At 47.1% G+C, this 71640-nt stretch overlaps 2 protein-coding genes across 2 annotated transcripts; both read right to left on the bottom strand.

Moving 5' to 3' along the window:
* Window positions 1–33480: 33480 nt before the first annotated feature.
* Window positions 33481–34986, bottom strand: LOC138492984 (myb-related transcription factor, partner of profilin-like). Its single transcript, XM_069620252.1, has 2 exons — window positions 34566–34986; window positions 33481–34151 (listed from the first exon to the last, which is right to left on the bottom strand). Exons 1-2 carry the CDS (start codon window positions 34984–34986, stop codon window positions 33481–33483), a joined length of 1092 nt encoding a protein of 363 aa, XP_069476353.1.
* Window positions 34987–57035: 22049 nt separating this feature from the next.
* On the bottom strand, window positions 57036–63369 carry LOC138492043 (peptidyl-prolyl cis-trans isomerase-like). Its single transcript, XM_069618970.1, has 5 exons — window positions 63183–63369; window positions 61173–61203; window positions 60978–61066; window positions 57587–57759; window positions 57036–57357 (listed from the first exon to the last, which is right to left on the bottom strand). The coding sequence occupies exons 1-5, from the start codon at window positions 63252–63254 to the stop codon at window positions 57225–57227; spliced, it is 498 nt and encodes a 165-aa protein (XP_069475071.1). The 5' UTR covers window positions 63255–63369; the 3' UTR covers window positions 57036–57224.
* Window positions 63370–71640: the final 8271 nt, after the last annotated feature.

The following is a 71640-nucleotide window of genomic DNA, read 5'->3' as shown; positions in this document are numbered from 1 at the left end:
CTGCCCCAAAGCCCATCTTAGATGCATCTGTTTGTAAGATTAATTCTTTATTGAAGGACGGGTTTGTGATAAAGAATGCTCGTAAGATTGTTGAAGCTTGCTTGATCCTCTTATCCCAGAGTGATTTCCGGGGTTGGGAATTGTTCAGCTTTTCCATTAGGTTAGGGTCTTTGGTGTGAATATGTGTTGAACTGCCTTCACTTTCTCTGTCTGAGGTGGATTTAGATCATTGACAATGAAGAATCTGAGATCTTTGACAGTAGATTGGGCCAGATGACCTATTCGAGGGTTTGATTGTAAGTCATCTCTTCTGAGAGCCTGGGTGACCAAGCATAGATGATGTACGTCTTCGGGCCAGCTCTCACTGTGAGCGACTATGTCATTTTGATGTCATTCTAGGCTGTAGCTGGCTTGTGCCTACTGTTGGTGTTCTAGCGCCAAGATTCCCTTTTGGGTGAACATCCACAGTACAAATTTACCTAACATAACATCCAGATAGGCCCCACAGAAGGCCAAGTGTGGTTTTAATACTCTGTCCATGAGCCTCCGAAACGTGGCCGCAGCTCCATGGAGGTGTCCATGGATGTGTATAGGTCAGTGTGCAGTTAGGCCAAATTGATCGAGGGGTATAGCTGCAGTCTGTTGTTTGTTGCTTTAGAGGAGAGAGTGAGCATATTGGTATGTGTGAGCGTCTATGCGCAGGGACACCACTGTTCCTGATTGGCTTCAGTTACTGCCAAGGTGATCTTATCTATTGTAGAGGTGCAGAGCATTTGTTCTATGAGAGACATTCTCCAGTCTAGTGTGGAGTTTGTTCTGATCATTAGGCTTGAGCGTGTCTTCCCTGCTTGACAGTGTTATTGAGTACATTCTAGATTAGATGACTGGTGCTCAGTGAACCCATAGGTCCAATACCAGTGTCTATGGTCATTCCTGTATCATGTTTAGTCTATAATTGCTTATTGGATGATGTGCGGTGTGCAGTTACTTCCAGTTCTGTACTATCGGGCTTACGAGTACATACTAGACATGATAACTGGTACTCCGTGAACCCGAAGGTCCAGCAATGGATCAGGCCGTGTTATTTGTGGTGTGTCTGACTGACATTGTTGCGTGCAGTGGAGGTTTGTGTGTTTCTGGTCTAGTGAGTGGTTTCAGTATTGATAGCAGGTGACAGCACAATGATGTCACTTGCAGGTGCTTGCCTTGCCAGATTCTTCACCTGTTTTAAGAGCGTATTTCTCTTGAAGGTGGAACAACTTCAGTCCATATCTAGTGCTGCAGCATAAGTGCTAGTGGGCCAATTTTCTGGGTCCTGGGTGTGTGTTTACGAGTGGTTGGGTATTCCTGTCGTAGTTTATGGATTGAAATGTGGAATTAGGAATTATGCTGCATCATTGTCCCTTGCGAGGGCTGAGTGTGCTAGAGAGCTCACAAGATAGGAGAGCATAGTGCATATCAACAAGAGACCAAAGAGCAAGCCCAATCCAAGCTTCAGAGCATAGGTGGTACTGTGTCCGGGATACATTTCCAGACAGAACATGGTAAGCATCATTTGATCAGAGACCACATTGCATACGTGGTGGATGACAAGATCCGGCCCAATCCTAATGTTTGAAAATAAGTTCCCCTAATTTGTAGTTCTGTGCATTAATTCCCAAATAAGTAAGGTTAACAGTGCATACATGGAGGAAGATAATGATCAAGCTCAGTTATGCCGTAAGAACATAAGTGCTAGTAGAACTCTGGTTTGGAGTCTTGATTAGTCTCCAGCTAGATAGCGTTAAACATCTCCTGGTCTCAGCATGTAGTACATTGTTAGGTAAGATTTTAACCGTAGTGTTAAATCTTACCTCACTTGTGAGAACCCCAGAATGTTTTTCTGGACTGGTAGATTATTTTTCCCCATACCTCCATGAGTGGGAACCTTTTTCCACATTCGCAGATCATTTTACTCTTTTTATGGGTGTCATTTGTTAGACTCTCCATAGTGTCCTTTTAATTTTATCCTCTTTTACACCTTTTTGATATATACCTTTTATTGTTACAGGGTTGCCCTTTGGGGGCTCCCCTTTTACTTTCTCTGGCTAACCTTGTGAGAACTACAGTTCCCAAGAGCACAAAGGATAATCTTATCCTGTCTACATTTTGTTAGGTGCAACCAGCACACCCCACCTTGTCTGGAGTGCTGGGGAGATACAAGGTATCCCCTTTTTCACTAGCACTGTAACATTTCTGTTACAGGGACAAGTTACCTTAAATGACTGGTGGCGGTGAACCATTTTACAAATTTGATGCAGCTTTACCATGGTAAAGGCACCCATGTCTTCTTTTTTTTTCCATGTTAGTGCTTCTTGTCCCTTCTTGGATCTCCCCCTGCCCTCCAGGGCGGGAAAGTCGTTTGTGTTATTTTTGTCCTCGGTCAAGCCCACCTGTGCTCCAGAGTGTCTGTGAAAGCAAGAAGTGGGCGAGGAGTCAAAAGCTCTGCATCCCTTTGTCTTCCAGCCTGACTGCGAGAATCCAGTTCAAACTGGGAGACTGGCTGTCCTGAAAGGACTCCCAACGCCCCCCAAGTTTGAATGCTGCACGTCTATTTGATTGGCTGGGTTCCTGCATAAATGTCTGATCCTGGAAGATGAAGAGATAGTCATCCACTGGACCTGAATCCGAAGAGGAAGATAAAGAAACCGCAGCTGAGATGATTTCCAGCGACCAGAGAGCCTGCTATGTAACCAGAGCCTGCTGTTACCCTTCCATCCAAGCAATCTGGGGGCTGCATTTTGAGTCATCTCACGTTGTACTGTGACCTTGCAGGTCTGCAATACCCCAATACCCAGGAACCTGGAGCCAGTGTGAGGTTCACAGTCTTCTGAATTCTGAATTGAACTAAAACTTTGGTAGCATCCTACTGGACCTCCAGAGACGTGAATCGACTCCAAAACGTCCCCTCAACAGAGTGCTGGACCTTGCAAGTGACCAGAATGCGACCAGCGATATTCAGTCTTCTTCTGGCTCCTGAAAAGGGTGCCAAAACCACATAGGCGCATCCAGCCATGAAGAAAGTCTTGCCTGTAACCCTTCACTGTTGATCCCTGATGCAAAATCCCTTCCAAAGTCCTGTCTTCATCTTCATGACAAAGGAATCCATCAACCAGGTTTTTGGCTGCAGATCCTGAAGTCTTTCTGCTGCAACTCTTCTTCTGTGTTGAGGTACTGTGTTGGCTGGCGTATTTACTCACCTTAAGCCTGTGTGATTTCTGTAAAGCTTTTGGGGTGTTGTTTTCTGTGATTGGGAGTACTCTCATCCAGTTCAGCCAGGCCCACTGCTGGAATCCTCCTAGGTTGTATTCTCAAAAGTCCCTGGACCCTAACTAACTGTAAGGTGAACTACTTACTTGTTTGAACAGTCCTCCACAGGAACTCTGAGTTTTTCTGCAACTGAACCCTATCTCACCCTGCCTACAGCTGGCACCTAGACAACCAGGGTCCCTCGTCTGCCTCTGAGAGAACTCATGCAATAGACTAGGGAAGGACTAGATAAGAAACTATTCCACCTTGAAAAGTATAAACAAGTGTTTAAAGGTTGGTTGGTAATTGTAACTCAGTGAACATTGGAGGGGGCATGTCTAGTTGCCATGCGGGAAAGCAGCAACCTTTGTAAGATCCTGCAGGATCTGTTCTTTGGTGTTATTAATGGGGGTAAACTTAAGTCCCCAACAAGATTTGTGCATTTGAATGCCTACAGAACATCTCTGTTGAAGTCCCGACATCCTGGCGGCGAGACACGGCGACACACTGACAAATTAATTTGTACTGGGACCAAACTCAAGATGGCGCCTGTTATTCCTGAGAACACTGGGCCGGACCCTCTGGAGTGCTGAAGGGGGAACACTGCGCAATAAGCAGTGTCTTGGGCTGCATCCATCTGTGACGAGTGACACAAAACTGCCTTCCTCTTGCGGGGTCGTCGATGTGCACCAGATATGGAAATTGTGGCGGGTGACTGCGGCCCACGTGTGCACATCTGGTGAAGCTGGGGGAGTGCCGCCATATGATCGGAAGCGGCCCGGCGCCTGAGGGGTTGCATGTGCGAACACGCATGGTCCCATGTGTGCTCTGCTACGGGGCACATTCTGCTTGGGGTATAAGGAGGCTCGCCGCAGGTGTGTGTGCAACTCTCCCTGACAGAGAAAATGTGAGCAGATACTAGGTGGCCCGGTGCACCCTCTCGCCCCGTCCGTCCGAGGAATATGGCAGGGATCCTTGATTTGACAGTGTGCTAGTGCTTGGAGAGCCTTTATTGCAGCGCTGCTAAAACAATGACAACATATGGGATGACACTGTAGTCTTCAGATATACCGTTTTGGACACTGCTGGTAGAATACACACCTCTTCCCCATTATATGAATACTGTGAGAGTTGTATCCTATTGGACGATTCTGAGGACTGATGCAGGGTGTCTGATGCATGGCATGTACTGCCCTGTTTAGCCTATGCTAGTTCACTCCGTTTGGTACATATTTTAACTGCAACTCCCTTACACTTGGCAGAGACCTTAGGGGTGGACAGTGCCTTGCCTGAGCCACATCTGTTTATGCATCCGCAGCAGGAACTTCAGTTTGCTATGCTACTGACGGGAGCGGCGCTGCCGACTTGACTACATTACAGCACAATACCAGCAGCTCCCCTGTGTGGCCCTGGCAACTGCATAAATGTTCCTCTGCCCCCCGAACACTACGACAAGCCCTGATACCTTTGCCTCCAAATCCATGCCTGGAAAACACAGAAAAGGGCACTCCAAGAAAATGGTAATGAGGCCTACACATGTATGACTGAGGGCGGAGACACTGCCTTATCCGATGGGCAGCCTGTTGCAATGCCCCACCGCCTCCCACCGATGGACCAACAGGGAGATTCTCGGATCTTGGCCACCATAGCAGCTCTGCAAACAGCACTAGAACACAAGATTGGTGCAGACATAGTGGATGTGCGGTCATTGGCTTATAGTATGGGTACGGCATAGACGTGGGTACATGATAACACAACCAACATAGTGAGTGTGCAGTCGGAGGTGCATGAACTGTCAGACAGGGTCAAGGTCTTGGAGCGTCGAGCTGAGGACTCTGAGGGCAGGGCCAGGAGGAACAATATCCAGATCCGGGGCCTCCCTGAAGCCGTGGAGGGCGGCGACCCCAAGGTGTATGTCGATAACTTACTACTGCAGGAGGTAGTCCCTGGCACACTCTCGCAAGGCTTTGTGTGTAACACGCGCACAGATTCCCTTACCAAGAGACCCCCTCCAGAAGCCCTCCTAGAACACTGGTCGCACATATCCTGAACTGTATGGATAGAGAAAGAATATTGGCCTTTGGGAGGTTGGGGGTGTCATTGAAAGAGCCTCCTCCAACCTTTCGTTTACACGCTGCAGGTTCAAAAATGAATTCTATGTTTAGCCCCACTAAGGGACGACTGCGCAAGGTGAATCTCCAATACATGCTGATATATCCTGCCATTTTCAAGGTGCTTTATAACGGCAAGTAATTTTTCTTTGAAGATACAATTGAAGGACATAACTGGATGGATTCAAAAGGAATTGCTCCGCTCCCTATGAGGCAGAATAATTGATCAGATGTGCCACACCATTGGGATTGATGGAACTACCGGCTGGATGTTGGAAACAGTATCAGTAGATTTGTAGATAGCAGGACCTCTTGCATAGTCCAGCCTGCTGACTACATCTGCCTGATTGATTGCTGCAGCTGTCGCACCGCTACAGAACTTGACTTTCTTTGACACCCGTTTGGAGGCGTCTGCTGCTGCTTGCCACCTGAGAGAAGATAGGTAGAAGGCGTGTGCGGGAGAAGCGGCTGAGCCGGAATATGCTGGGTGCTATTGTTATGTGGTTTGAGAGTATGTTATTTCCTCTCTTCTTTCCTTTCCTTTCTCCTGGTTTGGTTTGTTTCATGTAGATTGCCTTTTCTGCGTTACGCGCTCTGACAGTGATATTTTGCCAATCGCAGCTACAGCACTGAAGCTGCCCATTTCATGCATTATACCCTTGGACCTGTTTGGAACATGGCTGTCCGCCCTTAGGTTGCTGTGGCAAGGTGATTCCTCATAAGTAATTGATTACCCATGGCTAACGGAGTGACGGTAGCCATGTGAAATGTGTGTGGTCTTAATAGTTTTGCTTGAGTGCTGGTTTACCTGACCAGAAATAAGGTTAGGTTTGCTATGTTACAGAAAGCGCACCTCACTGCTGAGCGGCAGAATGGAATTGGGAAAATTGAGGGGGGGGCCTTTGGCTCTACCTACTCTGCATACACCAGAGGTGTGCTAACTTGGTTTGGGCTGTCTATACCCTTCAAGGTATTGCACACAAAAGAAAGATGATGAGGGCAGGATGATGTTGGTTCATGGAAACCTTGAGAACAGAGAAATATGTCAAATTAGTACTTGTGCCATGATGTCTCTGCCTTTTTTAATTCCCTGTACCCCAGATTGTCTCCCTTTCGAGGAAGCTTGTGGATATGGAGTGGGGACTTCAATTGTACACTTAATCCCCCCATAGTTAGATCTGACACTAAATATAGAAGACCTGCTCTGCTGCTAAGAGCCTGAACGCCCTGCTACAGCACCTTCATTTGGAGGTGCTTAAATAGGGACACCCGTGGATACTCACATTATTCTGCATCCCACACAGTACCCACCCATATTGACTATGTGCTCACAGAAGACGAAAATCTGGGTGAATTTACGGAAGTGGAGTATATTGCTACAGTCCTCTCGGACCACGCACTGCTCTTGGTCACGTGGCAGAGAACATCTGCTAGATCACTAATTCCCACATGGAGATTGAAGGCTAAAGTGCTGCACAATGACATGGTTAGGGAATATATGAGAGGTGAAATTATTTTGAAACACTGGCAGTGCAGAGAGTCTCGCCAATGCATGGATGCTTTTAAAACAGTGATTAGAGGAGCAGCGATAGGCAAGATGGGAGATGTTCTGAATGATCTATTGTACGTTCTCTGTAAGATCAAAGCGGAAATCAAGGCTGCAGAACAACGTATTTATTTTAAAATGTTTTTATTGGCATTTATATTGTACAGCAACTGTTTGCTTCTCAATTTACTTTTCTTATTGCATCGGTATATGGATTTTGTTGAAACATCAAGTAACCAGAGAATTAAACAAAACAAAACAACACAAACGGTCTTCATTGTTGGTGTTACATTTAGGGTACACACTTGATTGTTCGAGGGGATCTTGTTTCTGGCAGCGCCATTGACATCTGGGGCCAGTGGGTGTCTGCCTGGGTTTCCTCATCTGGTCAGCTCAGTCCCTAGTGAACTTGGGCTTCTTAAGTGTGGGTGTAATATGTTCATGGGAGCTTATCATCCGATTGGTGGAACATATCCAAGGTCAGCACTTTCCAGGCTTCGAATGCAGGACCCGTTTCATCTCCAGCTTTGGCTACCCCCATCACCCCATACCCTTGTTTCTGCATTAGACCAGTTCTCTAGTTCGCTGTGCCATCTGGAGAACTGTGGACCCACTGCTTTTTTCCACACCATTGCAATAGACCTTTAGGCCAGTATACAAGCCATATCCATGAATTAAATTATTTGCCTGAATTCACTGATTCTTGGGTAGGGCCCCAGAAGTCATTCTTTAGGTATCCATTTGTATCAAGTCACCCCAGATCTTCTGCAAGCTAGCTCTATTTTGACCCAAAATTGCTGCACATTCAGACACTCCCAGAACATGTGCATCATTCCCACTTCCTCTGACCTGCACCAGGGGCAGGTTGGGTCTGCTTTTGTGTTGAATTTAGCTCTTCTGCGCGGAGTCATGTAGGTTCTGTGCAGTACATTTAGCTGGATCAGTCTGAATCGGGTGTTTTGTGACACTTCCCGGGGAACCCCAGTATCCTCTCCCACTCCTTCTCCTTGATGCCAGCTCCCAAGTCCTTTTCCCACCACTGCTTTAGTTTACTGCTCTTGGGGTTGGGTCTGGACACCGGTTTGCGTCCACTACCCAGGTTATGGAGTATTGTTAGTAGTGGGTCTGCCTCTGGTTCCTCAGTTCATTTCTTCCAATGCTTCTTTGCTATTCTTCTGACTCTCTGGTGCCATAGGAACTGACCGTTGGGCAGTCCTTCTTTCTCCCTCATGGATTCTAACTCTCTGAGTACATATCTATAGACTTGAGTCCCACGATATAGAGCATTAGTGATAACAGGCAACCCTGTCTGGTGCCTCTTTGTGCAATAATGTGTTGCAGCCTACGTAGGTTTGTTGCTGTATTTCTACCTGGTATGAACCCGGTTTGATCCTCGTGCACTATGGTCCCTATGACTTTCGACAACCGTTTAGCCAATATGGTTGTCAATATTTTTATGTCGTAGTTTAACATTGCTAGCAGTCTATAAGAGCCGCATTCATCTGCGGGTTTTCCAGGTTTGGGTATTGAGATCACTAACCTCTCCCTCATGCTTCTGGGAAGCACTTTTTTGTCATATGCCTCCTTAAAGACCTCATGTAGGTTCGGGGACAGCTCAGAGCAGTATGCTTTATAAAACTCAGGGGGTAGCCCATCGCTTCAGGGAGTCTTACAGGTGGTCAGTGAGTTGATCGTGTCACTCATGTCCTCAGCCGATAGCTCCTTTTTTAGAATTTCCCATTGGGTGCTGTCTAAAGAAGGCAGGCTGATTTTATCTAACATATCCAAGGTATCGTCTTTGGGTATCTGTGTGTCGTGACAGTACAATCTGGAGTAGAATTCACTGAAAGTTTTGTTAATCGATAATTGTGTTGTGTGGACTGGGACAGATTCATCCCTTATCTTGGTGATTAAGTGCCTAGGATTCTCTTTTTTGCAGAGCGGCAGCAACAGCCACAGCCACAATAGTAGTCTACTGAGTTTATCCCCCTCCCAGTGTGTCCTGGGGGTTTTGGCAATGTAGTCGAATTTCGACAGCCTAGTCCAGGCATTTTGGCACTCGACTCTTGCTGCCGCTAGCTCTAATTCCGCCTCCCTGGTTTTGCAGGTAGTAGCCTCCATCATCCTGATCCTCCCTTCGCCCTCTTCCAGTTAGTTTCTCAGCGTCTTTCTGATGCCCCCAGAGCTAGCAATAACCACCCCTCTAACCACAACTTTTAGTGCTTCCCAGACTGTGCCCCAACCTTCCACACTCCCCACATTGTTGTCTTTGTACTCCTCTATACTAGTCCGAAGGCCCTCTCTAAAGGCCATGACAGTTAATGCATCTACTGGCATCCGCCACATTGGTATGGGCGGTCTGGGACCTCGCGTCTTCCACTCGATAAGTAGGGGGCAGTGATCAGATATCGTCCTGCCTAGATACAGTGCCGTCTCCACCTGGGGTAGGTGCATTCTATCTATTAGCAGGTAGTCTATCCTTGTCTATAGCCCATGGGGGGAGGAGAAGTAAGAGTATTCCCTGCCTTCTGGGTGCCGCTACCTCCATACCTCCACCAAATCCAAGTTCCTTATCACCTCATTAAGCGATAAGAAGGCCACTCTAGCCCCTTGCGCCGGGGGGTTAGATCTATCAAGGGCGATGACGCTCACACAATTAAAGTCCCCACCCTATATTAAGAGGCAGTCTCGGGAGGGAGCCAATTTCACGCCCAACCCAGTCAGGTACGCTGAGGTTCTGCAATTAGGGAGGTAGGAGTTGACTATACAGACCTCAACTGCTCAATGCTCCCCCTGAGTATCAGGTATCTTCCCTCTGCGTCTGTTTCTTTAGATATTAGTCGGAATGACACTGTGTCACTAAACCACGTGAACACTCCCTTTGCGTATTTAGAGTAGGCCTCTCCGTATCCCTGTCCACCCCAGTGTTCAGCTATTTTGGTGTTATTATCAGTAGTGAGGTGAGTTTCCTGCAGTAGGGCAATGGAGATTTGTTTACTCTTTAAGAAGGATTTGATCCTGTTCCTGCGCATATAGGGGTCCATCCCTCTGACATTCCATGTCAGCACTTTTATGTCAGCAGGCATTGTTACTCAGTGTGCCCCAGTTCCTCTTGCCACCCAGTCTTCGCCACCAACCGCACATCCCCTCTATTTCATCCCAATCTCCAAACTCCATGTTAGACCATTCAAGTGTGTTTTTCCCCTTTGTACAAGTTGAAGCAGCGACCCCAAAACAAACCAACCAACAAGAAAAAATGTAGCATGCGTGTTCCTGTGTAGAGTTCAAGGCATTACAAACGACAAACCAAACAGAAACCAAATAACTGCGCTCAGGAGCCACGTTCCAGTTGCGGCGCTCGAGCGCCCCTGCACTTTCTTGACCTGTCCAGGCCTTCATGTGCAGGCTGTGTGGTGCCAGGAACAGGCCAGCACCTAACAATTTGTGGGGTGGGTCCTTCGTCCTGGTTCAAACGTCCTAGTCACACCCCTGTCGAACATGAATAACTTAGTTGCGATGTTAGTAGGTGTGTAGAGCTTCATCATTAAACCGCTGAGGTCCCTTCCGCTATCTCATTCCCCCCGCCCATTGTATTCATCAGTCAGGTGACTCTCAGGTGATTGCCTTTTCACCCTTGTCTAGGTTGTTGTGCTCCATCCACATCATGGCTGCCGCTGGTGTTTCGAGGAAGACGGGGTGCCCTTTGTAAATCACTTTAAGTCTAGCTGTGTACATCAGCATATATTTAAGGTTCAGTTGTCGAAGTCTTGCCTTGATTGGGACAAAGGAATTTCTCAACAACTAGACTGTGGGTGTATAGTCTGGGTATATAGCTATACTGGAGTTATCACGCCGGATCACCCCACCCTCTCTAGAGTGTTTCAGGATAATCTCCCTATCACAAATGTTCCGGATTTTTGCTATCATGGGGTGGGGATGCGAGCCTGCAGGCTGTCTTTTTTGTGCTGATCTGTGGGCTCTCTCCACCACAAAGCCCTATTTCCTGCAATATTAGATTTTCTACAAAATCCGTGGGATTAGAACCTTCCATCCCGTCTGGGATCCCCAGCAAGCGCACATTATTTCGCCGGGCATGTCCCTCCACGTGTTCTGCTCGGGCTTCTAAAGCCGCGTTTTTGCGTTCCAATTCTGATAGTCTATATTCAAGGTCTTTGATAGTGTCCCTCGTTTCCTTCAGTTCGGTTTCCGTAGTTGTGACTCTTTCAGTAAGGTTGTGGACATCTTGTCATATTAGTTGCATGTCAGCTTTAACTTCTCCAATTTTGGTGTCTATAAATGTTCTGAGGGCAGCAATCGCATCCAACACCGGGTTTTCGCTGGCGCCGGCCTCGGGGGTAGGCTGACTCTTTTGTATTTCGGTATCACCCTGCTGCTGCCCCTTGGACCTGACCGCGTTGAAAGAGTCCATGATTGTGGGGTCTTTTTGCTTTTGGTTGAGGGTTTCGTGATAAGCTGCTAGGCGCTTGCAGTAACCTGCACTTGCACTAACCCACTGAGCTATCTTGTGTGTATTAGAGCCTATTCGAAGCGTGGAGGAAAATGCTGACATCAACCAGGCCCCTCAAACTGGGTGAGCCTGCATGCTTGAAAGGGGTTAATTGCGAAGGCCTTTCCTGAAGACATAAAACATCTAGCATTTGCAAGAGGCTCTACGGAGCCCTTGGGAGCCAGGCACAGCTTTGCTCGTCTTCGCTCTGCGAGTCAGGTGCACTGATGAGGCAAGAATGTCAGATCTTCTCAAAACACAGTGCACAAAGCCTGGGAGCCAAGACTGGCTGTTTCCAGTCTTGTAACTTTCCAAGGGAAAACATGTTTACTGCCCGGAAGGGTGAGCCTAGAAGCTTCTCGAAGAGCTGATATGTCATGATGATTGACGTGCAGCCCCTAATAAGAGAACTATACTTGGACCAGTGAGGTAGGGACTCATCCTGGGCTGTTGGTGAGACGCGCGTACCAAGAGGAACAGTGCCTGGACGACCAGCTGTGCACTATCTGGGCCGAGACTCCTAGCATCACACCCCCGCTCTGGTGCAGGACTGTGGGGGCTTGGCCGGGCCGGGCATCTTTAGCGGCGAGGGTCGCCGGTGTGATCTGATCGTACCTTCATCTACATTTTATTAGGAGCGTAAGACAAAATAATTGCATATTCATCTGTGATTGACAATTGGCATTATACAGCTTGCACTTTCTATTTCCGTATTATTGTAAATTACTGCTTAGTTCTCATTAGACACTGTAGATAATAAATGCAAGCATCATATATTCTGTGTGATTGGCTTTTTTCCAGACTGAGTTCATTGTGCGTCTTAAACCTTACTTGTGTGGAAAGGTAATTAGGAGTGATTTACTTTGCACAAAGGGCTGGATCCGAGGGGTTGCAGGTTCTCTTTATCACTACATTTGGCGCTGTGAGCAGGGTTTACCAGCACGATGCCTTTCTGGAAAAGACATGCAAAAGATGAATGCAATGGGGAAGATAGTGCACTCTGTCACATTGCAGGATGGCCGGCATCAAATGCTTGGTCGGGTGTGGCAGATATTTTGCATCGGTACTCGGCACCGAGGGCATGGGACATGCTTGAAAATGATGTTCCCCCGGCGGTAATTAGTAAGTGCTTGGAGAGTTTACCCCTTGAGAAATGCAGAAGGGAGCTAAAGGCAGCAGGAAAAATAGGCTGGTTATTCCTGCAGGCGCTCAGAAAGGTGCATGAGAATGAATTGCTTAAAGATGTGCAGATTCGCAAACTAACAGATGAGATTTCCCTGCTCCAGGAGCAACACATCATTATGAGAGAGACCCTTGAATCGTCCGTTAAGCGGGCTGATCAGATGGAGGACAGGTGTGCTTCTTTAGCTGTGCGTGTAGCCACACACAAGCGCAGACAGCGGCGGGGCAATCCGTCAAAGATAAGGGTTCACACGCTAATTAGGAAAGATAACTCGGACCCAAATTTATGGTTGGGTGAAGTCAGTGACAGCAAAACTGAGCAAGCATATGACTGGAATGAATCTGTTGAAGTCAGGCTTGCAGAGTTAGATTGTTCTGACGAAGAGGAGCTGGAATGTGCTCCAAAGAAATGTGTTTATCCAGCGCGGTCGTTAATCACTAACAAGTCAAAAGGCCAAGCTGGTGGTGCAAATATTCAGAATACTAGGATTGTCCGCGATTATACACAGACAGAGCTTTTAGACATTGCTAAGTTGTTTAGACAGAGGGCAGGTGAACCAATTATGAAGTGCCTTTTAAGGGGCTGGGATACAGGTGCCGATGGGATCTTCTTAACCCCAGAAGAACTGTTAAAAATGGGTTCAATCACCACTAATGTAATGCTGGGACAGATGTTGCGCGGTGCGCTCGGGCAGCAAGGCTCTCATTCCTTGTTTAATTGGCTTCAGACTGCCCTAATAAATCTGTATGGGAGTCCAATGGATATGGAAGAGAATTGGGCCGGTTGGCAGTCACTAACTGAAGCAACAGATCAGCTTACAGAGATGGGTTTACAGTGTGCACTGTACAGTGCAAATTTTGCAGGGCCTGACATGGAGTTGTTTACAGCTGGCATGCGCGCACATTTGTTAAGAACTGCACCGAGTCACATGAAGGGCGCATTGCTTTCATTACTGGGTCCAGCGCAAGGCAAAGACATTGGTGAAGTGGTACTTCTGCTAGGGCAATTAGAAGGGCTGGATGTGCGTAAAGCAGCGCGCCTAGTGGCTGCAAATAATGATTCAGAGAAAAAGTGTGGCAAAAATGTAAAGTCTAAAGAGAAAACTGACACTGTTGAGATCACACGCAGACAAATGTGGGTGGACCTGCTAAAAGCGGGAATTCCAAGGGAAAAGATAGACGGTAAACCCACATCTGTGCTGCTTGAGAAATGGAAGAAATTGAGGAAACAGGGATCGGGAAAAACTAAGCCCTCTGCACCCTCTGAAGAAGAGGTGTTGAAGCCCAAAGTGCGAGCAAAAGGTTACCCTGAGTTGGCAAAGGACAAGTGGGAGGTCCCAGACCCCATTTTTGATTGAAGGGCTGGCTCTGTCTTTGAGGTACGGTTAATAAAGAGAACTAGTCCCAGAGACAGACGCCCTTTTGTGCCACTTACATTGTATTTGTATGAGAAAGTAAAACATGTCTTGGCTCTATTAGACACAGGAGCTGAGGTGACCAATCTGAATGGCAATCCCAGTAAATTATCTGGTCCCAGAGTTTTGGTCAATGGTTATGGGGGAGCAGAAACTGTTGCAAAAGACTTTAATGTAAAAATGTCAATTGGCGAGGGATTGCCTTTCACAGCAAATGTTTTGATTGCAGATATACCGGAGTACATCCTTGGCATGGATGTGTTGTTGGGCAAAAGTGTGACTACAGATTTAGGTGAATTTGTTTTTGGCATCGAAAAATCCATGTGAGAGTTGTTAACCCTGTTGTGGTTGGGCATGCCAAATGGTCCCCCTTGCATTTACCTCCTCCTGCTGAGCCAGTGTGCGTGAAACAGTACCGGTTGCCAGGAGGACATGAAGAGATTGGGCAAACTATTGAGTCATTGGTGAAAGCTGACATAATGAGGCCGGCAGTCAGCCCATTCAACTCGCCGATCTGGCCTGTCTGCCACCCAGATGGGGCGTGGCGTCTGACGATTGATTACCGCATTTTGAACAAGAAGGTGCCGCCCTTAGCTGCGCCGGTGCCAGACATCATCACTCTGATTGAAAACCTTACGAAAGAAGTGGGTGAATGGCATGTGGTCCTTGACCTGGCCAATGTTTTTTAATCCATTGATATTGACACTGAATCACAAGACCAATTTTCTATCACTTGGGGAGACAATTTACCTTTACTAAATTGCCCCAGGGGTATTTGCATAGTCCCACTCTGTGTCATGGATTGATTGCCAGAGACTTAAAGATGGTGCAGTTGGATGATGTATATATTGCTCATTACATTGATGACATCATGCCGACCAGTGCTGAGAAAGAACATGTAGAAAAAGCTGGTGAAAAGTTGATCACACACATGCAAAATCGGGGGTGGGCCATAAATCCCAAAAAGGTACAGGGGCCTGCCCAAGAGGTGAAGTTTCTAGGTGCAATCTGGTCTGGGTCAGTTAAGAAAATTCCCGACCCGGTAATTGATATGGTTCAGCAGATGGCCCCACCAGCAGATAAAAAAGAGGCGCAAAGATTCATTGGGTTAATGGGTTTTTGGAGAAATCACATACCTCATTTAAGCCTGATACTGAAACCCATTTACAAAGTCACCAGAAAGAAACATGACTTTACATGGGGCCCAGAGCAACAGGCTTCCTTCCAACAGGCTAAAGACACGTTGCAAAATTACATCACGCTGGGGCCCATGACAAAAACTGATCCTTTTGAACTGGAAATTCTTGTCTACAATGACGTGGCTGTGTGGAGCTTGTGGCAAAAGCAAGGACAGAAAAGAGTGCAGCAGGGGTTCTGGTCAAGGAAGCTCACAGATCCTATGACAAGATATACGCCGCTTGAGAAACAAGTTGCTGCAGTGTACTGGGCTCTAGTTGAGACTGAAAGAATCACAGGCGAGCAACCAGTGACAATTTGCACAGAAATTCCGATCATGGGCTGGGTGTGCGACACTGCTGCAAGCAGGAAAAGTGGCAGAGCACAAGACGCCACTCATGTCAAATGGAAAAGGTATTTACAACAACGTGCGAAAGCTGGTCGCACAGGGGTTTCCAGACTGCAAGAACAAATGTTGGAGGCAGTAGATCTGGAAGCGATGCCTGAACCAAACACCCCTGTGGCGTTGCCAGAATCTCCCTTCAAAGTCTCACTCGCCTATGATACATTGACAGAGGAAGAACAAAAGTCTGCATGGTTCACGGACGGCACCACAAAGTATGATAAAGGGCAAAGACACTGGCAAGCTGTTGCATTCCAGCCCCACCGAGAAACACTGCTAATGAGAGAAGGTGTGGGAGGATCAAGTCAATATGCTGAACTGCAGGTGGTGGCCTCGGTGATTGAACAGGTGAAGGAAACAGAGACTGTATCCATATACACAGACAGTTGGGCCACATATCAAGGCCTGACACATTGGGCACCGGCATGGAGAAGAGATGGCTGGCAGATCAAGAACACTCCGATCTGGGGAGGGCCAGACATCTGGGAAGAGATGTGGTGCAAAGGTGAGAGGTGCAAAATCTGCATTGGGCATGTCGATGCACACATGCCCCCCGACACCTCACTGGCTGCCCTGTTCAACAATGAAGTGGACCAAATTGAAAAGATTCACCCAGTGACAACAATGCAAGAAGCTGAGGTGCTGCAAAGGAAGGCGGATTGGGCACACCAAACCTCAGGGCATCTAGGGCAAACAGGAACTTATCAATGGGCAAAAAGGAGACAATTGCCCCAGGGACGTCATTTGGGGGTCGCCAGGGGTCGCAATTGCGACCCCTGAGGTCTCTCTTGCTACCCCTGTGGTCTCCCTTGCTACCCCTAGAAAAAAAAGATTACTTTTTTTACCTTTTTTTTTTAAATGTTTGCTCCTGGGCTGTGGCCAGTGTCACGTGGCTCTTTATTTTTGGAGTGGCTGATTTTCTTGTGCAGGCCTCTTAAAAAAAATGGGGTTCCACAGGTGTATCACTGTGAGCAGCTACACTAAACTGGAAAGAATAGGAATAACACATAATTTGTCTTTCTGGAATTATATCAAATAATTGCTAGACTCATAAAGGTTTATTTCCTGGCACTTCAGGTGGTGAGTCTCTGATTTAGCCTGTTCTTAAACACCTCAACTCAGCCTTTCACCCTTCTGAGGTCGATAAATGCGTACCAACACAGGTTGGCTGATATTGTATGTACATTTGATCTATGTAAAGCGCTTATGTGTAAGTGCTATATAATAACATATCATTATCATTTGGCCTTGGACGTCTGCTTGCATTCTCAGTAATTTGGTAATATGGTCCTATACACACTGATATTAATGATACATATGGTGACCCATTCTTGTAGGAAATGTATTTAACATTATAGTGATATCCAACCATATTTTTGTAGTGTACTTAGCAACAATATGTGATGTCCCTTCCTGTTTTGTCACGGGGTGAAAGGTTGTGTTCCATCGCTTCCTGTGATGTCACTTTGAGGTGGGGGGTCAAATGACATCACTTCCTGTGATGTCATCAGAGGGCAAAGGTCATGTGATGTCACTTCCACTACCCCTGGCATTTTGGTGAAATGACGTCCCTGTATTGCCCATTACCATGATGGATCAAGCCAGACAAGCTGCCTCCCAATGTTCCGTGTGCTGCGAAGTGAAGCACTACCCTCTGGAGAGGAAGCCTCAAGGCCCTTTGAGAAGAGGTGAAAGAGCTGCTAGCGTATGGCAAGTTGACTACATTGGCCCTTTACCGCCCGAGAATGGAAAGCATTATGTATTGACCATGGTAGACACATACTCTGGACTGCTATTAGCTTATCCAGTCGCCCATGCAGATCAACGGGCTACCTTGCAAGGCATGGAATACCTCATCAGACACTATGGCATCCCAGATGAAATCCAATCAGACCAAGGCAGCCATTTTGCTGGACACAATGTGCAGGACTGGGCACTAGAGCAAAGCATAAAATGGACACTGCACATCAGCCAGTACCCAGAATCCTCTGCTCTGGTGGAACGTAGCAATGGGCTGCTCAAGCAACAAATAAAGAAGCTAAGACTCACACTCTCAAGGGGTGGTCCAAACATCTGGCACAAGCGCTGTTTGAACTGAACAATCGTCCACTGGGAAACCGCCAGACACCCTTTGTGAGACTGACAAGTGAGAAAGTGGAATCCACAAAGACTCTTGTTGTGTGGAAAACCGACAAAGAAGCTAAGCTGCCTGTGCAAGCCACTGCAGGCAGCATTGGACTTGATCTATCTACCTCTGAAGATGATGTTATACCGGCGGGGCAAACCAAATCCATCTCGCTGGGTATTGGCATCAAATTGCCGGCTGGCACTTATGGACGCATTGCTGCACGATCCAGCCTGGCGAAACAAGGGGAGGTGTGATTGATCCTGATTATAGAGGGACTGTTTCGATACTTTTACATAATGCTGGTGCATCTGCAGTACCATTAACCAAATATGACCAAATTGCACAATTGATTTGTGAGCAAGCAGTTGTTCCCCTAGTGGTAGAGAGCAATAAATCCCCAGACACTACATTGAGGGGGGAAGGAGGCCTCGGTAGCACGGGGAAAAAGGTGTGGGTGCACCATCCTAACAAAAAGCCTGAGGCTGAGGAAGTGTTAAGTCAAGGTGTTGGAAGTACTTATGTTGTACTTTTGCATAATTCTGACGTGCCTGTTTATATTCCCGCTACTAGGCTCACACCACAAACGTAGAGCAGTACGAAGGGGATGGGACTTACCTTGCTGTGGGTGTTCCTGGCCTGCCAAACCAACGCTTTCTCTGTAAAGAATGTGTTGATGCAAGACGCTCCATGGACTCTGAGAATCGCAAGCACTGCACCTGATGCTCCAGTCCTGCGTGATAACTACAACCGCACCGTAACCTGTGAGAAAAGCGTTACAAATGAGTATCCACATGGAACGGCAAGAGTTCTAGATTGGCACATTGTCGGACACCTTTTGTCACTAACTCATATGACTGGTGCTTATGAAATCTTAGGCCCAAACGTTTCAGTGAATGGATCAAATAATTTGTTTGATGTTTCATGTTTCTTCTTCCCCAAGAACTGCAGCGAGTCTACTCGCCAAGATTTTTTGGACTATAACTTGACCAAAAGCCTTTCATACAATTGTACGTTGAAACAGCCTCTACCAGATGGTAGTATGGTGTTTGTATCAAAAACCAATATTGTATCTGGTAGGCATCCCACTTGGAGGGTGGTGTTTTTCAAATCACACAAAGTAGAAACTGTGAACATGCTAGATTTTCCAGTAGTAAGACAACATTTAAATTTCAGACATGTAATGCACGCGTTTATTATTACAGAGGTACACTTAGACATAGATTTGTCATGAGGCAATGTTTCCTTAGTACTACCAAGCTGCTATAAATGGAGTCAATTTCTATGGCCCATCACCAAATTGCGCGTAGCTAGGGGGTTAGATTCATTGAAATGCTTTTGACATAGAAACTGTGCGCAACAAGTTAGCCACTATGGGTTCTGATGCCAGCGCCGCTATAAAGCTTCTGGCCCAGTGGGGCCCATTGATAAGCCCTACCCTGAGCAACACTGCCACAAGTATTGGCAACCACTGGAAGTGGCAGAATTTCAGCTATGAAGACATTATCTCTGCCATAGGGCAGGTCAACAAGACTGCTAAAGACACACAATGCATTCTATGGCAAACTTTGCTAAATCAGCAGGTGTTGGCTTTCCGCTCCGAATGGGGGCGACTATCTTCAACCCACTGGCACACAGAGCTACAGTTACCAGCAAACATATGGATTAAACCACTTGCTTTTGATTGCATAAATAACACATGCCATGCGTTAATGCAAGTTAGTAGGACCGCTTATGCTCTAGAAATATGGTGTCCTTTTATAGTATTGCCTATGAAAATCAATGGTTCGTGGTGGGTTCCGCAAATACGAGGGGAATGGTTAGACAGCCAAAACTACACCATCCACAGTCACACCTGCATGCCCTGGGATCAGGGGTGGGTGTGTCCCCTAAATGGGAGGGTTCCGGACCCATGCATGCATCCCGTAGCAGGGGAGTGCACCTGGATGCAATATCACATTAATGGGACTGACATCTTCCAGATAAATCAGCATAAAGCTTGCATAGTTACTAATCATTCCTTGCTTATTAACAATCATAAGCTATTAGGGAATCCTCAAGTCTTTTGCGTAGATCAAGTTGTGACTATCTTAGACATTGTTACTCATACCTTATATTCTTTAACCCAGTGGTCTCACGCTACTCTGCATGCTGAGCTCACACATTTGCTTAACTGGACTCTACTCTATGGAGTGATTACTGCCCGGCTTCAAGCTATTAGGCAATTTGCCCAAACTGCTTGCAAAGATTTCCAGATGCTAGCTACCTCGGTTATTTCTGCAGAGTGCAAGCTGATAATAGACAGGAACCAATTAATCAAAACTGCTGACCATCTGCAATCAGTTACTCTCACCACTGGTGGGATGTATTCACTGGATGGTCTCCCTCCTCCACTAAGCTGCTTAATATAATACTGCACCCATTGCTGTGGTTGCTGATTTCTCTAATATTCATCCTTATCGTTTTCATTGGGCTCTTGCGCAGAATGTCTTTCCTTTATACTAGAATGACTGCGCTAGAGAAACGCTTCATCGGCCTACAGCACACCGTACATGCTTCCAAATTGTGGAACTGAGTCAGCATTTTCAGGCCTCACTTCGAAAGGGGTGGAATGTCGTGATAAGCTGCTAGGCGCTTGCAGTAACCTGCACTTGCATTAACCCACTGAGCTATCTTGTGTGTATTAGAGCCTATTCGAAGCGTGGAGGAAAATGCTGACATCAACCAGGCCTCTCGAACTGGGTGAGCCTGCATACTTGCAAGGGGTTAATTGCGAAGGCCTTTCCTGAAGACATAAAACATCTAGCATTTGCAAGAGGCTCTACGCAGCCCTTGGGAGCCATACACAGCTTTGCACAGCTTTGCTCGTCTTCACTCTGCGAGTCAGGTGCACTGATAAGGTAAGAATGTCAGATCTTCTCAAAACACAGTGCATGAAGCCTGGGAGCCAAGACTGGCTGTTTCCAGTCTTGTAACTTTCCAAGAAAAAACATGTTTACTGCCCGGAAGGGTGAGCCTAGAAGCTTCTCGAAGAGCTGATACGTCATGATGATTGACGTGCAGCCCCTAATAAGAGAACTATACTTGGACCAGCGAGGTAGGGACTCATCCTGGGCTGTTGGTGAGACGCGCGTACCAAGAGGAACAGTGCCTGGACGACCAGCTGTGCACTATCTGGGCCGGGACTCCTAGCATCACACCCCTGCTCTGGTGCAGGACTGTGGGGGCTTGGCCAGTCCTCCCCTCCTCTCCCAAGGAGTGCCGGGCACCTGTAGCAGCGAGGGTCCCGGGTGTGATCTGATCGTACCTTCATCTACATTTTATTAGGAGCGTAAGACAAAATAATTGCATATTCATCTGTGATTGACAATTGGCATTATACAGCTTGCACTTTCTATTATTATTGTGAATTACTGCTTAGTTCTCATTAGACACTGTAGATAATAAATGCAAGCATCATATATTCTGTGTGATTGGCTTTTTTCCAGACTGAGTTCATCGTGCGTCTTAAACTTTACTTCTGTGCGAAGGTAATTAGGGGTGATTTACTTTGTACAAAGGGCTGCGTCCCAGGGGGTGCGGGTTCTGTTTATCACTACAGAGGGCATCTCTGCTCTATTAATGTTGGGGAGGTGTGATGGTCATGGTCCACTTGGTAGACGCTCTGCTGGTTCGTGGTCAGTAGCTTTAGTGCAAGTGAAGTACCACGAGGCAGGTCGGTGGCTTGCTGACTACGCTCAGGAGCTGCGTGCTCTTGGGTTTATTGTCTGCCTTCAAGGGATGTTCCTGGAATGGGCCGAATTGTCAGCCTGGGACCATGGGGGTCTCAGAGTTTAGGGTAAGTATTGTGGCTGACTATGTCTCAGCCGCTTTGGCAGTTGCGGCACTGCACTGCAGGTGTCTCACTAGGCGGTGTGGGTCCATTTTTTGGCAGCATCTCGTGGTCTGATCAAACTGGTCTGCCTCTGGTTTGTGTCAGGGGGTCTTCTTAGGCCAGGGCAGAGTCTCGCTTGGCCACACAATGTTCCCTTTGGGTTGCAGGGTTGGGGTGCAGTCCCGAGCGAACTGCAGCTGCGTTTTGTACAGCACATTTTTCCTTTTCAATATAGTGTTCTGCGGGGTCGCAGAATGGGCATTTGGTGCAGGGTATACAAACGTTTGGCAGCCTCCTCTTAGTGTCCCCTATGCTCAGCACCGGTCAGAGTGGAACCTCGGCACTCCCTTTGGGGTGTCCCCAGTTGCCAGGTCTCGCTTTCAGGCCTATGGACACATCACCCCAGTGCCCAGCGGTTCCATGTGTGGTGTGGGTTAGCTGGAGACCCCGGGGCCCCTTTCACGTGCCATGCTGCTCCTCGCCGCCCTAGACTACTGATGGTGTTGTAGTCATTTATTATCGTGGGATGTTTTAATCTTTTGCCTGTCCCAGTGCAGGAGTGCACCAGTTCCTTCCTGGAGGTATGGGGGCCGCAACACACCACGCCCCATGCACCCCAATGGCATTCTGTTCCTGATCTAGTCCTCAGACAGAGGTGCTCGCTGCACTGTCTCCCCCCTCCATTCTACACTCAATGTCACACGTACCTCTTGTTTCGTCTCGTGGTGCACCTCGCCAGCCCACCCGGTATGGGCGTTCCATTCCAGCTCCAATCCACCTTGGTGCTTGTTAATGTGTGGATCTTTCAGCAATCCGCAGTGGAGTTTAGGCGGGGAGATCCGCCCACACAGCAAGGGGCCCTTTGGCTCCCTGGGCGAACCGGAGCAATTCTGTGAGGCAGCTCCCTCACGTGAGTCACCAGCAGGACCAGCAGGACCAGGTAAGCTTCTCCCCATCACAGCGCACCGTGCTAGATGGCCTCCCGAAGCCCCCCAGTCAGTATGAGGCCAGTGGCTCTTAATACAGCAGTGGAGAAGCCTCCGATCGGGTCCAGGAAACACCTCTTCTGGCCACCGCACTGCAGTTGCCGCCGTCCATTGTGTCCCTTGGTGCGATCTCAGCTCTCCCGAAGTCACCACAGCAATCAGTTGTTCCGTTGCCCTCAATAAACGGCTGCGTGGCCTGCGCTCTTCAGTGGCTGGAGCGGTTACTTCCACAGGGCAGTGCAAGCCCAGCTCCCTGTGTCACGGCCATAGCCCCTGGCCTTGGGACTCGGGTTCTCTGGGTCTCACCACAGTGTTCCTGCAAGGCCCCAATGGCCCAATCATGCCCCTCCTGGCTTTCCTGGATACAGCCCTGGTGCCTTTGGCACCAGGCTCATATGGCAGATGGAGTTCCCATTGGGGAATGGACCAACATGGCTGCCCCCACTAGGATCAGTTGGGAACTGAACCATGCAGTCTAGCATCTAGGGCGTGGTCTACCCTGGAGGCACCTGGGATACCTGTAGGCTATTTAAGCCACGCCTGAGCTGAAGCATGCACTTCGCGTTGCTCTGCACTCGCAGCGTGACGTTCACCGAGACGTGCTCTCAGCATTCCAGGCCTGCATCTATAAGGAGAGAAGAAGAACATCATTAAGTCCTCCTTACCTGTTCAGCAATCCAGCTCCTCGATCGCTTAGGTGTCTTCTCTGGAGTCCGTCCTCACCTGTAAGCAGCATCCTAGGGAGAAGAGAGAAGAGGACAATTTTAGTAAGCGTTCGTCTTCCGATTCCAACGCCTTTCAGACTCGCGCTCACCTAACAAAGCTCCCGCACATCTTCCACTCTACGTCCCTCTTCCATCTGATCGCACCTCTTCCAGGAACTTCTCAGCGACCTGCAAGGGAAGAACAATACTGGTTAGCCCAATTACAAAGACGCTCATAGCGCCGCGATCCGCGCATTCACTTACCATCTCAAGCACCGCCCTCTCCATCAGCTCGACATCTTCACCATCCCTCCTGCGCCTATGAGAGAAGGAGGATATAAACAGGGCAACTACTATTACGGACACACACTCTTTAAGAAATATAGACTTACCTCAAGAGCAGAGTCGCAGCAGGACTGGACTCCAGGGCCCACACCAGTGAAGTAACTTGGCAGTAAAGTGCCCAGCCACGACGCGCCCCTGTACAGAACAGCAGGACGGAGAGAGCACCTTATCGAAACACAAGGTGAGGAAGACTCTAAAGGGGATTCCTGGGGGGCACTTGGGAGGTGGGCCCCGAAGGGAAGAGATTGTGGCTAAAACAGAACTCCTGTCTTCCAGAATAGATCCTCGGCAGAACAAGTACCCAGAGAAGACGAATCTAAGTCAGAAGCAATCCAGCCAAGTCGGGTGGCGTCCCTGTGGATACAAGGTGAGCGTTACACCCTGCCCCTCTGCTGTCTTTGGTGTCTTCGGTGGTGCACTCCAAGGTGGGGGCGGTCGGAGTCGTCCGCAGTCAGCCTCTCGTCCAGCAAGCTACTTCATAAGCGCAGCCCTTCCCCCACCTCACTACAGCATTGCAGCAGGAGCCGCCATCTTGGGTGCATCGGGGCGCCGTCCTCACAGGCAGATTCACTGGTTGTCGTCCTCGAGTTTCAGCCGCTGAAGTTCGACGGAGCTGGAGAATCGCTACCCACACCAGTGTATATGTTTGGTGTGTGGCATTTTGTTTTATACTCGCAATTAGCAGGATCAACGTCAGGATCATGACGGGCGCTCCATTAGAGGACCTTTCAGATTCATGGGCTCAAGGCACGCCCCCCTGTAGAACAACGTAATATGCCTGAGGGGGCGTTAGTTAAAGACATTATGGTGTCGAAACAGAAATGCATTGCTGACTGGGACAGGCTAGGCAAGTTCCACTATGTCAAATGTACAGAGAAATTGCATGAGGAAGGGGATAAACCTGGGAAGTTGTTGTTGTGGCTCTGCCGATGTGATGACAAGAGGAAAATTAAAACTGCCATAACCGATGAGTGCAAAGTCACTTGGCGAGCCCAGAGTGAGATCAATGACACCTTCTTCACATACTATAGCTCTCTGTACTCTGTGGATAGTGATGGCTGTGAAAGGGACCTGGATGAGGCATTGTCCCTAATGGAGTTACCTCACCTAGATAGGGCATCAGTTTAGGATATGATAGGTTATTTATAACGCGCTTAATACCCAGAGGTTTCTAATCACGGACCCATTGATCGAACCTGTGTTGCTCCGTGTCATGTTGCTTTCAAGGCAAGCACGTTGCCCCTGAGCTATCCTCCCAAGACTTATGCTCTTGATGCTCCACTGACAGTGGAAAAATTGAAGTCCACCATCATGCTACTGCCTTCGGGCAAAGTTCCTGGAGCAAATGAGCTACCAGGTGAATTCTATAAAGAATTTGCAGACGAATTAGCAGCTAGACTTCTTGAGACTTTTCAAGAGGCTAATGAGGTGAGTTTACTTCGTTCTAGCTTGAGAGAGTCTATTATTGTGTCTGAGCTTAAGCCCAATAATCTCATGTTAGATTTCAGTTCTTACAGACCATTATCAATGGTCAATCAGGATTGCAAAATTCTCACAGCCCTACTTGTGAATAGATGAAAAACTGCGTTTGCATCCCAAAGTGCATAGGAAGTGTGGCTGTTGGGCTGGGTGCTTTGCTCTCCTGGACACTCCTGGACTCCTGACAAACGCCATCGGCAAGAGGAAGCCCTTTCTTATAGTTGGAACGCGCGAAACGCGCCAATACTAGACTACCCTTTGGGCTTGCTATTGCTCCCCCTACTAGTTCCGCCCTCCGGCCCGCACTCTGCTCTCAGCCACTTCCTTATCTGCACGGGTGCACGTGCATCCCGCGCGCGCATCCCGAAGTACATGGAAGTGTGGCTGTTGGGCTGGGTGCTCTGCTCTCCTGGACACTCCTGGACTCCTGACAAATGCTTTCGGCAAGAGGAAGCCCTTTCTTATAGTTGTAACATGTGAAACGCGCCAATAGTGAACTACCCTTTGGACTTGCTATTGGTAATCACTTGTGTTTACTAGTTTCTTTCTTTTTCTTTTTGACCGCGGGTCTCCCGTGGGTCTTGCTGCCATTACGCGAGTGCCAAAATCACTTTTTTTCCTTACCTTGCAGCTCCGCCTACTGGTTCTGCTCTCAGCCACTTCCTTATCTGCACGGGTGCACGCGCATCCCGCGCGCATCCCAAAGTGCATAGGAAGTGTGGCTTTTGGGCTGTTAGGCGGTTCGGGGTGAGGGAGCCCACTGTATATCCTTCTCTAACTAGTTTATTCTGTGCCCCAGGCCGGTTCCTCGAGCGATATTGAGCAACTTGTTGATTACGTGGTGGTATGGGTAAACCAAAAATGGCTGTCCTGCGGAAGGACCATAGTGCGGATTTCTTCAATGCGGTAAGCACGCGAAGAGATAGTCTGGCGCGTATGGCAGCGCTTCCCCTTCCTTCGCCTTGTGCGGAAGGGGAAGAACTGCTTCAGTGTGCCCAGGACTGCTCTGCTGATTTGAGAAACACAGAGGGTAATATGGGTTCCTCTCAACCATTGTTTAGTGAAGAATTGAATAGTGAGGATCAGAGAGAGGATCCTTTTGCGGGATAAGTGAGGGACTTGGATGACTTTGGCATAAACATTCCTGCTATTTTCATCCTAGATGATACTTTGGATGACCCTGTTTATGACATTCAGGCGGGGGGTAAAAGTGAGTTCCCTCCGGTTGATGATACAACAACCATGATTGGTATTTTTAATCGTCCCATTCCGGCTGAACTCAGAAAACAAACTGAGGCTCTGTCCAGGATTATTAAAGTAACAGATGACCTGCCTAAGAGAATGTCTGATTTACTTGTGCCGATTTTCCAAGAGGGTTTGCTGAGTTTGGGTGTGGAGTTGAAGACTGCTCTCTCTATGGGGGGTTGTGGGGTTGCGATGGAGCAGTCTCTACCTCCTGCTCCTCCAGTCGATAAAACCTGTAATGATAGAGCACCTGCTCAAAGATTTTCGGAGGTGGTTGCTAAGAGTGTGCAGGCGGGTCAAGTTATGTCTGCCAAGAGTGGGGGGAATGATTCACCAAGCATGAAAGGCTCGGGGGGAGGAGCTTCATCCTGTATTCCTCAGTCGAAAGCAGCGAAAAAGCAGGCGAAGAAAAATAATAATAAATCAAAAAAAGGTGATCTAAAAAATAAAACATAGAAAATTCCTGAGAGATTTGGATTTTAAACATCTGATTGATAGCAAAGTGTCTGACTCAATTATTTATGTAGGCTCCCAGAAAGAAGCTTCCAATGAAAAAGTAGTTGTCGAGGGCAAACTCTCTATCAATCAATCAACTCAGAATGAATACCAAGAGGGTCTTGATGGGATGTATGAAATTATGAAAAAGAAAAAGGATCCCTCCTATACCAATCCAAACATACTTGAAAGTGGTTTAAGTGATATCTTTGATATTTTTAAAAACACCACTACCATCTCTGAATTTGAAACTGCTGGAATAGGTTGCAATAATCCTGTCTGGGCCGCTAGCAATGAGATTGACAAGGAATCTGTACCTATTAATTATTCATCTAGGGAAGTCGGTCTCCTTGCTAAGCCATCCAAAAGACCTGTTATACAAACAGTGAATGAGGGCCTTTATCATAAGGACCCAACTGTTTGTAACACTCTCCCTTTTACCAATCTCACAACAGTCAAAGAGTCCATCAACGGCAGGGGGGAGTTGGGCACGCTGACAGTTCATAGTGAGGTTTTGGTTCCTAATGTCATCCCATCGGCATTTAATCCGCAGACAAGAGTGGAGGACATTTTGAGGAACATTCAGGACATTATGAACGAAAATAACATTTTGAAGGATAAAGGGAGAAGTGATGACTTAACTACCAAAAGAATGGGTACGAGTTGTGAGGGAACAAATACGTCTATCGAGACACTTAGTACATCGGTGACAGAGAAGGTAGCGATGTTGAACGAAAAAGCTGATATAAGTAATGAATATGATCCCGCACAGCAGGCTAAAATTGATGAATTATTGAGGAACGTCCAAGTTATCCTGAACGAAAATAAACTTCTGAAGGATAAAAGGCGATCGGATGATCCAACAAACAATAAAAATGGCTCAAGTGGTGAGGTAACGAATAACCATAACCACCCCTCTTACGCGAATGAATCTGCAAAGTTGGGGATTTTGAAAGATAGTGCAGAAACAAGATACGAACATGATCTCAGACCACCAGCTTTTGCAAACTTACCTGGTCTGATATTATGTTCCTTGTTTAATGATGGGAGGTATCAACCTTTAAATAGATCTTATATCTTGTCGCTATTTGCTGAGATTCCGGAATTGAGCCTCATTATCTCAGCAGATATTCAACTGGTGGATTTTATCCACAAAGATCGATTACATTTTGTTAGGCTCGCAATCCCGTCCCCCTTGGTCAGATCAATGTTATTGAAGGAGGCTGAAGCCCTTCAATGCATGGGGTTTGATCTTTTTTCCATTTAAAGCCCAGATGGTACCGATGCAAGCATTTGATGGAGGAGGGTTAAGAGCTAACGGTCTGGTATATGAAAAGAAAGAACCTCCTATTCACTCCAGATCGGAAGAGGGTTCCAACAAACAGGATTGGAGATGGCTGTCCTTATCTTTATGAGATGCGATCAGCAACCTAAAAGAGTTAGAGAAACCAGTTTAGTAACTAGCCACAATGTGATTTGTTGGAATTCCAGAGGAAACTTTTACCTTTTTAATAATGAAATTCTTATGAGCGATTTATTCTCTTTTGATTTAATTCTTTTGCAGGAAACTTGGTTAACCTCATCGGTGGACTGGGAGGGATTTGCAGTGCAGTAATTATGTGCGGCTAGGGGTTTCTGGGGCAGACCCAAGGGTGGTCTGGTCACTGCCTCAAGAGACTCTCCTGGCCTAACCAAAACGGGGGTCTGGGAAAATGGACAATAATTTCTATTAACTGCTTTTAAGTTTGGGGAGGGGGTCGATGCTTATTCACTGCTGTTGATTAATGTTTATTGGAATTTGAATTAATTTTCTGATGTTCAGCTGGAGAATGAGTTAATCTCCTTAGGAAAATCGATGGATTTATGGTGTAGCGAGAATATAGGGGGTCAAATAATCATTGCAGGAGATTTAAATGTAGATTGTTCAGTGGACAGGCTGGTGGGTGATGAACATTATCTTAATAGGCCAAATGTTGTAACTGGTAATCAGAAATTAAGAGGTGCTCTTTGGTTGTGTTGACCTGTGGGGTCTTGAATTGATTGCAAATGACCATTTTACTTGGAAAGCATGGGGCTGCTCCTCCATAATAGATTATATTTTTTTGTCAGCCAATTTAAGTAACTCCATGGTAAAATTTGAAGTAAATGAGGTACCAGATAGCGATCACTGTATGTTAAAGGTTGAGTTTGTGTCCAATCTATTACTGAGGGACCTTATGGTTTATAACAAGGGTCTACTACTTAACACTTTAAAGAACAGGATCAAATGGTCCCACAACTCAACCAAAAAATTCACAGCAACAATTATTTGTGAATATGATAAGACCCAGTTAGAACAGCGTATGCTCATGTTCTCTGCGAAACGTTTTGAATCTACCATGAGGCACATAATGAAGAGGTTTAATGATCAGATCCCATGTAGGGTCCATCGAATGACTTATCACAAACATTCTATGGACCTTGAAGTCTATGAAAAAAATTGGGCCTGCAAAGGGAGGTCCGTAGAATTCGCAAATTAGGGACTGACCCGGGTGCTATGGGCTTAATAATAAAAAAATTGAAACAAGCCTACAAGAATTGGATGATTAACCATCGTTGCAGTGCTGCCCAGCGTGATGGTGAAAGGATGCTTGGCACAATGAGGGGTGTTTCGTCATCAAACTTCTGGCAACTGATTAATAATGTAGACTCTTCGCAGGAAGTCTCCATGTTAAACCCAATTCCGGAAGTGATATGGGCGGGCCATTTTGAAAATCTATATAGGGCAAGTGATCAGACACACCACCAGTCGGGGTGACTGGTTCATCTTGGCACCTGTTATGTCAGGTTGAAGATATAAAAAGTCTGATAATTAGATAAAAAAATACTGGCACACCAGGCTTGAATAACCTCACCAACAAAGTATTAAAATCCAATCCTTTTTATTGGGCTAAGATTATATGTATTCTTTTTAAAGATGTGTGTATAACTAAAACAATTCCCCAGTCATGGAGGGTTTCAATGGTTATCCCTGTGTTCAAAAAGGACTCTAGATTGCTTCCTAGTAGTTATCGTCCGATTGCTATAGCAGATTCTGACTCTAAAATCTTTGCCTCTTTAGTGTTGATTGATATTCAGAAATGGATGGAAGATAATCAAATTCTGTGTCTGAATCAAATGGGTTTCAAAAAGAAATGTGGCACGGACTGTGGTGGCCTGGTCCTTAGATGCTTACAGAGTAAAGCCTGGGTGAAGGGTGCAAGATCGACCTTTGTAGCATCAATGGACCTTGATTTAGTGGATAGGCCAACTTTATGAAACAAACTCAACTCCTTGGGAATTCCTAATCATTTGTTGGAAATTGTTATTGCCTTATATACTGACACTAGGTTGGTAGTTAGAATGAACTCAGAAGGTGGGCTTTCCTCGCAAATGGTTTGCGCCAAGAGTGTATGCTGGCACCAACCATCTTTAACCTTCACGTTAGTGGAGCCCATTCAGTATTCTACAATGGGGGTCTGGTTTCTCCAAAACTCAATGGGATGTAAATCTCGTGGCTTGCATATGCGGACGACTTCCTGTTGATTGATAATACTAAAGTGGGTCTGCAGCGCTTTCTTAAGGCGTTTGAATTATTCATAAGCAATCTTCACTTATCAATCAATCCAACAAAAACTATCATCATCTGTATGGGTAAATCAAATAGGAAGCAGGAGTCTTATACCTGGTTTTGTGAAGGGAAACATACTAAACCTCAAAAAGCCTTTAAGTACTTAGGGTATTGTTGTACTGGGGGTCATTCCGAGGTTGGAGGTAAGGGAAAAAAGATGCCGGTAAAGGATTACCGGCACCCCTTACCGCTACGGGCTATTATGACCAACCAGACCGCCATTTATGGCTCCGTAAAGTACGGTGCCGAAATAATGGTCTAGTGTCGCGCGTGCGACACACCATGCCGATATTAGCGGCATGGCGTAAACCAGAGCTGATCACAAGTAAGGCGCACATGCAAATAACGGCATCCTGAAGCCCGAAAAAGTACCTTACTGGCATGGAGTACGTACAGGCACATCAGAGAAGGTGTTAAGAACCTTGAGCAGTGGTTCCAAGAGCCACAGGTGCACACAATCAGCACAGGTGGAGGCAATGGAGTCTGGCACAGCAGAAAAGGAGCACACCCACACCCCCACACCACACCCCCTATCACACCAAGATGATACCAACCGTAGTAGCATCACTTAAGCTGGAGGCCCTGCTTGCAAGGCAGCAACAACAACAATCAGAACAACCACAACACCCACCAAAGAGGACACACAGGAGAAGGAGGGTGAGACAGCATGTACCACCAGTGCAGCCACCGTTACCACACAGGCAGCCCCCAATCCCTCGCATCAGAGCCAGTCCATTCAACCTAACCCCTGAGCAGATCCACACTCTGTACCGGCTTGACTGTGACACCATCACCACCATAGTGGACCTGATACATGACGACATAGTGAGCCTCATAGAAATACGCACTGCCAGCCCCCCTATACTGAAGGTGGTGTCTGTGCTCTGCTTCCATGCCACAGGCACCTACCAGCACACAATGGGGCACATGCATGGCATATCACAACCGTTAATTTCACGGATACTGAACCAAGTGCTGGATGCCCTCCTCAAGCACACAAGGGACTGCAAATCCCTACCATGGACTCTCCAGGAGATATTCGATACCAAAGCTGGATTCCATGCACTGGCAGGCATGCCAAATTGTATAGGTGACCTTGATTGCACACACGTGGAGTTGGTAGTCCCGCATGCCATGGAGTAGGCGTATCGCAACCACAAGCAATACCACTCCATCAACGTGCAGATGGTATGCAACGACAGCAAGATCATCACAAATTGCTGTGCCCCGATATCCAGGATCAACTCATGACTCAATTGTCCTGCGGAGCTCCATGCTACCACGCTATATGGAGCGACATTCTGGACGATGTGCCTGGCTGCTCGGTGAGTTGCCTGAGTGGGCCATGGCAGTGCATCGGGGTCATGAAGTGGGTGCCTGCATACTCAACCTGGGTGGAAATGTTGACGCCAGTGCACGATGTGCACCTCACCGAACACTGTGCCACAGAGCCAGTGAAACGGCACATGACTACCGAATCCCACAGTGATGAAGTAAGGCCCACACCTAACACTACATGACCAACAGGTGACCAGGCCACATCCCACAACACATGCACCACCCATCAGCGGCCCTCACACACCGTAAGGGCATGTAGGAAAACACACTGCATATGCACTATGTGGCTGCCTCCAGCATATCACCACACTGGAGAGTCATCCCTGGGAGTGGATTGAACTGAGGCCAGCAGGGATACCACACTGCATCACCGGTTCGGCACACCCATAGGAGTGCTGGAAGTCACCATAGTACGGATCAGTGCAGTATGATGAATATGCTACTGACTACAGCCAACACACCCAACTACGGAATCTCACAGTACACAGCACTTCAAGGATCTTACCCCAAGACTGCTGCATGCATAAACGATGCTTGTTCTACAAGATGTGCGTGCCATAGTTCATAGACCATCTCGAAGATGCTACCCCCTACATCATTCCATTGCACAGGACACATAGCGGGGCCAGGAATGGGGTCAATGCATCTATGGACATGTACGTATGGGCAGAACTGACCTGCTGCCATGTAAGACTAGTTCAGTTGTCCACCATGAAAGTCCAAACACTTACCTTCATTCCCTACACATGCAAGTGATGGTGGCTGTCCCTTCACTCTGTGACGCAGGACCCCTGTCAGAAACCCACAGAACAGGCCCAAGGAGGCCTACAATATTGCCCATACCCGTGCACGTGTGGTGATTAAGCAGGCACTTGGCCTGTTGAAGGCACGAATAAGTTGCCTCAGCCGGTCGGACGGGGCACCCATCTACAGCCATGAGAAGGTGTCCAAGAACCCCATGGCATGTGTAATGCTGCACAATATGTGCATCCCTTGGAACGTGCCCCTGTCCCCTGACATGGGACTGCTATCACCGGATGATGATGAAGGGTAGGAGGAGGAAGAAGGGGCAGGACAGCATCATGGTGCCGATGCACAGGAGGGACATGCCGTGTGGCAAGCATTGATTGGACAATATAACTGAAATCAGCAGAGGGTGTCATGACATGAGGACATAGGGCACTGGGTGTGGGGATACATGTTCACCATGCACTGTCAGATATCAGAAGACACGTGCAATGATGAATGTCCACACTGGTTTACCTTTGCAACACAAACGGTGTATTGAAATTGTAAAAGCCAAAGTGAATAACAAACCGTCCATCACCCCACCCCACACTCCCCCAACTCTCCTACACACCCTCGCCCCTTCCCCTCCTCCCCCCCAACTCCTGCACACTTCCTCACCCCCTTACCCTTACCCCTCCCCCCAACTCCCCAACACAAGTCCCATGGTGTCCATGTAGGCCACATGTGTCTGGTGGGCAAGTTACTCCGCGCTCCCGGGGCCCGGGGTAGCCATGTCCCGGCGGCGCTGGGAACGGAGTGACCGACGCAGTGGGCTCGTCCGGGTCAAGTTACTGGTCGACGGGGTGTCCTCATGCTCAGCCTGTTAAGAAGGACGTGCAGCCTCCAGGGCATCAGCAATGCGTCCGAGGACATCACATAGACGGATGGTGCTGTCCGTCAACACCTGCCGCATTGCCTTTAATTCCTCCCGCCTCTCCTCCCTGGCCTGCCGAATGTCCTGCATCAGCTTGGTGATGAGGGCGGTGGGCTGCGCTGCACGCTGCACATCAGATGATGTTGTGTCGTCCCGGCAGGGGATTGGGCTGCCAGGACCTGCCAGGGCTTTGCCGGGGGGACTGGGCACAGGATTGGCTTGTTCCTGTGCTGGTCCACGGGCACATTGGCCAGGTGTGTCTGGCTCGCCCGAGTCGCTGCATGAGGCCTGTGGGTAGGTGCTGGCCTCTGGGATGTGGACCACTGAAAATGTGTCCTCCTCTGCCGCTCCACAGGTGGAAAAGGGGCTGTCTACGGATTCGAGGGGGGCCGTGGCTGTCACCTCCCCAGCAACACTTGACTCCTCGGACCTTGGGGTTGACAATGTTCCTGGCGCCAATGCAGGGAGGGGTGGGGGTGGTGCACCCTCCATGGGCCTTGCAGGAGCCGGTGTTGCGCTTCCAGGTGTGCTCTTCCTGGCTGGGATGTGGCGGACCCTGCCTTTGCCCCTGGAGGGGGTGGGACAGCTGGTCTCATGGTCCTCGCTGCCATGCTCACTGCCTGTGGGGGTAGAAGAGAGGGACGGCATGAGTGATGATGTGAGACCTAACTTTCATACATGGCTACATTCACATATTCAGTCATTTGGGGGTTATGGGCATTTGGGTATGCAACAGCACTACATTAAATTTATGGGTGGGATATGCATGCAGGTGTTGGTGTCACTCATCTTGGCCGGGTACTGTGCTGTCTGACTAGCATACTGTCCACAACAGCTGCACAGTGTGCCTCATGGGATGTGCCACTTTGTGCAGTATGTGTAATGTGCGTTAAGCCCTTGCACTTGGAACTTGCTTGGGTCGCAGTTGCTTCTTCATGAATTTAATGTGGGGTGGGGACACCATGCCATGGATCCTTGGCCGGGCCTTTCAAGTGTATATCATGGCATTGGCAGTGTTGACTTTGGACACTCACCTCCATCAGCGGACGACGGTGCCCCACACTCCATGTTGCCGACCCCTTCTATTGATTCTTGGCCGATCAAACCGCCACACGTCTCCTCCCATGGCATCAGTTTCATGGGGGAACTTGGGCCCCCTCTGGTCTCCTGGGCCTGGCTGCGGTTTGCCGAGAGGATGCTCCACACCCTCAGCCACAGGTCGTCCCACCGCTTGCGGCAGTCCTTGGGGATGCAGGAGGTGCCGTCGACTGCGCTCACCCTCTGGGCCACTTGTGCACATATGTTTTTCTTCCTGAGCACCGGCTCTTTCCGCATGTGTCCGCTGAAGACGATTTCGGCATGCTCCTCGAGGGTGCCCACCATGATCAGCAATTCATCTGGGCTGAAGCGCTGTTTGCGGAGCCGGTCTGCTGTCTTCTTGGGTGCTTTTGGCATTCTTGCTGCTTCTGATGGCCTTTTCAAGGTTCAAAAAGGTCCCAGGGGTCCTGCCTGGTGAGGATGTCAATGGATTGTGTTTTTAAAGATGGCTGCCGCGCTCCTTCCCGTTCCTGTGCGATGATGATATTTCCGGTTCCACTACTTAGCGATGGCGGTAATTTACGGCCACCGTTATTTACGGGCATCGCTGTTACTGCTTTACTCTATGGCGGTAGTGTTATGTATGGTGCGCTTCATGCCGGTAAGGGCTTTTACAGGCCCTTTTGCGGCATGGCGCTAGGTACTTTACCGGCATGGCACAAAGCTTGTGTCTGCGAAGTCATAATAGGCCGCTTTTAGCGGTCTATTACCAGATCAGGCACGTTATTTGCTCTATGCCGGTAAAGCCTGGTACTTACCTCCAAACTCGGAATGACCCCCAATGACTCTGCTCCATTGATTAAAAACCAACTTAGGGCTAAAGCTGAAGTTGCGTTAAGGCAGATGCGACTGTTGGAAAAGAAATTTGGGAGATTTTCCATGAAACCCATTTTGGAGTTCTACTTAAGAAAAGTGGTACCAAGGTTAACTTATGGTTTGGAACTTTTTGCTAATAACATTATGGATTTCTTGAAAATCCTGTAAGGCATTATTTGGAAGGGTCTACTGTTTTTTTACCCAAATCCATTCCTATGGAGGTGATAAGGTATGAATTTGGTTTGCAATCTCTCCATTCAGTGGTTATGGTTAAGAGGCTCTTACTATGGAGAAAATGTAAGATGTCTCGGGTCAGTAACATGTATTCTAAAGCGGGAAATGATTCAACTTGTCCCTTTATGATCAGATTAAATAGGGATGTTGAAATGATGTTGGAGGAAATGGGTATAGCTAAAAGCACTTTGTTGAACAGGCCCAACAGATGTAAACTTATCATACGTGGGTTAGACTGGTCTTTGACAATGAGTAAAGTGGTGGACTCCAAACTTTACAACGAAGTCCATTCGTTTTGGAAATTCTTCCCATGCATGGAAATCTCCCTAATGAAATACCCATCCAGGTCTATTAGAAACTCCTTTATGAGATTTAGGCTGAATGTTATTCACACCAATCACATTTTAAATGTAAGAAATGTATCTGTGAATAAGAAATGGTGTAGGTTCTGTAACCAGGTAGGGTTGGACGAAACCCTATATCATATCTTGTTATCATGTCCCATGTTGATTACGCAGAGAACTGAATACTTTTCCGAACTGTTCTCCTCAAACATATGTGTCGATCGTGACATCATTTGGTACAAAATTAGACATGGATACTCTCCTATTTTGATTATTCGTATAACATTTTTTTAAATGGTTTGTGAGTTAAGTTAGTACAGATGAGGTGATTTGTTTTGATTATTGATCTTGTGACTTTGTAATATTGTATTTTGTTAATTTTGGGATGAAATTGAAATTATAATTGCGTTTTTTCCTCTTTTGTATTGCGAATCGATAATTTGGATTTTATTGTAATAGATTATTCAAGTATTTGTTTTCCTGTCAAGATATTTATGCATGTCTTTTTAACAACTGTTTTTGTAAAGGTTTATAACAAACCATAAACACATTTTTTTTAAAATAGATGAAAACTGTGATAGACACCCTGATACACCCAGATCAGGCTGGCTATGTCCAAGCAGGAGTACATCCTGGAGGAACCTGCAGAGGCTACAACATATTATTGATGGGACCATGTCCATGGACGAACCCTGTGCAGTGGCCTCGTTAGGCGCCATAAAGGCGTTTGATTCTGTCAGATGGGACTGGCTGTATGCCACCTTACAGCAGCTTGGCATTGGGACAGGCTTTTTGAAATGGGTTAAGCTGGTCAATGCTAAACCAATAGCCAGGGTTAAAACCGGCAGGAACATCCCTTTGACTGGGAGTTGAAAAGGGACACTAAACAGGGATGTCCGCTGTTCCCTATTTTATTCATCCTTACTCTGGACCCACTTGCTGCGTTCGTGAGGGTGGAATATGATGAGGCTGGTATCCCCATTGGTGGAATAACGCATGTGGTTTCAATAGGTTACCAGTCAAATGGTCGAAAACATTTGGTCGACAGACAATTTGGTCGACACCATTTGGTCGAATGCCAAATGGTCGAATTTTTTTTTTTTTTTTACCCATTCTTTGGTTTTTTTTTGGGGGGGTCCCCCCCAACCCCCTTTTTTTCTTTTTTATTTTTTTTCCCCACACGAAAACCCACAAAACACATATATATTAAAAAAAAATAAAAATTCGACCATTTGGCATTCGACCAAATGGTGTCGACCAAATTGCAGTCGACCAGTTTGTTGTCGACCAGTTGACTGGACACCGTTTCAATATATGCCAACGACATGCTGTTCTATGTGCGGCACACAGAGGACAATTTACAATACATGTTGGACGCTCTGGACCACTTTGTAGAGCTCTCAAACATTACTAGCAGCCATGGAAAATCAATCTTGTTCCCACTTATTGGCTTGAAGGGGCTGAGTTGTGAACAACTTCTCAGTTTGGAATTGAAATGGTCTGTTGACATTAGATATCTGTTGACATTAGATATCTACGGGTCAATATCAAGCACGACTTCCAAGCCACAAACTAATTTAATATGCAGGCGACTCTTCATCAGGTGGTGAAATCCATTGATTTCTGGGCAAAACTCCTACTTTCAGTGATGGGCTAGGTGGCTGTCCTGAAAATGGTGGTACTCCCTTGTCTCCTTTATCACTTTGGAAATGTTCCCTTTGATAAACCCAGGATTTTTTTTTCAGGGCTGAACTCCACAGTCAGGGGTTTTCTGTGGAGTGGAGGCAGGAATGGGATAGCCTTGTGCATGCTCCAGCGGACCAATGAGGAGGGAGGGATTAAGATGCCCCACTTCAAATTATATTACCTGGCTGGGCAACTGCAATTTGTAATGGGATGGCTGGCTGATGAGCCGTCATTGGACACAGAGCTTTTACAGCCCTCGATCTGTCCATTTTATCTGAAAGAGGGGCTGTGGGTAGCCCACCTCGCCCAAGTGCTGCACCTCCTGACACTGGGCAAGACACTGTGGCGCAGAGCATGGAAGCTTCTGGGCTTGAAGGACCCATACTCTTCAAATACCCCTCGTTGCGGGGTTAGCTGAACGATCTAGCTGTGAACAGTGTTTTAGAAAATACTGGGCGGTCAACAGGGTGGCTACTTTATGAGATCTTCCCTGGGGGGACGATCAACCGGGTTTGATGCACTTGTAGAGCGGTTTGGCATACAAAAGTGAGATGGGTCGCCCAGCACTTTAAGATGAATAGCAATACCCTGCCGATGGATGGGGATGCAGATTTTATTCATACATCTGTAATCAAAACAACTCAAGTAGTTTGGAAAAAGGGGGGTCCGTTTTATTAACAAGTATATAAAACATCAACGAACATCAACATTCGTTCAGTCCTCTTACTCAACTTACTTTGGTAGAAACTGAGGTAATATTGCATAAAATTTGTCAGTGACATGTTGACCTGCGTCATTACCTACGTGGCAAACTATAAAAACCTATTGAGGAAAGTGATAGGGTCTAAGTGAATATCCAAGTAGAAGTTCCATATCAGTATAGAACCGTGAAGGAAAGTGATAGTGTACTTAACATCAGGTGGGGCAACTAAGCCCTCCTCTCAAAATGGTCACTATGAACGTCACGAAATACACGATGTTCCATTGGCTACACAAACTATAGGACCCTTAATTACACAGTCCTCTATAATTGGTTGGCTTCTAACCCCCGTCAGTACTTTTCCACCTACTTTTAGCAGCATGCAGACTGAACATCCAGGTGCTAGTGGCCTAGTCTAAACACTAGCTTCCCACCAATTAATATATCAATCCATCATCACATCAATGGTCCAGTGTCAATTAGTGCTTTGAAGTTTGGCCTTGAGTTTGTACCATGCTCTGAGAATTTTTAAGGAGTGAAGGCAACAGCCTGCCCTCATGCATAGGTGTGACCACCTCAATCGTCCAATTTCTTCCTTCCACGTGACTGGACACCAATAAATCGAGCCTTTTCGCGTATTTAATATTATTTTTTAATATTCCTCTGACGTCTTTTGTTTTGCTCAAACCTTCTGAACAGGAGTCTTCTGTTCTTTCACACAATTTGTATCCAATGTCAGTCAATTCCTGTTTGATAAGACTTTGGCTTCTTGGCTCATCCAACTCCTTCTGCTGAGATTCATTTGTAATGAAAATTGCTTTTAACTGCGACACACTGAAGTGAGGCTTTCTTGTTCAGCACTGCTTTGTAATGTGTAGTGGAAACATCCATCTTTTATTTGTCCATATGTATGTGTGTGTATATATGTATGTATATATATATATATATATATATATATATATATATATATATATAGGCGCCTGCTGTGATCTATTTACTATAAAGCTTGAAGCTAGCTTTCAAGATTACTTTGCTGCTTGCATTTACATTGCATCTGTACACGTATAAACTAGCTTAATGTCTTCATCTGTCTCTGTGGCATAAGTTTCTTCACCTTGATCCCAAGATGGCTCTTATCCTTGGTACTTTCTTGATGCCTTTATAGAATATCTGAATTCTCTGGTCTATGCATCTCTTCTGTGTGCGTCATCTCTTTCTGTGTGACGTCACCATTCATCCTTGACTTTCATCTGCACTGCTTCTTAAGGAATCTCATTCAAATGGCCATCATATTGTCTTACATGCAGGTACGTTTTTCTCAATGGGTACCTTGCCTCCCAGATTCTCTTAGGTACTGGTACTCTTATGGGTACTGCACAGAGTCCACGCTCTGCTCTTTGCTGGTTCATTTGTTCCGCATACGTCACATACTTTGGTTCCCACTCTATAGATAATGAGGGCGGGGCTGTTGTAGGGGAGGTACTTGGCTCCTCCTCTATACAAGGGTCAATTTTTATTGTATTTGAGGCTGATACAGGTTGTAGAGAATAGATGGCCTGGACCTCACAGAGACACAGGGGGGAGGGGTATTTGCACTAGCAACTATGAATGACATGTGAGAAGGTGGTCACATGGTCTCCATATTCTACGAGTTGTTCCTGAATAAACCTTTTCTGTCCGGATTTGTGTTGTACCATTCTGAAAAGTATATGTATGGATGTTTTACTCACCTTTGAATTGGTTGTGTCTCTTCCCAAAAGTAATGCTGTAGGCTTCGCTTAACAATTTCTTTCTGAATATGACTGTGTAAGCTCACCAAATGGGTCTTGCTTCCCCTGACATGCTGTATAGCCTGTCTAAACTAAGTCTGCCTTGGGTTTTACCTACCTGGAATAACATTGAGTCATTCTTAAAATGTAACATTGGGTTTTGCTTTCCCTGGTCCATTTTATACATATGCTAAAACAGTCTTAGGTTTATACCTACCTTCAAGTTGCTGGTACCTCTTTAAAACATATATTGGTTTTACTTAAGAATAATTGTGTGCCATTCTTAACAAGTTATTGTAGGTTTTACTTACCTTGGTCTGCCTTCTGCCATCCTTAACTAGGTTAAAGAGTTATTGCTTACAGTAGTGTGTGTTCCACTGATCTGAAAAGCAACTGCAATAGTCTATTACACCATTAGGTTTTACATGCCTAGAATAGCTGTGTGCCATTCTTAAAAAAGTGTTTTGTAGGTGTAGCTGACCTTGGTCTGCCTGGTGCAATCCTAAATGAGTGTAAAGAGTTCTTGTTTACCTTAGTCTGTGTTCCACTGAGCTGAAAAACAACTGTAATTGTACATTACACCAAATGTTCTTACTCACCCAGTATAACTGTGTGTTGTCCTGAACGTGGTGATAGGTTTGTACTGTTCCTTGAATGAGTGTTCCACTAGTCAGAAAAGTATACTTGCAGGTTGGTTTACTAAGTGATTCCTTAACAGAGTGTCACTGCACAACTACTAGGGTCTACTACCCTTGTATTACTGAAAGTAATCAGAAAGTAACTTATGGTTTTACTCCCATGAATAGATGTGCCCTATACTAAATGTGTTTGATATGGCCTGACTTCCCTAGAAATGCTGTCAGTTTTCTGAACAGGGTCTATGCTTTGGTCTTTGTACTTTAAAGCATTGTGTTATGTTTTTATAATTGTGCTTATATATATATATATATATATGATGTGATAGTACTTGTTTACCCAAGGTTCATCTTGGCCTACTTGTATTTAAATAAACCATTTACTTTTACAATACATAATGTTTCAGTGTTTCAATGGACCATATATAGGCTACAATTTCTTTGTACCAAGTCCTCTCACCCTCCTAAAATATGGCTGGCTGCTCTGTCTAGAGCACCAAATACTCAGGTGGTACAGCTTAGTTGGACTTCAGAAAAACTGTCCTAACATGCATGCCTTGTGGGGAACAATGAGCAAGCCCAGGCATAGCATCAGAGCACAAGTGTCACTATATTTTAGATGTGGGATCTTGGGCTTTCAATTTGTGGACTGGTTTAGGATGTCATTATCAGCGTGTTGGAGCATGGGGGGCAGCTAGCTGTTCCATTGCTGAGCCTTTAGGGGGCCAGCATGTTCCTGGTGTTGACATTAATTGATCACTAGAACCAGTTTCTGTGTCCCCGATTGTTCTTGCCTTCCCGTATTGATGGGGTTCCAAGTAATTTCTGCCAGTTGGTTGTAGGTCGAGTAGCCAAAGCGGTCCCTTACATGATAGTAGGGAAAGAGCCAGGTTTTTAGCGCTCTCCGGAAAGCCATGTAGTCTTGGCAGTGTGGAGGCACTGAGTTCCATAATGCTGGTGCCAGAGTTGGGGAGGCGGACCCTCCAATCCTGGATGAATTGGAGGAGGGAACCACTAGGAGGAGGGCTGTTCTTGAACTTAGGGTGCAGGATGGAAGGTAAGGCCTAATCTTTTTTTGTAGGTATTTGGGACCGCCTTTGTGCACCGGATTTTGAAGGAGGCCCAATTGGGAGCTAGTGTAGGGTGTGGAGAGCAGGTGAGATGTGATTCCTTCGCCCCAGTGCAAGAAGCAGTCTGGCATCCGAGTGTTGGACTCTTTGGAGTTTGTTTAGTTGGTAGGCCAGTGCAACCAGTTAGGAGTTTGCATAGTCAAGTCTGGACATGACAATGGACATAATTGCAGCCACTCTATTGGGGTAGGGATGGTAAAGGAAGATGTGTTACAGAAGCCTAAAGTGGAAGTGACAATATTTGGATACATTGTTGATGTGGTGTGACAGGGTTAGGTCAGAGGCCGTTGTGCAGCCCAGATTTTTGACAGTGGTGGAGGTTTGGCGGGGGGGGGGGGTTGTCACTTGGGAGGGAGGACAGGGAGATGGTTGCAAGAATAGAGCTGTTTTGCAGCACACCATGATCTCCGTTTTCCCTGGGTTCAGAAGGAGATAGGTACTCCGCATCCAGAGTGACTGTGAGACATGCTGCTAGCCGAGGCTCGTAGGTCAATTTTTGAATTTTCAGGGTGATGTGTGTCATCAGCGTAGTTATAGCAGATGGGGTTGTGAGAGTGGATGAGACCGGGCAGGTGTGTCATGTAAAGGTTGAAGAGAAGGTGTGTGAGGCAGGCGCCTTGGGGTACTCAGGTGCTCACTGGGTATGCAGTGGAGTGGAAAGGGGAGGGATAGGTGGTTTGCTGTCTGTTAGTGAGGAATGAAGCGATATAGTTGAGCGCTGAATCTCAAATTCCTAGAAAGAGCATTCTGTCAAGGAGGATTGTGTGGTTGACGGTCTCAAACACTGCAGAGAGATCAAGAACAACAAGTGATGAGCATCCTTTTTAGTCTGCAATGACTTTCAGGTCATCCCAGAATGAGATCAGTGTAGTTTTTATTCCATTGCATGGACAGAATCCTGATTGCGCGAGGTATAGGAGGTTGTTGGATTCCATGAAACAGTTGAGCTAAGAATATGCAGTGCGGTCGATGAGCTTTGCTAAGAATCGAGTGTTGGAAATGGGCCTGTAGTTGATTGGTTGGAGAGGGTCGGGGATGCTTTCTTTAGAAGGGGTTTGACATCAGCGATTTTGAAGGGTTCTGGGAAGATACCGGAGGTAAGGGAGTCATTAAAGATGGACTTCACCAGTTCAACTGCACAAGTGGAGGTGACTATTCCTTTGAAGAGAGGCGGGCAAGGGTCAAGCAGGGATCCGGAAGGCCAGCTGTCGGACAGTAGCTTGATTAACTCCTTGCTCGAGATAGGGTTGAAAGAGCAGGAAGAACGGGTCTCGAGGGCACCTGGGTTGATTCTTTTAGAGCAGGTGTCGGGCGGGCGGTGAGGTTGGGAAGTTTGGCATTGAGGGTGGCCGTCCTGTCTAGGGCTGTTTTGTGGAAGTGTTCAGAGAGGGAGTTGCAGAACGTTTGCAAGGCGGTGGTCGGGACAGAGGTTCATGAAATGTTCAGAAATTCCTTTTTGATCCTATGGAGCTTTTTGCTGCTGCTACGACAGCTCTGTATTCTTTTGTTGTAATAGGCCTTTTTGGCCTTTTGGATCTCTGATTTGTGATGCTCGGCGTACACTGATTTGCTTTGAGGGGTTCTGGAGGCTCGCCATTTGCGCTCGAGGGAGTGGTTTTGAATGCATTCAGGAGAGGGGTGAACCACTTGGGAGTTGGTCCTTTGTGGGAAGGAGCAAGGCTGGCGGGGGTGAGAGGAATGAGTGAGTCATTTAGCCAGCAGTCAAAGAGCTTGATGGGTATGGGGCTATCTCAGGCCGGGAGTGAGGGGAGGGCGTGTAGCAGGGCTTCTGCCAGGTCAGGAAATATCTTGACCTTGTGCCAGCACTTGAACTGGGATGGAGGGATAGAAGTTAGGGGCGGTGTGCAGAGACAAAGATATGGCTGAGTGGTCAGTCCAGATATGGGGTTGAGGGGTGGATGTGGAAATGAGGTCAGAGGAGCTGAAAATTGCATCAAGGGTGTGGCCGGCAGTGTGGGTGGGTCCTGTGATATGCTGGGTAAGGTTGAGTCATAGGGTTGTTGGGCACGTCAAACTAGATATTGAAGTACACCAGTAAGGTGAATGCTGGGTGGTTAACTAATGTGGCTGCTAGCGAGTCGCATAGGCTGTTGGCGAAATGTCAGTCATAACCGGAGGCTCTGTAGATGAGTAGGAAGCTGTGCGAGAGAGTGGGCGGGAGAGAGTTTGATTGGTAAGGATTCACAATTTGTTGTGAAGGGCTGTGTTTCAGTGAAGCTGATGGATGTGTGGTTTGTGGAGGATGGCTACTCCATCTCCTCTAGAGGTCCTGATGTGGGTGATGAGTGAGTAGTCGGGTGAGAATGTTTTGTGTGTGATTGGTTTGAAATTGTCCGAGAACCATGTTTCAGTGATGAAAATGAGATCAGGATTATCTGAGGTTAGGCGGTCATAGATGCTGTGTGTGTTTTTGCCCACAGAGCGGTTATTGATAAGGAGGCAGGTGAGTTTGTGGGAAATTGCATGGGTGTTTCTTCCTCAGATGACCAAGGCTGGCAGAACTGGGGTGGTCAATGTGACCCAGAGGGATGGTGTTGGTCATTGGGAAGGATGGTATGCTCGGTTGGACTGGGTCGGTTGGTGTGACGGGAGGGACGGTGTTGGTCATAGGGAGGGATTCTGTTGGTGGGAGCAGAGAGTGTGGGTGGTGGATTGGAAGCAAGAATAGGGAGCGTGCAGTCATAGGCCTTGGTGAGACCTTTGCAAGAGGTCTGGCGTCAGATGGGCAGTTAGGTTACTGGTGATTGGCTCTGAAGATGGACATGGGGTAGAAAGTGGTGCATGGGCTTGCTGGTGTTTTGAGTTTGGTGCCCAGAGGATGAGTGAGGTGGTGTTGTGGGTGGTTGGAGATGGAGGGGGAGACATTGTGTTCAAAGAGGGAGGTGGGAGGCATAGGTAACAGAGGGGCATGAAAGTGAGGCTAGGGAAGGAATGCTGGGTGGACTGAGGCAGGGCTGGAGAGGCATATAGCGTCGAGTGTGAGGGGTGGTCCTGCCAAGTCCCTGTCTCTGTACTTTGTGTGTTTGGGTGCTAGAGGTGTGTGCAAGATGGTGGGGTAGTCTGCGGGGAAAATGAGACTCAGGCGATAGTTCGGGAAAGGACATGAAATGCCATACTGAGGGAAGGGAAAGAAGTGGTCAGGGGTGGTTTTGTGGTGGTGATCAGAGGGGTCGAGAGGGTATGTGGTGAGGGGGACATGTTTCACAAGGGAGGTGTGGATGGGGCAAGAAGAGTGGATGTTAAGTCGAGCATGTTGGTAGGGGCCGGGTTGGGAGTGGTGGAATTGGGCTTTCACTGTCGCAGCACCTCCCTGGGATTCCTGTGGTCCGCTTCCCACTCCTTGAGCAGGTTAGCATGATAGACTTGTGTTTTCTGACATCTATCGGGTTGGGATATATGACAATGCATTACTTACCGTAAAAGCATTTCTGATGGTTGTATCTGCTTAGATTCACATGCTGTGCATAGGTCCGACATCCAGTGGTCACTGCGGAGTATTGCATTTTGTTTTTCGTAGTCGAAAAGGGACGTCGACAGGGCGTGTCTGAAATACTATCCCTATAGTGACGTGTGTTGTACCCACAATCCCTCACGCGTCGAGGACCCTCTGTTTGTATTTTTCTGCCCTGAGGGAGCCTTCTAGACGTGAGTGAGTACAGAAAAGAGATATAAAAGGAAGTCTATGTTCCTTCCATCCGAGCAGGGAGGAAGGGTGGGCGCATGTGAATTTAAGCAGATACAATCATCAGAAATGCTTTTACGGTAAGTAATGCATTGTCTTCTGATGCTTGTTAATCTGCTTAGAATCACATGCTGTGCATAGACTAGCGAGCAGTCCCCGGAGTTGGCGGTGGGTTATGAGAAGGAACAGTAGAGAAAAGATGTCTTAGTACTACCTGACCCACCTGGGAGTCAGATCTCGAGTGTGCATCTAGACAGTAGTGTTTTGTAAAGGTGTGCACAGAACTCCAGTTAGCCGCTTTGCAGATGGACTCAAGGGGAACATTTGCAATGAATGCTATGGACGCCCCCATGCCGCGAGTAGAGTGTGCTCTAGGCTTAAAGGGCAGTTCTCTCTTAGCAAGAGTATAGCAGAGACTGATGCATTGAACAATCCATCTAGAAATAGTGGACTTTGAAACTGCATCCCCTTCTCTTCCTGCTGCCACCGAGACGAAGAACTGATTAGTCTTCCTCAGTGGTCTGGTTCTTTCCATGTAGAACATGACCGCTCTGTGCACATCTAGTGTGTGCAGAGTTTTTTCTCCCAAGTTGGAAGGATTTTGAAAGAAAGTTGGCAGTTCTATAGACTGGTTTACGTGAAATTTCGATATGAACTTCGGAGCAAACCTTGGGTGCGTTTTGAACTGTACCGAAGGGGTCTAGAACAGAAAGAGCCTGTAGTTCACTTGCCCTCCTGATGGAGGTGATAGCTATTAAAAAAGCAGTCTTAAGAGTGAGGTCTTTAAGAGATGCTTTGTGCATGGGTTCGAAAGGTGAGCCCATGAGTCTGGTAAGTACCACGTTAAGGTCCCATCCGGGAGCTGGGTCAGCTATCGGGGGGTGTATTCTCTTTATTCCCTCCATGAAGGCCTTTATAACAGGGATTTTCCACCATGACACCTTGAGTTGGGAAGTGGTGTATGCAGAAAGTGCCACTAGGTGACTTTAATGGAATTGAACACTAGACCTGAATCCAACAAGTGGGTCAGGTATAGAACAATATGTGTGGGAGAGCAGTCAATTGGGTTGATGCCTTCCCCTCTGCACCAGATGACAAATCGCCTCCACTTGCTAGAGAAGCAGTGGCGAGTGTTAGGTTTTCTGGCTTCCCTGAGAATGTCCATACATCTCTGCGGGAGCAGTAGATGTCCGAATTCTATGATCTCAGGAGCCAAGCTGCTAAATTCATGTTCTGGGGGCATGGATGCAGAGTCCTGCCCTTGTCTTGTGACAGCATGTTGTACGGGCAGGGGAGTTTCACTGGGGGAGATAGAGACATCTCCATCAAGTGAGCGAACCATGGCTGTCGGGCCCACATTGGGGCCACCAGTATCATGGTTACTTGTTCCTGGTGCATCTTGTGCACCACCTTGTTGAGAAGGGGAGTCGGGGGAAAAGCGTAAACAAATTTCCCTGACCATTGCATCGACAGACCGTTCCCCTTGGATTGGTTCTGGGGGTACCTGGAGGCGTAACTTAGGCATTGTGAGTTCTCCAGGGTTGCGAATAGGTCTATTTCTGGGAATCCCCATTGTGTGAAGACGTCCTCTTCGTGCAGTCGCCATTCGTACTCTTCGGGCAGGGGGAAATCTCTGCTGAGTTTGTCTGCCAGCAGATTGAGTTCCCCTGGTACATGTTCTGACAGTAGGAACATGTTTTGTTTGAGAGCACACTTCCATATATTTTGGGCCAGTTTGGACAGTCCTGGAGAGTGGGTGCCCCCCTGCTTGTTGATGTAGTACATGGCTGTGGTGCTGTCTGTAAGGACCAACACAGTTTTGCCTTGTAGGTGTTGCTGGAAGGCTTTTAGCGCCTTGAACACAGCTAGTAGCTCCAGTAGATTTATGTGTTTGGATGCTACGTTCGGAGTCCACACTCCGTGAGCAGTCTGATGGGATAGGTGAGCCCCCCATCCTGTTAGGGATGCGTCTGTGGTTAGAGTGGCTTCCGCCGCGGGTGTGGCAAAGGGTTTCCCTTTTTACAGGTTTTCCTTTGTCCACCATCGTAGCGAGAGAACCAAGGCCTGCGAGACCACCACTGGATCGTCCCATAATCCGCTGGCCTGACACCACTGGCTGTTGAGCCACTCTTGCATAGGGCGCATGCGCAGGCGCGCGTGAGGTACCAAATAAATACACAACGCCATCATGCCTAGCAAGCGCATTGCTTTGCGTACCGTCACCTCTCGACCGGTCACATATTGAGGGATCTGAAACAGCATGTTTTGGACCCTCTCGTTGGAGGGGAAGACGAGGCCGTCCTTTGTTTGAATTAGAGCCCCTAGGAATTGTTTGATTTGGCTGGGGTCTAGGCTGGACTTCTTTTCGTTGATGGAGAAGCCCAACTGGAACAAAAGGTCTACAGTCTTTTGGGTATTGGAGAAGCATGTTTCGTAAGAATCCCCCGTTATGAGAAAGTCGTCGAGGTAAGGGTAAACTGGGATGGACAACCTGCGCAGGTGGGCCGCTGCCACTACCTTCGTGAATACCCTTGGTGTTGATGCTATGCCGAAGGGTAGCACTCTGAACTGGTAGTGTTTGCCCTCTATCATAAACCTGAGGTATCTTGTGCACGCTGGCAACATTAAAATATGAAAGTATGCATCTTTCATGTACAATGTTGTCATGTAATCTCCCTGTGATAGCAGTGGGATCACTTCCTGTAAGGTCACCATACGAAACTTCTGGGGTTTGATAAACTTGTTCGCTGGGCACAGATCTAATACAGGGCGCATGGTTAGATCCTTTTTGGGTACAAGGAAGTACACTGAATAAATACCTTCCGTTACCTGAGATAGAGGCACGACCTCTATGGCTCCTTTTTCCAGCAGTAGTTGTACTTCTTGGAGAAGGATGGCAAGGTGTTCCGGTGTCATGTGTCGTCCCCTCGGGGGTATGTATGTTGGGGAACTGTTGAATTCGATGCAGTATCCGTGGGCTACGGTGGAAAGTACCCAGCGGTCTGACGTTATTCCCTCCCATGCTGGAAGAAAGGATGTTATCCGGCCCCCGACCGGTGTTGCAGGGGAGGGGATGCGAATCTTCGCGTCACTTGGTGTTGTTAGGGGCTTGGACCCCCGACCTCTCCCTTTGCCCCTGCGCTGGCCTCTTTGGCTGTACTGCCCACTAATGGTCTGGTAACTGGTGGCAGGGTACTGTTGCTGCTGATTCTGCTGTTGGCGTTGGCCACGAAAAAAGCGTTTGTTGCCATAGCCGCGTCCGATAGTGGGCTTAGAGATCTGGTCAAGAGTTTTGATAGTATCAAACTCTTTTTTAGCCATTTCCAGAGCCTCATCCACCGCTTTCCCGAAGAGGTTGGAGTCTTCAACAGGTTTATTTATTAAAGACGCCTGTGTCTCCGGTTTGAACCCTGAGTTGCGCAGCCATACATGGCGTTTTAGGAGTATTCCCTGAACCAGGGAACGTCCCGCTGTCTCAGCAGCATCCAGAGTTCTTTACAATACTCTGGTTGACCTGGGTTCCTTCGCCAATAGTTGATAGCAGGCGTGTACGTAGTGGTTCCGGCGCTTCTTCTGCGTCCTTGCGCAGTTTGGCCCACTGCGCGTCCGCGTAGCTAGCTAGCAAAGAATTGTTGTTCGCAATTCTTGCCGTAAAGGCAGCCGAGGATGTGACTCTTTTAGCAAGGGCATATAACCTCTTGCCCTCCTTGTCAGGTGGTGCCTCACTGGTGGACAGCGGCACCCCTGCCCTCTTCCTTGTATTAGTTACTACAAGGGAATCCGGAATGGAATGTCCCCTGATGTACAGCGGGTCTGAGGGTGAAGGAGTGAAAAGTTTTTCAATCCTTGGATTAACTCCTCTGATTAGTGCGGGTGTGGATAGCGAAGGGATGATTCTTCTCTTCACTGAAGCGAGGAGGGGAATGGTCTGGCTGACTGGGGGTGTCTCCTTAATTACTCTTTCCACAAAGTCTATTTCCGGAGAGATCTCCCCAGTGTCCAGTTCGAAATGTGCTGCTGCTCTGCGCAACAGGGCATTGAATGTGGGCTGATTGTCAATGGGAGACGTGTTTCTAACAGGTGAATTGTCAGGAGGATTTAGGTTCAGGACATCAGTGTCCGAATATACTGATGGGGATTGCCAGGGATGAGAAGGTCCTTCTTCTGGATTTTCTCCGAAGTCTTCTCCTACCATGTCCGGGCTGTCTTCCAGACCTTCCTCTTGGTTCTGTCCTTCATTGTCCACAAAATCATCCTCCTCTTCTAAGTATTGTTCCTCACCAGTGAGGTCATACACATTATGGAAGTCTAAGGCTGTGTCCTGCCTCGGGTATTTGGCCCTGGGGTCCTCCTGAGGCCCTTCTCTTGTTCTCCTGGGAGTGGGAGGGTTCTGGGTGTTCATAAACCTCTCCATGCAGAGATGGAGCCTTTCCATGGTTTCATGGGGTACCCCTGAGCGGTCTAGCAGGGGAAAATTAGTGTTATCTTGCTGAAAACGGCTTGACCTCTCCCACAACGTCGAGGAGTGTGTCCCGTCGCCTTCCGGTGTGCTGGGGGTCCCCCCCCACCCCCCCGACTGAAGGGGGTAGTCCCTTTTTTTCTTCGGGCTTTTTCGGCGTGTCTTTCGACCTTTGCGTAGCGCTCGACGTCTTTCGGCGTACGCTTCTGGGCGTTGGCTACAACGATCCTCGCCAAGCTCTCTGTGACTAGTTTGTCAGCGGAGGGCTGTGGTTTCGACGTTACGGTATTGAACGTTCTACGGCGGCGTGTGCTCTCTGCTGGTGCACGCCGGCGCCCTTATTTGCCGAAAGCCCAGCTGCTGGTCGCGGCTGAGAGGGGCTTCGAACCCGAACGGTCCAAGGAGGCCGCTGGTGTAACCTGCGTCTCCTGGGCGCTGATGCTTTCTTTGTCTTCGACGAAGAAGAGCTATGGGTTGTGTGTTTATGTGTTGTATCGTGTGCGTCAGTGTCGCCGGGGTGTTCATCCCCATAAGCAGGGCGTGAGCCGAGCCCGTCGGGGCCGGGGACAGACAACGAAGAGCACGAGCGCTCTTTAGAGGGGTGTACGACTTCCGTAGCGGAGGTCGTGTTATCACATTCCTCGTCACTGTCGGTGGTAGCAGCGGCAGGTGAAGACCCGGCCGCCCACCTCTTGACCCTACGGTCTTTTAGAGTCTTTGGCTTTAGAAGCCGACAAGTCGAGCAACCCTCCTCTGTGATCGAGGGGCAAGCAGCGGTTGCACAGTGAATGCTTGTCCTTCCAAGTAAACTTGCCCTTACAAAGTGGGCAAAACCTAAAGGGTGTCCTCTCCATAGCCGAGGCAATAAACCGTGATAACTACCCCAAGGGAAAGGAAGGGGAAAAGGAAAGGCATTCTCGGAAAAAGAATCAGATGTCCCACGACCCCACTCTCCCTACTGTATTTGGCCTGCGAGGCCAGGCCACGTGTTTGGCAACGCCGAAGGATCTCCTCGGCTCGTCCCCTTCGTCGAAGATCTTGCTCGGCGGAGACAGCTTCACAACTGTGTCGAGGGAGGGATAGATAGGAAAAACGACCAGAAGTTGAGGAGATGGAATCTTCAATGTCTCTCGAGGAGCTCCGCGTAAAGGCGACCAGTAGCTGGCTGGAAAAAAACAATCTGAGGGACCTCGACGCGTGAGGGATTGTGGGTACAAAACACGTCACTATAGGGATAGTATTTCAGACACGCCCTGTCGACGTCCCTTTTCGACTACGAAAAACAAATGCAATACTCCGTGACCACTGGATGTCGGACCTATGCACAGCATGTGATTCTAAGCAGATTAACAAGCAACAGAAATATATATATTTCAACTGGCCTTTCTTTTTTAGGACCATAGGGACCATGCCACTTCAAAATCATCTTTTGATGTTGGAAGGAGAACATAGACTGACTGTCCTACTGAGAAGGACTCGGGTACAGCGTGTTTATTATAAACAGCTAGCTGTTCATGGGCTTGTCCCAGCTGTTTCCTTTACAATTTCTGTTACCACTGCCATGTGTTTTCAATTTGTGTGGTGTGGGAAATTTGTAAAATTGCCTCCTCTCTCTCTTCCCAGGTTTCCCTCCTATAGAGGGACTCAAACGTGGAATATCCCAGGGGTGCTTTTGGGGTCTTCTGGACTGCGAACAGGGCCCAGGGTATCATTATAGCCCTATTTTTTCCATCGGTTTCCACCAACTTCAGAAACATTCTTTTTAATGTCTGATTAAACGTTCTACCAAATCATCTGTCTGGGGATGGTAGACTGACATTAGTAGAGTTTTTTTTTTATATTAAGCAACTCTGACTTCATGCATTAGACCCAGGGACCGTATTCTCCAGCCCTGAAATCTCTCAACTGGCTCCCGGTGGCTGCAAGGATCAAATTCAATAATCTGCATTGTCCACAAGGCTTTCTGGGGCTGAGGGCCACACTACATTTAACACTCTTCATAAATACCTTCCTTCCTGAGCTCTTCGCTCAGCACCCTCCAACTCTAAGGGTCAGACGCTTCCCCAGGCAGAATGTGGGGGGTAGATCTCTCTTCTCTGAAGGTGCCCCCCTCTGGAATGGACTCCATGCCCCTCTCAAACTTGAGCCGGACCACCCAAAGTTCCGGATGCAGCTCAAAACTTTCCTCTTCTCTGCGTTTTCTCTCCCTCCCCTGCTGACCTACCCGTCTGCCGCACCAACTGGTTGCTTGGCTACCCTCAGCTTCTCACTGGGTACCAGGCTCTCAGTCACCTCTGCACTGCCTCCAGGCCTTCCAAACACTCATGGGTTTGTAACTGTTAACTCTACAGTCCCTTGCCTACTAGCACTTACCCAGAGCCACGCTGCCTTGTGCTGCACTTGTTCAGAGCATTGCTACCCTGTTTTCCCTGTCCCTTTCCACTTCTCCCTTTCCCCCTTGCATTTCTCATTCTCACACTTGCACTATCTGAATGACAAGGCCTAGTAAGATAGTTATGCTTGTCCTCCCTCTGTCTTCCCTCCCTCGTCTTATCATGCCTAGACACACGTGTACAGGCGCGTTATAAATGACATATCATAAGTGGGACATTAAAGTAGTGCCTTGATCCATATGGATTTCCTTTGGAAATCCTAACCTGGATAAGAAAGGTAACAGATGTTTTAGCATCAGCTGTGTGGGGTTCTTGCACAAGGGAAAGGCTTCTGGATATTGAGTGGCATAATCGATAATGAATAAAATAAAGCGATTGCCCAATTTCAAAGTTTCTAGGGGGGCCACTATGTCCATTGCTATTCTCGAGAATAGAACATCTATGATAGGTAATGGTTGCAATAGGGCTATCAAGACCCGAGTTGCAGTGGTCTTCTGACAGATCAAAACAAACTTTCAAATCAGCAATAACTACTGGTCAGTAGAACTTGGCTATCAGACTCTGGGTTTTCCACACACCTTTATGAGCCGCCGTCAGAAGTGAATGGGCCAGCTCTAAAATGATTTTCCTATGGTTTTGAGGACTACTAGTTTAGTTCGGTACAATCCAGCTTTTGGTATATCCCCACGATATAACAATCATTTTTTTTTTATGAAAAATGAATGATTTGCTTGGACGAGTCAGACCTCAGTGGTTACTATACTAAACGTCTGTGTGGACCAAATCATTCCTCTGGGCAAAGGCTAGATTGGGTAATGATGCAACCTCTAATACCTCTTCTTGCCGAGTCTCCACTATGGGGAGATCTGACGCTCCAGCCACTTGCACCTCCCTCAAACACACATACCGTTATGTGCTAGCCACAGGGGTTGTTTCAGTGAAGCTGATGTGTGGTTGGTTTCTGATCAAAGTAAACTAAAGGAGGAAAAGGACAAAGGTTCCCCCCTTCTCCTGCTGAAGAGTACAAAAGTCCCGAGACCCCCATGCTCCTGTGGGAGAGGGCTCACTAGTCACGGATATGCCTACTGTGGTGGCACAGTAGGCAATTATCCCAAGGGTGCCTACTGGTGTAGAATAGGAATCCGATATGGAAGACAGTATCTTCAGACATCAGATGCCTGCCTGAGCTGAGCGAGTCCCCAACTGGAGGACTAAGCAAGACTGACTTTTCAGATGCAGACTGCCACACAAGTTCGGATACGCAGCACGGGATCAGGGTGAGGCACCTGGGTTGTTGAAGGTGTTATGGGAGAATGGCCTATACAGCAAGCTAAAGAATTCTGTGGAAGGGGGTCTGCCAGAGATTGTATTCCCCAATGTATTTGGCTCACATGCCGTTGAATGTGTGCCATCATGCTTCGCAAGCTCACTTGCTACCCTCAAGCAGCCATTGTGCTGGGATACTCTTGTGTGGGGTTCTTGGCAGAGGCTTCATATCTGCATATATGAAGACACGGAGTTACTTAAAAGTTCTATACAGCCATTGGTCCCTCAATGGGCGTGTGCAGAGATGGAGATTCAAATTTGAGTTCAGCTGATTTATGTGCCTATCAGAAAATAAATGTGCTGTAGGTGAGTATCAAAAGAACAGTTGAATACTTGAAAATGCAATAAATTAGGTGAGATTGCATGATGTAAAAGGGAGAGCGTTCCAAAAGTGTTCGTCTCCTGTGGTAAACTTGTGTTGTAGGGACCGTAAGCAACACAAGTTGAAGACAAAAGTGTCCTGCAAGGCATATAAAGGGGTGGGTAGCTTTACCGGTGTTATGTTTGGCATGCAGAGGAAGTGGAACTGCAGTTAGAGACAAACTACTGCATTTGAAGACAACCAAATTGGTATTCTGGTTTACCAAGCTACAATGAATTAGCACATTACAATGAGCTAAGAGCACTAGTAAACATGGCCAGGTGAAAAGTGTGCTAGATGGCTTGAAAGAGCAGTGGGATATCCTCCTGCCATGCCTGCTGCTCACCTACAAAGGGGTGCCACAGGACAGCATGGTTCAATCCCGATGAACGAGTCCAAGTGTGCAGGGAAACCCCAAAGTCCTTCCCACAACATAGTTTAGTGTGTACTTGGGTTATCAAAAATGGCCCAGTATTTCAGCCTTGATGAAATTACCTACCCTCCACCCGCACGAGTGTCCAAGTCGCCCCCCCACCACCACCCCCGCACAGCCAGGGGCCAGGCTAGAGTAAAAACATACCACTGTGCATCAGAAAACATAAGATAGCAACCCCTGCAGTAGATGGCCACTCTTCTGCCCAGAAGGGGTTAACAATGTCACATTTTATGGATGGTCAACTGCTCGCCCCATTCAGTAACCCTATGTGTAAATGTACCGTGTACAGAATGCATTTCTATAGATGCATCACACTTCATGTTCAAACACTGACACTTCTGATTAATGCTTCTTAGACTCGTACTACGTAAATCTCTCAAATATGAGAAAGTAATGAACAGCTAGTCACTAAACATGCAAAAAGTAATTGGGCAAATATGTGGACCGCTTTAAACAGTGTATTATGATAAACCATTCACATGTTAATTTGACCATGGCTAGAACCATGAAGGCGGATCATCGCACTGCATATTGAAAGATCCACGAAATCGATATCAAAGCAGAGGCATGGGATACAAATGTGGCCATGTTAGCCAGAAATTCAAGCGTATATCGTGCACCATTGTAAAATGAGCGAGAAGACAAAAAAAAAAAAAACTAGCAGGACAGGCGCAGAAAGCCAAAGCTAGTTTGACCAAGATAAGTAGGAGCAAACAGGGACAACTAAAATCAAATATGGCACATGGGTGGTTTTGCCAAGGGACAGAAGTTTACCGGAGGGTAGTGTATTTGGTGGATTTAGAGGCGGCCTCTTTAGTGGACAGGCAGAGCACCATGGGAGGAATCATTTGCCTCGGGATACCATTACACAGGCGCATATGTGGGGGGGGGGGGGGGCATTCGGCTCCCGGGTACCAGTTCATACGCCCACTGAGCGCAGACATGTCCAGATTAAGAGGAACCCCGAGTAGGTTTAATAGGTGATTACACTTACCAATACAGAAGCAACTAAATCTTGCAAAATGGAAGGTTAAGTTCCCCCTTTCAACAAACATTCTGGACAAAAGGTATTCTCTGGCGCTGTCACGTCATTCCCATACGTGGATTTTCCAGCTCTTTTTTGTACTGTACTGATACCAGTAAACCTATTGGGCAGCAATGTTCAGTAAACCGAATACAACCATCTTATTCACAGAACATGCTATAGTATGCTCAAATCAAGAACTACACGTGTGAGCATAAGCGGGATGCATTCTACATAGCAACGGTAGCTAGGGTGGGTTCCTGGGATTCGAGATCGAGCATTATATACTTACTAAATGATCTGAATGCATGTTTGTTCCCTGCAGCCCGATTCTCAGCACTTTACTGCTTTTACGCAAAAACAACTTGTGGTACATTGATGCCCCACATTGCAGAAAATGTGAACGATAGCCCGAGTGAGTATGAGGTTTAGACAGTAACGAAATCTGCTAAAACTTGCTTAGTTTGGAAAGTGTGTTGATACAGATATGGCCATTTACCTTTTAAACGAAGTTTGGATAATGTTGGTCATTTGAAGTCGATATGGGAACCAAAACGTCCCCATCCATCTCTGCTTGGAAGTAATGCCCACTCCACAACCACCTACCAACACAGCTTCCCTCAAAAACGTTGTGCCATTTTGTAAATTGTCCCCCATGAACTCAGGCCAGTAGGCTCAAGCATCTATGCCTTGCCCTAATCATTTAAAACCCTCAACTATAACTGGCTTGCTTTTCAAACAGTTTAGTGGGTACGCAAGATACACACAATGCTGGAAATGTTGCCAAATATCAAATCGTGCATGCAAGCAGTGCTTTAGGCAGGCATGCACCCCAACATTGTTGGTATAGAAAGCAAACTCGGGACCAAATACTGCATACGTATGTGTGCTAGCATTTGAGGGTCCAAAACGGCAATCAGTCGACAGACCTACTTTGGCCCTTCAAATGTGAAAGGCAGCTGCTTGACGAAGTTGCTGTTGGTTTGACAAAAACGGGTTCTGTTCACAGATCTGTTTCAGTGGCCTATGTCAAGAGTACACCCGATCGCCATTGTACACCCGCAGAACAATGAACTACATAAATCGCAGCCATGTTCAATTACCATTTGTTGGCAACTTAGCTTGCATACACCCAATCGCTGCGCGTGTTGGTTTTCAAAGTTGCCCAAAGCCCAAACACAAAAAAGTGCAACTGGCTACTGAAATGTAAGCCTGGCATTCAATTGTGTGCACCCAACGCTGATTATATGTAATCTACAAGCATGAACAAGCTCGCCCCGATGAGCATCATAGCAATTTGACTTTCTACTAGCAGCGAGTGGTGCAACAACCCTCTGCAGACTCCCACCTAGCACCACAGCAAACGGGACACCAAATATACAAGTCAAACTGTCAAGCCGGTGGTTCAATCTTTATTCAAAGACAATTTAGTCTACATGAACATTGGAAAAGTGGCAAGGGAGGGAAGCCAGAGTAATCCAACAAATGCAGCAGAGCACAAGGACTGAAGACTACACTCAGTGGGTGGAGCCTTTCCACCAGCTACAAAAGGAATGATTGTGATTTAAGACAAAAGTAACTAACACTGCCCACAATTAGCGATGACTAATTTTTTGCTGGTCTTTCCAGAGCTTGAGCCACAGGCTTCCATCTTGTTTACGACATCCATGCCATCGACAACACTGCCAAATACCACATGCTTGCCATCAAGCCTGGAAAGAAAAAGAAAATATCACATTAAGCAGGCAGTGAAGTGGCATGGCTCCAGACACAGGAAATATCCCACCAATCAACTAAGTACCCACTTTGTGTGAAATTTTAGCTTTAAGCCACCACACTATCCAAGTTACACTTTTAGACCAAGGTCAGCCAGGACGACTCAATTTGCTCCCAAAGCTTGCAGTCATAGCTCATTGATATGCAGGTAGGATGGCTGCTTACCATGCTGTCTTTGCAGTACAGATGAAAAACTGGGAGCCATTTGTGTTGGGACCAGCATTTGCCATGGACAAGATTCCTGGGCCAGTGTGCTTCAGTGTGAAGTTTTCATCAGCAAATTTGTTCCCATAGATTGATTTGCCACCAGTTCCATTGTGGTTTGTGAAGTCTCCTCCCTGCACGGAAGACCATTTTACATATGTAAAAAAAATCTGCATCCAAATATGTAAAGCAAAATACAGCAGTATTTACTGGAGCAAAAAGTGAAGTCAATACACAATACCAAATGAAGTTAGGACAGGACTAACTGCACTCAACACTAGCAAGTTCTATGCGTGGTACTGCTGGAAAGCTTGTGCAGATCAGTGGAAAGTGTGCAAATGTTGGTCCAGCCATAAAGCAGAAAATTGTTATACATTAAAACAAGCAAGTGTGGTTCCCATCATTGGTGTTGAACGCACTTAATACGCAAGACCAGTTTCAAAGTGCAAGGATGGGATTCAAATCTAGGTTGACAGGCATGGTGGTGCTCACAAGACATGTCGCCCCCGAGCTATCCCTCCCAGCCAATTCAATGGCTCACCAGATTTGCATGTTGGGTTTGACTACACTCGTCAGATCACAGACGTCACAGCACCACTACCAGTTGCACCTCCTCAGAGGTATTCTTGGTTTGCTCAATTTCTCCCAAAGCTCAATGTCTCCAGAGCCCTTGTTCTCTACTGCAACAGCCTTTTAAATCTACCTGAATTTACTCTGCAACAAATCCAGAGCAGGACTGCGAGACTTGCCTCTTTGCCTCAGCCCCAAGCCCATGGATTGCATCTCTAGCCCTGAAATCTCACCACTGGCTCCGGGTGGCTGCAAGGATCAAGTTCAAGACCCTCTGCATTGTCCACAAGGCTGCCCTGGGCTACGGACCACACTACATGCAACTCTTCCTTAAGAACTTTCCTTCAAGCCCTTCCCCAGACAGAGTGGGGTAGATGTCTCCTCGGCTGGTGCCTCCCTCCAACAGCCTTCCTGGCTCAAACTTGAGCAGGACCACCAACAGTTCCAAAGGAACTCAATACCTTCCTTTTCCCTTCTGCCTGCCCTCTCCCCAGCCGATGTATGGTGCTTTGCCAACTGATTTACCTTGTCACCCGGCCCCTACACAACCAGTAGCCCCTTGCACTGCCTCGGTGCTTACTGCACACTATCTGCAACCCAACAGTCCCCTGCCCCCTTGCACTTACTCAGAACTGGCCACCTCAAGCTTTGCTCCATTGCACTTGCAATCTGAATGACACAAGGCCTAGTAAAATAGTTTGTCCTCCTTTGCCCCCCCACCCCCTTTTGTTGCACCTAGAACTTGTGTTCCATTACACATCAGATGCCGAGAGCAAGAGTTGAGATTTCCTCGAGTCCTTGGAGACAGGTATAAAAACCTTTAAAATGGCGTCTGCAGGTTAATTGAGGGTGGGACTTTGCATCATTACAGGTGAGAAATTTGACACTGCTCTGCAAGGGGGTTACACAATGACAACTCGGACAGTAAGAAAATAAGCCCTCCCACCAAAGAGGTGCATTAGTGCATACTAAGGCCCAGTTTCCTGTTCGTAAGGTAAGCCCCTTCACCCGCGTTGTCTTGTCCCCTGGTGCCCTCCTCCCCCATCTTTGACTTGCGTTGCTTGGGTGTCCCCCCACCTCCATTGACCCTTGTGCCTCTTCCCTTGCCCACCCCTTCCCCATGTCCTCTGCTCCACTCCCCCAGATGCCCCCCCCTCACCCTGTCCTGTGTTCCCCCTGTGGCGATTCCAGCTGCTTCTCAGACCCCCCCCCCCTTTTTAAAATCTTCCTTTGTCCACCCCCGTGTTCTACCCCCCCACCCTTTGCACTCATGTTCTCAATTGCAGGTCATATTCTGAAAGACTTGTCCTGTGTTCCTCTCCCCTTACCACCCCCACTTATCTGAATAGTCAGCAGACTTAGTAAAAATATTTCCTCGTTCTGTTCTTGTCCCCCTTTCCAATCCCCCCGTTTACTTTTTGGCACTACCTCAATTGCCATTAGGTATAGTTTTGTAGCCTCTTGTCTTTCACTCTCCCTCCCCATAGCACTTGCACTATCTGAAATGTCGATTCTGACTGTCAATGACTGAAAGAATGTACCCCCAGCACCCTCTCATTGAAGCGCTTTATGTATAGGCGCTAGAGAAATAAAAACATACCATAAAATAGGTCACAGTATTTAAGGCTTCCATTATTTTCTGGCTGCATTTGGAAAAACGCAACATGTCTGACTGGTTTTCTATACCACTCATCCATCGCAGATTGACAGCATGGAGTGTGTGTATAAAAATAGCATTAAAGTTAATCAAATTAGTGACAGCATACATAGAAAGGCAGCAGTCAAAATAGCAACCATTTGATATGGTAACATTTTTTAGCTGGCATGGTTCCTATGGCTACATGTGCTTTTGCATACTACTGGTTGCAAATTAACTAAAGACCAAAAACCGGAAGCCTTATACAAGTAGTGGCAGCCAGCATTAGTTGCCAAAGGGCCACAGGAACAAATCTCAGGACCGTCGAAATATGATATCAAGCAGCCAAGGAATTGCTTATGGGTGGATCGCTTACCTAGATATGCAAGGCTTATTTGCTTGGTTGCTAGGGCACTGAATTTTATAACGGACTCGTCTACTAATAAGGTAGAAAATTCCTGTCCCCAGCACAAATTAACAACTGCAAAATCCATGGCTACCCTGAAGAGCAGGTGAACGAAGTCAGAAATGGATCGAGGCAGTAAGATGTGCACGGCATTGTAGCACACTCCAGTGTGGATAGGGACAAGTAATATTAGATGGCAATCAGACACCGTGTGCAGAGCAGAGGGACACATTAGATGATTGCTCTGCGTCCTGATTGCTATGTCCTAGACTGGTCTTGTATAGTGGTCACTGACGCGACTGCACTAGAAGCTGCTAGTGTACACTGACTAGAGGTTTTAAAAACAAAAAAAAAAAAAAGCAGTGTACTCACTTTAACCCTTTTCCTTACCCAGGAAAATACGGAGGGGCAAAAGGCACCCCATTACTGAAACATGTAGACAACCGGGGCCTGATTCAGCGTTCTCCTGTGGGAATTGTTCTGTGAATCAGACCAATGATGCCAAGCTTCTCAACTGGCTGCTGTATAGCAGGTGCTACAGATATAGCATTCAGGCATACCAAATATCCTATTAAGCACATTACAAATTTCATGAACAGCTGCACATTTAACACGTTATGGGCGAACGCAGAACCTTCAAACCATTTGATGTAGTGACTGAAAGTGGGTTAAAGCAAGACTGAGAGAGGGGGCGGGTTTAAGGGGCGCTGGAAAGCCCTGGAATTGAAGTACAAGTTTACCTGGCACATGAAGTTATCAATGACCCTGTGGAAGCAGGATCCCTTATAACCAAAGCCTTTTTCCATAGTGCACAGCGCCCTGAAGTTCTCTGGAAGAAAAAAAAAAAGGCACAACGATTAATGGCCCGCCAAAGTACAGTATACAATAGAGGCGAACATGTGTAACCTTTGAAGCCAGAATGGAACCCTACTAACCTGCTGTTTTTGGCACGACATCATCCCTCAGCTGTAAAAAAAATGAGAAAAAAATCGTTACATAAGAGACAATAACCGTTATATACCAGACATTCATGTGCAACGACCATCCAACGTGGGGGGTCTCAAGTACAGATGCGGTCACTCGGTAAACGTTGTACAAGCAACTAATATGAAAGCAGTTAACGGTTCAACGTTAGTCTTCGGGGAATAAGGGGACCCAGTAGCGGCAAGGAAGGGTACAGCAGGATGGTTCTACGACGGATGGCAAAAGAGTGGAGGTAGTAGCTAAATAGAACCAGCATTTCCCAGCAATAGAGAACAGCAAAGGATGAACAAAAGGCATGCCCTTTGAACAGATTTATATGCAGCAAAAAAAATGCAGACGGCGTAGGCGAAACATCTCTATTCTAGTAGGAGAATGCTGAAAAACGTGCCCACGTGCAGAGAAGTGACAGGTAAATGGCACCACAAGTTTAAGGTAAATCGCAGTACAGATGTCCAGTTTACCTTGATAACGAACCCAGAATTCACTACAGGTGGGCGATATGAGATGTTGGTAGTTGTCAGGTGTTAAACACTTTACGTTCTGGCAACTGTGGAAACCAGTCTGTTAACTGCATAACATACATGTGCAGTTGATGCTGTTAGCTTACACACGTGTAAAGGCATAACGACCTCCGGCACCACCAACCACAAAAAGCGATGCATTTGTTTAGGAAAACTGGCACTAGGGTAACATGCACCACGCCCGAACCTTCCAGAAGCGAGCACAGCCCCGCTTACGAATACACACCTCGTGTCATCTCACGGCCATTTTAATGGCACCCCATCTATGATCACTAGGTCGGATGCCCTTTTCGAGAGAAAACGATATGAACTGTTACACATTCCCCAAACTAAACCAGACATAACGAGCTTCGCTTAACTAGGGGCGTTTAGCACTGCAGGCGGCGAGTCAAAGCGGTTTTCGCGGGTCAGGCGAGCCAAACACGGCGTAATTTGAACAGAAAGTGTGCAGTCCGTTTAAGGGAGGCGACAAACGCTGCGGCGGAAAGCTCGCGGCACAGTAACTGTACGAGGCACACCATTTCGAAGCTGTAAGGTGTGGCCGTGTACGCAGAGGCCGGAAACCAGTGTAATGGTCAGTCACCAAAAGACCTTCCAAGCACATTTAACCAATTAACGGCAATCCAAGCAACAGGCACCCAGCCAACAAACACTTCCAAAGGCCACTTAATTCACCAAGCCACAGTAGTTGCGGGGCGCCCGGATTACCTGCAGTGTAGTGCCCGTTCGGAAGTGTGAGATATCTGAAAAGCATGTGGATTCCTATGGTGCAGCTATGATAATTGGGCTGTGGGGGCCCTAGAACAGCAGAAACGTGCTGCTCGCAGAATAGCGCACTGAGCCACACTCCGGCCACTAAAGAAGCAGGGAAAGAAAATGCAGCCTTACAGTTCAGAATCGTTCGGTGGTTTTCCCCTACCACACACGGTGAGCTCACATGAACAGCAAAGCCCCACCAGGGGCCATGTCCGAGGAATACAAAGAACCCTCGATTCAATAGTACACTGGTCCTACAAACCAGCCTCAAGAACATAATTCATCCCGCCACTTGGCACGCCTTGCGGATTCCCTAGTCCTAGCAGGCCGCAGTAACGCATCACACGAAGTACATGCACCACACTAGGCATTGCGGGTAGGTCAGTGCTGTATCAACTAGTCGTAAAGGCTGACGTAATATAACTGATTTGTTTATAGAAAGGGTATCTAATCACGTGATGGGTGTGTGCGGGCATTTATTTTTTTTTAATTATATTATTTTGCACCAGAGAACAGTGTCAAAAAACAAAAACACATAATCGACCTGACCATCTAGCCCTTACGGGAACACAAATGGCGAATATATATTGAGCAAAGCGCGCTTAAACAATGCAGTACGCAAGCCTATCGCCAGCTAATGTCAGCAACTACAGTGCTCGCACCACAGTATTGAAAAAAACTCACCTGCATGACGATGCGGCCTATGGGGGTACCGTCGGCCGTAACATCGAAGAACACTCGGGTATTATTTGCCATTGCGTCTCTTTGTCCGGGCGGATTTGTAAGTGAATAGGCGGCAGACGCTTGAGAACCTATCTAAACGAACGCCCGAAGAGAAAGAACCTCAGAACGGAAGTGATCCTCTTCTAATAGCGTGCCTGTTAGGCCAGAGTACCGCCTTAAAAATCGATTCCCCGCCCTTAGCTGCTCACGCTGCTCCAATAAGAGAAAGAGAAATGGCTGATTGATCGGTTGAATAGCCAATCAGAAGAATAGGGTAGTGGGACTGCACTAAGACGGTGGTGTGGAGAGGCGTGTCCTCTAGTACCAGACCAGTCTCTCGTTAAGTGTCCCATCAACGGGTGAGCTTGCCTGATCCTGTCATGGCAGTGTGCGTAGTGTTTCCCCTCGCATTCTATAGAGGGGCGTGGCTAGTTCATGGACCGACATTTTACAGATGCACTGAGAATCCATGATGTGATGAAACGACATCTAGGCCTAGGGTTGTGTTTTGGTGTTAATGGAAAAAAATGGTATTGTTTTAAATATTTCTGACCACATTATAAAGGTAAGACTCTTGGTGTCACTGTTGGTACTGAAAACTGCCCCCTCAATCTGTGCCGAGAAAAGGTCAATGTAATTCACATAATGTAGCTGAGACCTAATTCTAAACCAGTAAAGGTGAATATAAGTCATGTAATGAATCTGAAACTCAATCTATGCCAGTAAAGTTCTCTTTAATCACACCATGAATTCAGATTTTTTTTTTATTACGAGTGTATAATCACCGCGGTGATTTTTACAAGAGGATGAACGAAAAACAACGGAAAACACTCCCCAGTTCCAACAATTATCTGTCAAACTGTCAACTTCTGTGGCCAGGCCCGTTAAGACGGGGGTACATGTGCGAAGATCTGATCCAAAATTTTTGTGGCTGCAATAGACCAAGATGTTCTCAAGCCTCCTGTTAGGCGCTCCCACCAGAGCTCTTCCTCCCTCAGATAGGAGTTTTTTAAGTGATGAAGAATGTATGGTGATCTAAATTTGTCAGTACCTGGACATAGTAGTAAAAGGTGCCGTAATGTTTCGCTTTGTTCAATGTTATTACAAAAGCGGCAAGTATTTGTTGTTGAAAGGCCCCTTGTGTACAGAATCTCATTTGTAGGTAGCAAATTTAGCCTCGCACGGAGTAGAGTGTTCCTAGTTTTTTTGTCTGGGTGCTTTGTCAGGAAGGGTTGGAGTACATTCAGTTTTCTGTTTGTTGGTGGAAGGTGGCTAGTTAACTTGTACTCAGATGCCTTTTCCAATGTATTTATCCAGTCCAATTCTTCTAGTCGGGTTTTAGTTCTTGTCTGGTTCCCCAGAAGTTCTTCAATCGAGCTGCCGCAGATGTCAAGTTGCTGTAAACACATTTGCTCCCATTTGGACGATAACATGGATTTGCTTGGATTCATCTCTTCATGGACCATCTGGAAAATTGCAGAGGAAGAAGGATCTATTATTTTCCGATATAACATAACTGACGCTCTTTTCACGATTGACTCTAAGGAAGAGAGGGAAAGTTCACGTCTAATCAGAGCAATCGGAGTAGAAGATGGCATGTTCAGTACTGAGCGCCAGAACTGACTCTCCAGTCTGGCCCATATGAAGTGAGGTAAAGATGGCATCGACTCCATAGGTGATGGCCGGGATAACTTTGCCCCTCTAGAATTTAAGTAGTGGCAACAATGAAAAACGTCCGTATTTGTTATCCAGTATTTTTGCTTGCGAGGCTAGAGTTTTCATTTTTTCAGAAAGATGGTGCTGCATCGCTAAGTCATTGGCCGTGGAGTCAATGAGGACTCCAAGATATTTAAATTCAGCCACTTGTTCGATTTTGTTTGTGGCCAGATACCACGAAAATTTTTTCATTTTTGTCTTTTTTTGATTCTTTCCAAATACCATTATCTTCGTTTTCTGTTTGTTTACCTCTAGGTCGTTGGCGGCTGTATATGTGATCAATGCAGATAGCTGCCGTTGTAAACCAATTGGGGTCTGGTCCAGTTGAATGAGGTCGTCTGCATACAGGAGTCTCGGGATCTTCTCTTTACCCAGTTCTGGGGGGAATACTCGTGCACTGGTTAGAGAATCTTTATAGTCCCCAAAATAGGACAGAAAAAGGGCTGGTGCTAGTGGGCAGCCTTGTTTAACCCCTCTGTCTGTTGTTATGGATGTCGAGAGTAGGCCGTTGGTATTCAGTCGTACCTGCATTGATGTGGCAGCGTGCAGGGCCTTGATGGGGTTCAGGATCTCCTGAGGGCAGTCCCAACTGGAAAGTTTTCCCCAGAGCTTCCTTCGGTTGACTAAGTCGAAGGCCTGGGACAGATCTATAAATGCCAAAAACAGGTTCCGATTTTTTTCGCGGGCTTTTGCTTTTAAGAGGCTGAGTATAAAGATGTTTATACTAGTTCCTACTCCTTTTTTAAACCCCGATTGAAGAGGGTCATTACAGGGCGCACTTTTTGCCCACTGATTAAAGTGATCCAACAAAAGGGAACCATAAACTTTCCCTATCACATCTAGGAGGGCCACCGGGCGAAAATTTCTAGGGTCGTCCTTCCTTCCTTTTTTGAATATGGGAATAATGATTCCTGAGGTCCAAGTGGGCGGGATTGAGCGAGAGGTAGTGCATTTGTAGAAAATTATGCTCAGCAGGTTTGCCCATTCTTCTGGCGCGGATTTCAAGTTCTCGTTTGACAGACCGTCAGGCCCTGGAGCCCTTGATTTCTTTAGTTTGAGTATTTTGTCCAGAATTTCAGCTCTGTCCGAAAGGTCGACCCACCGAGCTGTCGTCTGGGGATATAAAGGTCCTGCCTCAGAGTCTGGAGATTTGAAGAGTGATGAGTAGAACCCAGTCCATGCTGGTTCCGATATACTGTTTAGCATCATTGTAGATGCCTCCTTAGCTCGTGGGTTAACCAGACTCCAAAAGTCTCTAGAGTTGGATTTTCCAATTTGTTCTAACATGTTTTCAGAGTCTTGTTGGTGTAGTTTTAAGCGGTGGCCCCGTAGCCAGTTTTTATAGGCTCTTGTTGTCTCCTTCATGTAAGCCCTAGTAGCGGGCGAGTTGTTTCTTGCAGCCATTCTTTTAGCTCTGCGGAGGATGTTTCGCTGTGCCACCAACAGCGAGTCAAAAGTATGTGCATGGTAGGTCTGGGTTGTATTGGGCCCCTTCGATCTTTTTAACGAGGCTCTATAAGGTTCCAAAAATGGTCTGTAGTCCACCTTTGCGGCCTCCTTGCTGCTTCCATACAAACAAGTAATTTCTTGAATGTTGGTCCGTGAGATCCTTACCCGGTTGCCTTTTCCTACCGGTTCTATTCTTTCAGAGTAATGATCTGTATCTGGTTTTATGGAGGCCCATTTAATGGCCAGCAGGTTGTGATCGCTTTGCTGTGACTGGCAAATGTTGAAATCTATCAACCGGGCTAACAGCAAATCAGAGACGAATATGTAGTCTATTGTTGAGCTGGTCAAACCTCTTTTCCATGTTGGTAGAGAGATAGAGTCAAGAAATGTAGTTGCAGAGTTGAAAAGATGTCTGGCCGTCATCAGCTTCTGCCAGGCTAAGCCTTGTTTACAAGGCTTACTCTGTGCGGGGTCTGTGGTGCTATTATTAGCCAATGGGCACTTGATGTTTAAGTCCCCACATATTATAACATCCCATACCCCAAACTCTAAGTAGACTGAGTCCAATGTGGAGGTTACTATATCAAACAGTGAGGTCTGTTGAATCCCTTTATGGTTCCAATAGATCGACATCACCAACAGGGGGGTGCATGTTTGATGTTCTTCCCCAGCCTCCTTTCGTTGCCACGAGATGAGTACCGCGATGACGTATGGGGTCGTCAAGATGGTTTTGGTTATTTCTAAACCCACACCCATCCGGACTGCGATGATTAGGCCTGATGGTGGTCTTCCTTTAGGGCCCGCTAATGCTTCTGAGAAGGCGATCTCGAAACCATCCAATGTTGGTTTGGTTTGTAACCAAACTTCTTGGAGGCATAAGATGTCATAGTCCCCTAAATTGATGTCTCCAGAAGTTGTCAAATGTAAAAACCCTCTTGTGTTCCATGATGCCAGAGTCAGTTGATGTTGGTCTTGGTCAGTGTTTGTAGATTCTGATGGCTATTTCTGTAGGCGTGTGGATAAAGCTTTTGGTAGCCAAGCCCATGAAGACGATTCTAAAGACGGTCTGGTCTGAGTCACTTTTTGGGTCTCTTCTAAGGTTGTGGGAGCCTTTGTGTTAGAAGAGCTACTAGGGGAATTTGCTTTCCCCTGAGGAATAGAGTCGATCGTGTTGGACTTAAGAGTAGCTGGTGGTTTCTTTACGGAATTTTCCTTTGAGTTAGTGGACTGACATTCTTCGTTTGATCTTTTCTCCATTGTCCAATCCTTTGTCTTGTCGTCGTCTGTTCTAGGTGGTCTGGTTAATGTTAACTCAAACCCTTGTTTGAATAGTACTTCCTCTGCTGCTAGTAGTGCTGTAGTCACATCAGCTGATGATGTGTATAGCAGACAATATGCTGTATGGTCCTTGTGGAAAGGTTCCACCGTTGTAAGGTCCTCTGATTTTAAATTTCTTAAAGAGGAGATACTATGTAGCAGTCTCAACACCGTACGTCTATTTAGTACCAGATATTTTTGGTTCCGAGACCGTTGGCGTATTTTGACCGCTGGATTCTTGTTGTGGTGTTTCAAGTCTTGGTGCGACTTCTTCGAATGATGGAATCTACGATCCCCATTCTCATGTTGTTTGTATTCTTGAGGTCCCTTTCTCTTGTGAGAATACGTCAAGTCTTTAGAATTATCCGGTAAATCAGATTTTGTTTGAGTGTGAACTCTTGATCTATACGTCACTTGAGGCCGATGAGGAGGTGAGACCACTTCACAATTTTGTTCAGGACGCTTTTCAGTGAATTTCCTGAATTGATCCCCTTGAGTGTTACGTAGAGATTTGAAGCGCTCATCCAGTGAGCTAAAGCCTGAAAGGTCTCTCGTGACTGACTGATGGTTGTGTGTCATCTTAGTTAGACGAGAGTTTGCCCCTTTCAGTTTGTCCGGGGAGTCGTCAAAGTGTTGACTTATGTCCATCAAGTCCTTTTGCATAAGAAAATCTTCTACTGTTTTTGGTGACTGCGATGTGACTTCTAGATGTGCCTCTATGTCTGACTCATTTGTTGTCACTGGTTTCATCCCTCCCCAGTTTTGGGGCGTCTTTGGTAAGGGATCTTTTTGTTGGAGATCACATTGCGGCATTACTGGAGATGCTTTAAACAAAGGAGCCGTCTTGAGGCATGTGTGCGTTTTGAGAGTCTGTTGCTTTGGTCTCTTGTCCAAATTCCCCTCAAAACGCGGCCCTGGGTTCATTGGTTTGTGGCCTGGGCCTTGGGTGAGTTTCGATCCTAAGTGGTCTTTCTGTGGGAGGATGGCGTCTAAACAAATTACATCGTTTACGCTCAGATTGTTAGATGTCAGATTTGCTCTGATTGGCAGTGTGTTGAGAGAGCCTGACATGGAGGTTGAGCCCGCTTTTGGCCTTGTCCCACAATCAGTGTAGGATACGTCGCTGCACGGAGTGACTGGTGCTATTGTTTGGGTACTTACATCCATCCCTAGGCTATCTTTGTTGGTTTTTCTTAAGCTTGATAGGGCTTCCATGAACTCAACTTGTTGGAGCTGCAAAGCACCAATTGGGTCAGTTTTTCTTTTCTCTAAAGCGTTGATGTAACCTTCTAAGTAAATGAGCTTAGAATTCATCCTCGCAAAGATAGAAGTGTGGTCTTTCAAAGAGTCGTTTATTGCCTCATAGAGTTTGCAAAAAGGTGCTAGAGCGATGGTTACAGCAGACATGATGTACATGAAATCCGCTTTTTTTGACGGAGTCTCCTTAGGGATAGTGTAAGAAGCCTCACTTGATCTTCTATTCGATGCGGAACTCACAGGTGTTGAAGGCGGCCATAGCCGCAGCAGTTCCTTTGGTTTCTGTTGGGAGGTCGTCAGCCTTGGGATGGAGCCCTCTCGGGGGTCCAGCAGGACGTCTTTGATTCCATTTTCCTCATGTGCTTCCCTGGCCGAAGGAGCCACCAAAGGGGTGGGCTTGTATCCCGAGTTGTTTTTCTCAAAAGGGTACTCCGTCGGACTTGGACTGTCAGCTAGCCCCGAACAGATTAGATCCGGTGACACACGTAGAGGTGGTATTGATCTTGTGCTGTCTGACTGGGGTAAGAAATTCTTACTTCTCAGTAGAGGATCAATTAAAGGGTCAGCCTCCGAGACAGTTGGGGCTTCACTGTGAGACTCCTGGACTTCACCACAAGGCTCATTATGCACTAGTGATGGTGGTGGAGTTACCGGTTTCTCTATCCCAGTTTTTTGTAGTTCCAAGAAAGTTGGTGAGCCTGATGGACCAAAGTTAGGAGTATCTATTGGATGCACCTTTGTATGAGTTAATGGAGCCATAAACCCACTGTTGGAGGAATTCTTCTGAGAGCCCGATGATGCAGTGAGTAGAGGTTCTAAGAGGGCTTCCAAAAGATCTGCGTCTGAAATTTCCCCAAGCCCTGCGTGGTGCAATTTCTTTGTGGCTTGTCTGTGAAAAAGCGTTTTTAGTGAGTTTTCCAAACGCTGACTCGCCATTGGTGTTGCTAATCTCGGAGGTTTTTTTGCAGCTGTTCACTTGGTAGACTTTGGAAGGTCAAAATTTTTCTTAGAAAGCAGTCTAAATGGGATTCCATGTAATTGGCGAGTTGGATCCCCCTGTTTGCTACCCCTCCTCAAGTCTATAGATTTGACAACCTCAGGTTCGATGGACACAAGACTTATGGGGGCCAAAGGAGAGAAGGTTAGTGCGGGCGAGGTTGGAATCGTCTCAACTGAGTGTTCAAGAGTCTTGTCCCCTCCCTCTAGCGATTTTAGGCCATTTCTTTCATAAATGGACAGTTCCGCACGTTCTGCTGGTGGTGAAGAAAGTTTATTATGAACTTGAGCCTTTGTTAGAATTTGTAGTGGGGGCTCTGTCACAATATCCGTGTCCGCCTGATGGCGCTGTGGGGCAGCTGAACCAGGAGGAGTCAAGTTTAAGGGCTTCTCTGCCCCACAGACTCTGGTTTCCTCATCCGGATGCTGGAGTGTGCACAAAGCTCCCTTGAGTGCAACAGGACCTGTGCAGCCCAGCCGCGGCTCCCCCCGGTCCACGATTCAGATTTTCAACACATTCACATACATGCCAACATTCAGATGCACCTGGGAGGGAGATTTAAACAGGGAAATCGGGAGATGCATATTTCCCCATTGGAATGCATTGGGGCTACAGTTATTTTAGGCGGGAGACTGTGAAAAATAGCAATATTTTTCACCTACAAATCGTGAGTCTCCCGCCTAAATCGGGAGGGTTGGCATGTATGCATTCTTTACTGAAAGTCATAATTCTATTAAAGAAATGGAGGCGAAGGATTATGCTTTCTCTATATCTTTACTGTTCAGCAGCAAATAAAACAAATGTGAAAACAACAATACAAACTAATTAAACTACAATAACCATGACGTTTTTAAAGGATAGTTCCGGGACTTTTTTTTTATTGTCCCTACGGTTCGGCCATGTGTTTTTAAGCATAACTCGGTAGATCGTAGAAAACTCTCCTATGGACCTTACCCGACTTTTCGTCCATTAACGCACTCGAAATCAGCCGCCATTTTCTGATAATCCTATCATTTCCCCCCATCGCCCTGGCTCACCTGCTTTTGCGGCACTAAATCAAATCCCCCGCCCCTGAGCCTGACATCAGCAGACGCGTACTGCCCATTTCCCAACGCCAAAGCACGTTTCGTGTCAACAATCGCTGCGCCTCAGCTAATGAAGTGTCGCCATGGAAATGGCAGGACGCCTCTTTCCTCAATAAGTATAAACACACCGTTTCACAACACACAGCAGCAGATTTTCGATTCCATTACTCTCTGTGTGTCATGATCTCTGCTTCCAAAAGGTCAGGGTTTTCCCAACTCCCTTGGAAGCAGATCCATAACCCAGGTTCCGAGTGCCAACCAGTCCCAATTGGGACCTTTTGGACCCAGTCCTGGCGCCAGTGGCACCAGGCTCATAAATATGCCCAGTCCCAGCGCTGGAAGCGCCGGGCTCATAATGCTTGGGTGGACTTACCTTCAGCAGACCATGCTGCTTACTTGCCTGCCAGTTGAGCCTCTGATCCTCTTCTGTTTGGAACTACTTTTCCTGTTGGGTGGGGCTGGAGCCACTCCCTAGATTCAGAACACTGGAACTCTTCTGGAAGGCAGGAACTCTTTTCTTACCAGGAACTCTTTTCTTACTTAGGCGTGGCTGTGGAAGGAGACACCTAAGCACTACAGGAGGCTATTTAAACCACAC

This window comes from Ambystoma mexicanum, chromosome 10, assembly GCF_040938575.1.
Source record: "Ambystoma mexicanum isolate Mex_15411 chromosome 10, UKY_AmexF1_1, whole genome shotgun sequence".
Taxonomy (NCBI): domain Eukaryota; kingdom Metazoa; phylum Chordata; class Amphibia; order Caudata; family Ambystomatidae; genus Ambystoma; species Ambystoma mexicanum.
Note: the sequence above shows the minus strand (reverse complement) of the source record. Positions and strands in the feature narration are given on the sequence as shown.

Bases quoted from the DNA above. Each gene is read 5' to 3' on its own strand.
- LOC138492984 (XM_069620252.1), bottom strand. From the start codon at position 34,986: ATGCCAAAAGCACCCAAGAAGACAGCAGACCGGCTCCGCAAACAGCGC. The intron at 34,152-34,565 runs GTGAGTGTCCAA...CTACCCCCACAG, and splicing joins ACCGTCGTCCGCTGATGGAG to GCAGTGAGCATGGCAGCGAG.
- LOC138492043 (XM_069618970.1), bottom strand. From the start codon at position 63,254: ATGGCAAATAATACCCGAGTGTTCTTCGATGTTACGGCCGACGGTACC. The intron at 57,760-60,977 runs GTAAACTTGTAC...TCTTCCGTGCAG, and splicing joins TTGATAACTTCATGTGCCAG to GGAGGAGACTTCACAAACCA. The intron at 57,358-57,586 runs GTAAGCAGCCAT...TTTTCTTTCCAG, and splicing joins TGTACTGCAAAGACAGCATG to GCTTGATGGCAAGCATGTGG.